Raw genomic sequence first — 72,089 nt, forward strand, 5'->3', positions numbered from 1 at the left:
ATTTTTATCATCATAATCATATAAATATCTCAGTGCATTAAAAGTTGAGATATCTCGTGAGACCATCACCAAGAGAGGTCTATTCCCCAAAAATTATTACATGGTTTAGGACGACAACATGATCTCGACCAATCACAATTCAAACGGTCTGATTTGAGCGTCAAGATTTGAGATATTGTTAAATTAACTATCCATTCTATTCAATAGAAGGCATAATGAATATAAGGCCCTCAAAAAAAGTATCTTTCCTTGCTCTCTCAATCCACAAAAAAAGTGTACACCATCTTTTCTTTTTGAACTGTTCCAAAATAATTGTCCACTTTTCTTTTTCAAACGATACATTACACACCTTTTTATAAAGTTTAAAATTTCAATTTAAATATTCAAAACTTTAAGAATAGAAATTAGTAACTTTCCAATTGGACAATAAATATAATCCCCAATCATGTAAAAATTTCTCATATTCTCTTGAGGTTAAAAGAAGACATTTATAGATCTTTTAGCAACGTCTTTTATTATAATTACATTTAACTTTATGTCACTAAACATAGTTGGGAAGTAAACTTCCAAGTACAAAATAGAAGCATTCAAAATGAGACTAATACAAATTCCAACACCAAGGAAAAGAAGTAAAAAGACTAAAAAGCCATCCAAGAGAAGGGTTGAATAAAAGGAGCTTTGGATACCATTAAAACTTCTCCTCCAAGGGAGAGATAGTAGAACTAATCTCCAAGTGTGATAGAAATGGGTCTTGGCACTGCTGCTTATTCTTCCAGGCTAAGCCCCCATCAATGTTCATTACATGTGACATGAACATCCCATCCAATCCATTTACCATATATTTACAGAACAGAAAAACTAAAACTGACCAAAACACCCCCATCCCTTCAACTACCACCAACATATCAATATTGTTACACCACCATATTACACCCTAACAAACTTTTTTAATTTGGTGTTGAAATCTCTTTGCATGCTTAAGTTGGACTCTTGGGGCTGTTTGGTTGTGGGCATTTGAGAGCCTCTTCAAGACCTTATCCCCCATGTGTTACACTCCAACATCCTTCCATTTTAGTTCCTCAAAAATTTTCAATTTGGCATTACACCTCACCTGTAAAGATAAAGTGACAGAATTCAGGTTAGAAAAACTATAGCACTCCTAAAATATACAATATATGCAAATTGTACTTTCAAGATTCAGCATCACAATAATGAATAGACATGCAACAGAAAGCCCGGATCCTCGGCTATACTCCCGTTGCTGTAATGGTGTCGTACACTTTTCAACACATTACACCTGCTTTTCAGGACATTACATCTGCTTTTCAACACATTACGTTTAGCTGAAAAAAGTAGATGCAAAGGTGTTAAAATTAGATGTGATTGTGTTGAAAGTCACTACAGCACCAAATTTTGGAACCTAGAAGAATTCCCATTTTGCACAATGTCACAATCTGCATATTTCATTTTATATATTTCTAAACTAAATGTTCTGATGAGGGCTAAGATCTAAGAAAGCTGATGCGTATAGAACAAGCTGAAAGGGCCACGTCAAACTCATTTACCTGAGGGATTAATGAGTTGCATTTACTAACATTTTGATAATATAAATTTCTTCTATCTTTGCTCAAATTTTCGGCTTAATAATAATTGCAAAAAAACTAGATGTTCCTCAATCTAAGGGAAAAACAGCCAGAGTCCTGTATTAAAAAAAATAATAATAATAAAAAATAAATAAATAAATAAATAAAATTCTATATTGGAGCTTTGGAGAGAATAGAAAGGAAGTGCTTGAGAGGGAAAAGAAAGGAAGGAAGTATGATAAATCTCTTTTGATTGGTGGTTTTAAGAAAGAAAAGAATGAATGAAAGGTGATGATCCTTCCTTTATTTGGCAGTTCACAGAGAGAATGGGGGACAAGAAAAGATTGTTTATTTTGTTAGTAAAGGAAAGAGAAGAATGTTTTATTTTGTTGTAAGAAGGTAAAACAAAAAATCACATCGACAATATGGATAAACACCAACTCATTTTCCTTTCTTTGGTTCTTCCCACTGCTGGAGAGGACAAAAGAATCAAATGTGCCTGCAGAAGTCCCATTCTCCTATTTGTTTTCTTTTTCTCCCCATTTAAAACTTGACAGCTAATCCCATTCTCCTATTTCTCCTCTCTCTCTCTCTCTCTCTCTCTCTCTCTCTCTCTCTCTCTCTGTTTTTTTTCCATTTAAAACTTGACAGCTAAGTATTATCTTTTCCCACTTCTCTCTTCCTTCCATTTCCTTTCCGTTTCTTTCCTCCCAAACATAATATTTATTTATTTAAACCAAGTTCAATTTTCCAAAAATAGGGAAAAGAAATTTCACCACAAAGTTCAAAACCCACCCCAACAAACTCAAAACCACCCCACAGCTTTGCTTAAACATGCAACTGAATAACAATCTCCAAAAGAAAATCATAAAGTGCTTGAATGTGGGCACTTTGGTAATTTGAAAATTAGGTAACACAAAAATGCCAAGAAGAGTGGTTCTTACACTAACAAATTTGGATCATATATTCTACATTTCAACATGAACATGCTGAGTTTGAAGCTTTTTAGCAAAATAAATTTTCACTTTTAGATTTTTATCAATCTTGCAAAAGAAAAGCATTCCAACAAGGGATAAATTACACGAAACTTCTAACAACTAAATTTCCAAATCTTCAAGGGTAGATGAAACTACTATTAGCACCACATATAATGTACATCCACATTCCATACATTGTCCCAAAAAGATAAACCCGAGTCAACCCATCCCAGCTCATAACGCAAACCGATTCAACTCGTAGCACACCAAACACGCAAACCGATTCAACTCATAGCACACAAAAACACAGACATTTACAGCCTATCAAAGAATGTATAGAATTTGAGAAATTCACATACCAGGAGCAGAACTTAGTCCCGGAAAATGACGGTATCCGCGATTTCCAACAAAGGATTCAAGCAATCCGGAGAGAATTTCCTAGCAAACAAGTAGGAATAAGTGGAATTTGACAGCCTGAGCTTGTAAATCAGCTCAGGCGACACTTCCGGTGGCCTGTAAGTATGCGGGTGGCCATTGACACTATCGGTCCAATTCACCCGAGTCAAGGTATAGTGAGTGCACCCTTTTGGGTCCTCCATTGACAACAGAGTCGGAAAATAATGCTCCTCCGGGTAACAAGACTCAATCTTTATACAAGGCAGCCTAAATTTCCTCCACAACCGGCGATCCCGGATCACCGACACCGCGTGACGGCGAGTGAGCACAAAGAACTGAGACCCAACTCGGAACTTCTCAAAGGGTACCTCAGGCATCATCACATTCTTCCCTCTCGCATTGTATCGATCCCAAAGAGTCGATTCTTCGGAGAGTATCTCAATATAGCTCCTATACTCGAAAGCCCGATCCAAATCGGTGGATTTTGGGTCGAAGAGGGTGTGATAGACGAACTTGAACGAGTGTAGTGGAATGCAGTGCTGCGAAATCAGGGCAAAGAATGTGTTACCTGGGTCATCGAGGAGGGCATTGGCGAGGAGGCGGCGCGCGGCGGAGATGAGCGTGGCGGAGCCCCTCTGGGTCCTCTTGGAGGGGATGAATCGATCGGTGAACACTCCACCGGGTGGGTTGATCTTGACGGTGGGGTCACAGTGTATGTAGATGTTGTATAGGTTTCGCTTAGAACCTTTGAAGAAGCGTTCCCACAAGGGAGCGAATTGGAGGTCTGAGTTGGTGAGGAAGAGAAAGGCGATTTTGGGGCGGAGATTGGAGGAGCCAAGACGGGATTTGGAGGAAGGGTGAGGCGGAGATTGGGATTGGGTGTGTTCAGATTGGGCGATGGCTTGATGGAAGAGAGAGAGATCGTCGAGTTCGTCGGGGACAGGGATGGGGAGTTGGCGAGGAGGGAGGAGGAAGTGGTGGGCGAGGAGGAAGAGGATAGGGAGAGAGAGGAGGAGAGCGAAGGTGGGGACGAATGGGGAAGAGAACATTGTGTAGGGGGGTTTTTTGGTGTTTGGAGAGAGGGAAAGTTTAGGGACTGAGGGAAAGTAGAGATTGGGTTTCCATATACATCAGATTTGATCTCTGGGTTTTGAAAATCTCATGGCTTTGGGGAGAGTGAGAGAGGTTTTGATGGGTTAGGGTTTGTGGCTGTTTCAGTGAAGTAGAGAGAGAGAGAGAGAGTTGGGGGAACGAAGGGTGTGGAGTGATCCTGATAGAATGGGTCGGTGGGCCCAGTATGGTGAGATGATGACGTCATATGTAAGGGAGTTTGGGCGTTGGGGGTGTTAGTGAAATTAATGCTACATTACGTGTCTGAATGATATTGGTTGATTATGATTAACGGCGTTAGTGGATGGGTGGGAAATTGACTGACAGTACTCGACCAAGGATTCTTTTAGGCTCAGTTTGGTAGAGTAGAAATGGAAGGAAAGGGAAGGGAATGTGATGGAGGGTAACTAAAAAACTGTGTTTGGGTAAAATGGGTGGAAGAGAAGGGAAGGGAAGGAAAGGGTAGGGTTTGGAGGGTTATGCATAGCCTTCCACAGTGATTTGTTTAACCTCCCAAAAATGGGACGAAATGGAAGGAAAGGGAAGGTAATGGTTGATGATGCCAATTTTACCCTCAAATCAATATACATACAAGATAGCAGGTGCAGAAAGAATGGAGAGACGGTGGGCAACGGCGAACCCGAACTGGAACAGCGACGATGGAAACTTGAAAGATATGGGTTTTGATTTTCTGAACAATCTGATATACTGATACGGGTTTTGAATTTTTGATTCTTGCAGACAGAAAGATAAACTGAAATATATGGGTTTGGGTTTTGAACTTCTGAATCTTGTAGAGAGAGAGAGTTGAGAACGATAATAGAGATGGAGGCCGAGATTGGGAAGGCTGAAATGATTTGCCCTGGATCGGAACCTTCAAGAACGAAGGTGCTACAGCCGGATCTGGATCGCCGTTGTTCAAGAAAGAAATTTTTCTTTCCTTTTCTTGTTTCTTTCCTTTTATTATATATATATATAATGGGAATGGAGTCGAGAATGGGGAGCTGAAATGATTTGCCTTTTTTTTTTTTTTTTTTTTTTTTTTTTGCAGGTATACTATATATATATATATATATATATATATATATATATATAAATAATAAGGGTATAATAGTAAATTTATTATTATCCTTCCCTTTCCTTTCTTATCCCAAATATAATTATTATCCTTTTCTTTTTTTTCCTTCATTGACTAACCAAACACAATGGAGAGTTAAAATAATCATTCCCTTCCCTTTCCCTCATAACTAATCTTATCATCCCCTTCAAATCTACCGTACCAAACATACCCTTAGACTCAGTCCTTTGACAACAAATAAGAAAGAGAAGTAAATGTGAAAAATAGAGTTCAATAGGCTTTTCACATAGTTAAATAGAGCAACAAATACTTAATAGTTAATAATTATGCAAAGAGTAATAATTGGAACCCAAAAAAAGTACCGAATTAATATCAAATTTAACGTGATTGGTCATTCTTATCACGTGTTAAACAATTATTTTTAAAAACAGTTTAAATAAATAAGATAGACAAAAATACGTCAGATTCAATATTTATTCGGAGTTAATTCATTGATCTCCCTATCATTATTTTTACGCAAAAGATGATCTTTTGAAAAATTATTTCATTTTATTAAAAATAAAAAACGAACTTTTTTTTTTTTTTTTTGTTGCTTGGATAATAATATTTGAGCTAGGACGATATCAAAGTGATCTCATTTTAAAATATTATAAAATAAAATTATATGAGACTGTCAAGTTAATTGTATTGTTTGGTTTAAAAACAAGAGTGTAAAATTTTGATTGATTTGCATGATTTGCTGTAAATGAATTTTATTACCAAATTTTGACTATATAATCTCATTTAAAATGGTTAAATTTAGGGGAGGCGATGTCCGCATTTTACTTTTCAACATTTGCACTATCATCTTAAATAAAATGGTCATTCTAACATTAACTTTACAACTAAAGAATTATTACCTTTTAAAGGACACAACTACTCTTTAATATTTTTTTCTTTATCTCTAATTTTTAATATTTTAAGTATCATTGACAACACAAATAAAATAAAATAAAATATTTTTTAAGGGACCAAAAAAAAATTTGTTATGTTGAATAAATTGCCTCAAAAATAGAAAGAAACCATTTAAAAAATTATCTCTTTTGACATAAATAAAAAAAAAGACCACCAAAAAAATATATTTATTGAAGAAATTACTTCTGTTGTCAAGATCCCAAAAAAAATAATTAAAAAAAGTACAAAAGGAAGATGATTTAAAAAAAAAAAAAAAAAAAAAATTATCTCTATTGAATAAATTATCTCTTTTGATAAGACCCAAAAAAAAAAAAAAAAAAAAGGGAGGTTAATTTTATCGAATAAATTATTTCTTTTGACACGACCCATTAAAAATTACCAAAAAATAAAGTTATCACTTTTGATAGAATTGAAAAAAAAAAGAAGTTAATTTTGTAGAATAAATATCTCTTTCGATTGTTTAAAAAAAAACCACTATGGAATAAATTATCTCTTTTGACTGTCAAAAATAAAATTATTAGTGTAGAATAAAAAAAAAAAATTCTTACATGACCTCCGGAAAGAACAAAAAGAAAGAAAAACAAAAAAACAAAAAAAAAAAAAAAAAAAAAAAAAGAAGTAAAGAAGGCAAAAAAACAAAATTAAAGTTGTATAAACGGTAGTTATGATATTATAAATTAAGGAATTGTGCATTAATGTATTGAAGAACCTTCTTATCATTTTCAAAATGTACTGCCATTGAAGAAAAATGGAGTGCGAATATTGTCTCCTTAAATTTATATCTTAATATTTGTACACAAATATGATAAAAGACAAAAAAATTTCTCATGATAGCATTACTCTTACTCTAATCTTAATACAATTCACAGAATCTAAGAGATCGTAAGCTTAAGGGATAATAATTCATATTCCAAAAGTTTAGTAATCCTTTTTAATACGTTTATTTTGCGGAAAAATAGGAATGATACATCCATCTGAGTACAGAATGAGTAACGATATTTGAGTCGAATTGTCCAAGTAAATTGCTTAACCTATTGATTTTTTATTGGTCATCTTTAACAAATTAACTTTCTTATACTGCATACATTATAAATCAAAACTTGTCGATGAAGCGTATCTTTATATTTAATCAGTCTAAATTTTATTTTTCACTCAAAATTTGAAAGATGCCAATTGAGTGTTGTGCTGGTTGAGACATCATGTGATAGGGGCGCATGTCTCCACCCACATATTCTCCGTTCAGCATTCTTTGAATTCGAATGATGTATTGTTGCTCTAAGCCAAATGCATAATTGAATGTCTCTCTAAAAAGGCTTTCACATTACATCTTTGAGTTAGGAGTTCAAATTCTCTTAGGAACTTCAAAAAAATTTCTTGATGATTGTTCAGTGCATGTATTCAGTGATAAATTATTAGGTACTTTTAAGAGACTTGGCGCGACCAAAATAATAATAATAATATTAATTATTATTATTGTAATAGGAGATAGCTAAGAATTTATAAACAATGGTTTTAACTTTTTATGTAGTCCTCTAAATATTTTTCAAAAATAAGATAACATTTTCCATCTTCCATGTACTCTATATCTCTGTTGGTGTCCTTAATGCCCCTCTCCTCTCAGGAATACCAACTCAATCCTCACCTCATTCTTGATTTATTACAATCTGAATCTCACATTTTGTCAAGCTCGGTATGCGTTTTGTTTTTTTGTGCGTTTTATTTTAACTCAACATAATAAGTAATTTGCTATAGAGTGTTTTGAAATCGGAAGAATATTTGGTAATATTTATTTCTTGTAAGATTTAGAGGCGGCTCAATCTAATTTGAGGCCTTAGGCGAAAAATAAAAAGTAACTTTTTTAACAATATAAATAAAACCAGTCACAACTAATTTATAGTAACAAAATTTAATGAAATTAAAAAATAATTAAAGAAAAAGAGCCATTGAACTTGATTTAGAAAACCCAAATCCAATACTTTTACAAAAATTTCAATAGAATATTATCGATATTTAATATTTTAGTATTGTTGTAACTTATCCAAAAATGTTTTTAGTGTTGGTATAAATAACACGTGGAAGAGAGAAAAGAAACAGGGAAAAAAAAAATTAATCATACAGATTTATTGTAAAACGTGAATGAAAATAGAAAAAGGGAGGGAAAAAAAAATCGTATAAGGATATAAATCTTTAGGTCCCAATATTAAATTTATGTATCAATAATAGTTTAACTAAATGAAGGAGGAGAGAGAAAGGATGAAAAAAAAAAAAAAAAAGTTATCTTCTTAGGATATAAATATTTGAGGACTAATATAAAATAGGAATGAATGAGGAGAATAGAGGAAAAAAAAAAAAAAAAAAGAAGTTATTATAGAGAGAAAAAAAGAAGTTATTATAGAATATAAATATTTGAGGTCTAATATAAAATCCAAACGAGTGGGATAGGAAAAAAAAAAAAATTATTTTAGGAGATAAATATTTGAGGCTTAATATAAAATTTTTATATTTATTAGAGTTTAAAAATATTAGGAAATTAATAATTATAGTATAACTTAAAATAAAGAAATTTTAAAATTTTGAGGCCTTCCATAAGCTGAGGCCTTAGGCGATTGCCTAAGTTGCTTAAAGCTCAAGCCGGCCCTGGACTACTAAGATTTTTAAAAGTTAAAAAAAAAAAAAAAAAAACATATTTAGTAAAAAAGTGTTGTACGTTTGAAAAATATAATGGTTAGTATAAAAATTTTCACTTATGAGTTAATCAGAAAAAAAATATAAAATAAAAATAATAATAATAATAATTGTTTACAGTACCAAACTTTATATTGCGAAAACATATAAAACACCAAATTGGTGTTTTGGTTTTTGGCCCACAATTCACGAAATGTTTCAATACTGTGCAAAATAAAACAATTTTTACCAAACACCTTTTTTTACTATTCATTGTTATAGTATTTGACAAAAATAAAAATACTAAACACAAAACGCATACTGAACAGGCCCGAAATAATTACTAATTAAATTTCTTAAACTTAGGAGCAAACCCTCTTGTTAGGTTTGAAAGCATCAGCGAATATGCTCGTGTTCGAATTCCCTCTATCTTATTTTGGAGAGAGAGAGAGAGAGAGAATCACGATTCAAGATAGACTAAGTGTTATATTTGTCATGTGTCATGTCTACATTAAATAATAGAACCTTAGTTGTCTTCTGCAAATTGTACTTGGACATGTGATGTACGAATTGTTAAAATATATATTTATATTCAAGAGATTTGAAACTTAATATTTCAAGGTAGTAATTTTGAGACTACCATTTATTTTCGTTATTTAATTTAATTTAATTTATTTTTTATTAAATTTTTTTTATATAAAATGTGTACAATGGACCAAGTAGGGGAAGATTTGGGACTACCATTTTTATTTTCTTTTTTTATATATTTTTTAATTTGGGACTACCATTCAGAACATTTTAACTTGTACCTTAATCTTGAGATCAATTTTGGGCGATAGCAACTATATGATAAAAATGGTGGGACATTAATCGTATGATTGTCCTTGGTTGTTCATATGTCACCTAGTGAAGGTGAGCTTCCTCACTATGAGTAAAAAGAACATATGATACAAATAAATAATAATACAAAGGAAAATAAAATAAAATAATAAACTTGTTTTTGCTGCGGTTTGATGTGTCAATCAATCATCACTCTAAACCATCTTTGAATTTATATTTTATTTTATTTATTCTTATTTAACATTAACAGGTGTTCTTGCACAAAAAAAAAAAAAAAAAAAAAAAAAAAAAGGAGGATATTAGTCATGTGTCATGACAATGTGGTGGTGATGTTCTTCTTCTTGATCATATCCCTATGCGAAATTGTTGATTTGGTAATCTCTGATCGAATCTCTGCTTGTTTATAATGTATCTTCCTTGCCGGTTAAAAATTATTAATAATAATAATAAATAAATAATATTTTAAGGCAAAAAAAAATAATAATAATAATAATAATAATAATCTACATTATTAAAAAAATTCCTTTCAAATAAATATATATATATTTCAATCCTTTCGTGTTAGTGCTACCCGAGCAATTGGGTTTATTCTCTCTCGCGTCTAAGAGTCATTGTTTGAGCTTTCCCCTCCTCTCTAACCCCTTAACATTCTTACCTTAAAAAATAATAATAATAATAATAATCTACATTATTAAAAAAATTCCAAAATTCATAGATACAATTTGGCACAACCTTTTTGTACTCTCACAAATAAAAGGTGAGGAGTTTAATGATCAATAACACATCCATTGCTAGAATGGAAGCCAACTTCTTAACAAATTTTTTCTCTCTTTTTTATAGTATTACTTTTTCAAGATATAATCAAACATCAATGCAAACATATCACTTAATTTAATAAACTAAATTGAAATAAACTGGAATTTTGGTAAATTATCAGACTTAGAAAATTAAAATTTGAAAACCCATTGTTTATCAAGATCCAAATAACTCCTAGCAATTCAAGTGTTTGACACCAGAAGCCAAATGAAATGTTGGCAAAACTCATTCGCACTTCAAATACCACCATGACCACAAGTGATTTTACCATCAGAATCTGTAAATTTATATTCAACTCAACAGTAACTTCCATGTAAATTAATTATAATGGGAAATAAAACATTTTCGATAAAAATCTTATAAGCACAGAAAAAAAAAAGTGAACATTATTTCTACATTGTTACAGTAAACGCTGTGTACTACATTTCTCTCCCAGGCTTTGTTCCTTTTACCAGCTTCCTTTCATGGGTGATCGACCACGCGCAATTCACAGCGTTCAACAATAAATACGGACAACAATTCACAATTGTCAACAACAAAATAGAAATATCCACAATAGACTGCAATGATACAAGCTTGGCATTCCAACAAGCAGTGATTACAACATCCTAATCAAATCCTGATAACCTTATTTCCGTAACAGCGAGCCTGTGTCCTCCTCAACTCTGCCATGGTGGCACCACCAGAGAAGACAGGTACAGAAGCAATGTCGTTGCATCTCCTAGCAAGACAAGAAGGGCCTATATATACAAACTGAAAGCATCACTTCCGTGAATAAGATCTTCCATGAGAATCTTGAGGCTACATATCAATGGCCTCTGGAAGAGGTTTCGAAGGGTACAGAGGATTCCCGTTAAGCTTGGATTTATCCCTCGTAGTCTTCTGTGAACTAGGAGGTGTCCTTTTGAGAGCAGTTCTACCAAGCGGCTTGGTTGTTTCGGCCCCAACACCTTGCCCTGGTTAAATTAATTCAAGTTACAAAGGGAAGATGTGTGGGAAGATACTGATATATAAAAAAAATTCAACATTCATAATTAGAACTGGCCCTGCAGATCTGTGTGCATTGTATAAATTAAACTACACATTCACAGAATCACAGAAACCATTCAAAGGCTGGACATAGATATTAATTAATTGATTACAACTTTTTTAACAATCGACATATATATATATATATATATATATATATATTTGATAAATAGTGTGATATATATTGATAAAAATGATGATGAGTAACCCATTCAACTATTTACTAAACTAAAAGGACTCAATTAGGTACTTTTTAAAAACCTCATCACCAGAACATAAAATGTTGAACCAGGGAGGTAATGGGTATTACTAATAGTAATCCATATCTCAATTCATCCAGTTCAAATATAGAAAGGCTCACTTCCACCAACATTTATATGGGGAAATATTAGCAGGGACGACAACCATGTACGAGAGAGAGAGAGAGAGAGAGAGATAGAGAGAGAGAGAGAGAGAGAGAGAGAGAGAACAACTCACTGTTATTAGGCAGAGAGAATCGCTTCTTTGCCTGTTTATCAGGATGTGTGGATCTCTCTTTAGGATTGCTGTGTGATCTTAAACTGATAATGGGTATTGAGGTAGCTTCTTCAATCGAATCTTCAACAAATGGCTTAGTTTTTGGCTTGGTAAACAGTGTGGTAGATGCCTCTTGCATGTTTGACGTCTTGCTAGGTGAAGAACCAGAGCCATCGGAATGAGATGGACCTGTTCTTTGATTTGAAAGATTTGAGTGAACGTTTGAAGATGTGGGTTTCTTTCCGGCAGATTTTAACTGCATCCTGGCACCACTCTTTCCATCAGGGGATCCATTCTCACAAATCTTTACTCCATCTCTGAGATTAATGTCCAGAAAGCGGTTTTCCCATGGACGAACAGCCATCCATCTTTCCAACCAGTTCCAGCCCCAGTTGCTTTTATCTGGTTCAAACATAGAGGGAGCTGCCTGCTGCCTTGATCCTGCCTGCCACTGCAGCACACAAATTGATCTTATTCTTAAGCATGCGTAAATAATGAATAATAAAAGCATGAATAAAAGCAGAAGAGCCCAACTTCTTCAGTACTTAATGCTATTTAAAATTCCACTTGCATAACGCAAATTCCTGAAGGTGTGAAATTAGCTGAGAGAGAGAGTATGAACAGGCAAGAAAATGTTCTTCATTAGAGGTTGTAGAGGCTATATGAATAAGTTAAATAATGACAAGGAAATAAATTACCATGGATGTCTATTCGGAGTGACTGAAATAATTATTAAATTTAGCACGTTCTGGTCAATTAGACATCTTATGACAACATCATAATGACAGTTTATTCCCAACCAATCCTATCCTAGGCCAAGACCCTGCTTTGCTTCAATGACAATTTTAGTATCGGAACAATCTTGGAGTAATTATAGAGGAAATGCCAAATGTTGCCACTTGGCAAAGAATTTGGAGAGAAAGGAACTGTGACATAGGACTAAATGAATGAAAAAGAGAGAAATAAAAAATACCATAAGGACCACATACGATGAGCGTAGCACCTAGTATCAATAAAGCCAACATTTCATTGGAAATTGCATGCCAGGTGATAAAATTAAAATGTAACAACAATCTGCTTAACCTACTGCAACTGATAAAGCAAGTTATCTGATAGACAACACATGCTATTGACACCTATAGCCACTTTAGTAAAATTACAGTAAGTGTTAATAATTTAAGCATATTGGCTATGATATATTCCCAAAATCTTGTTGGTTCAGTACAAATCTAGAGGGTTACTTTTATTAATGAGTTATTGAATTTTTTTTGTTGATCACCATCACTCTAAAAGCTAAAGTTGTGCAACTTAAGTATTTATTCCTCAAACAAGTAGGGCTGCAAATGAATCGAGCCGTTCATGAACAGCTCGGGCTCAGCTCGTTAAAAGCTCAGCTCGGGCTCGTTCGTTTAGTAAATGAGCTGAGCTCGAGCTCAATTTTCAGGCTCGTTTAGTAAACGAGCCGAGCTCGAGCAACCTTGAGCTCGGCTTGTGAACAAGCTCATTAAGTTAAAGGCCAATTTTTAATATTATTCTACATTTAAAATGTTGAGCCCATATTCTGTATTTTAAAATGTTTATAGTCCATTGGTCCAATTTACACCATTTCATTAATAAGGCCCAGAGTCTTGTAATTAGTTAGCCCATAATCCAAATAAGATTGAATATCAGCCATTAATATGGAATCCATCTCAGCCATTGATTTGCTAAAGCTAAAAAGAGATAAGGATGCCCTAGAAGCAGAAGTGTACAGCGGCACGTTCTCTTCACTTCCGAATGATCTTGCCGGCGGTCCCCATTATGCGACACAAAGCTCATCTCTCTCTAATGCATCTTAAGGTCGACTGGTCGAGTAGTGGAACAATAGTGTAGATCAGGGATAAAACTTTAGAAGGTTAGATTTCATTTTGAATTTTTTTCTGTTTTTCTATTTTTTTTCTTTCTTGAAGTGCGAATGGATTTCTTTCTTGTTGGAGATGGAGATAAGATTTCATCGATTCAAGGTTTGATTTCTTTCTGGTCCAAGATGGGGATCGAATTTCATGGAAGAGGTAGTGATTTCTTGAATCAATGATGGTTGGGTATGCAACCGATCCCGAGCCGAGCCCAAGCTCATTGATTTTCTGCCGACCCAAGCCCGAGCCTAGTTAGGCCAAGCTCGGCCGAGCCCGAGCACCTCTAGGTAGATAACAAGCCGAGCCTGAGCAACCCAAAGCTCGGCTCGGTTCAATTGCAGCCCTACAAACAAGTAATTCCCCACCATCACAAAGCAACAACAACAACAACAAAAAAAAAAAAAAAGTAAAAAACCACCACCACCACCACACATGCACAGAAAAATGTGAGGCCAGACTTCTTATCATGAGTGGGTCCAAACGTGTATAAAATATAAATTATGTTTTACTCAGAATTACTAACAAATGAAAATATTATAAATCACATTAATTATGTTTTACTCAGATTCTCTGGTTTTCTCATAATTATATCTTATTTATCAACTTAAAGATTTACAAATTATGTATAAGCAATTCTAGAACTCGATATATCCCACAATATCAACATTGAAAACTACAAAGAATATCTGTATAACATGTCAAAGCAAAATCTAAGTACTTAGGGCTCAATACCAATAGTTTGTTCAAGATAGAACGCTCAACAAGAAGGTGAATACTCAAAGTTCCTATTGATTTACCACTGTTATAAGCCCCTGACAACAATTAGTAGTCCACCATTCCTTTTAGGGATGTCCCAAATTAAATGTCGTATTTTGTTTTCAAAACTAAAAGCATTCTTTCCATTATTACCCTTTAACTTTTAAAAAATCTCTCATCTTAATAAAACACATATTTGAATTTAAAAGGACAACTTTGCAATTTTAAAAGGGGACAATGCAATAATTGCATGTCCCTTAAAAAGTTCTACTCCCTAAAATGGACAACTAATATGGGACGGAGGGATTATTAATGAAAAGCAAATCACCGGTCAAACTTGATAAATTTGCATGGTTGAAAAATTAAAATTTACTCTCATGATGAACCATAACTTTATAATACCAGATTTGGATCGAAAATATTTTTATTGAAGCTTTCTTTTAGGACCACCATGAATAATTTCAGCACCTTTCGAAAGTGTTATGAAGACACATTAATTAAATGATCAAGAAGCATGCACAAATTTTCATTGGTGGGTAACAATGGTTTATTGTCTTGGGATGCAGCGAGGTTCGCATTCATGGCAAATTAGAGACTGACTGTAGGCTTTAAGCATACAAACATTAGGAATGAATTAAAAAGATATGTACAATACTAAAAGTGAAAACTCGAGAAGATATAATTAATTCATTATAATATTTTGAAAACCTAGTAATATATTTCAGATCAAAAACCTAACATCAAAAGTCAAATATACATTTAAGGTTAAGTTAACTGCAGGTGCTCTAACATTTATAATTTTTCTTCATTGCTCTTTTCCCAATCTGAACCTTGCTTTCTGATAAGTACTAGTGTCTTCTTATTTTAAAAACAGAACTTGTCATATTAGGTTCTTGATAAGAAGAGTATAATATTTTTACCTGGTGAGTGAGAGCATATGCCATAGCTCTCTCACGCTTGGCCGCTGCTTCCTGCCTCTTTAACAACTTGGCTTGAATCTCCTCAACAGATCCTACACTGTCACACCATCCTTCCTGTGTCACAATTACAACAAATGAGAAGCATTCAAGAAGCCTAATAAAAAGTAAGATGACATGTATCAAGAAAGGGTAAGGCAGAAGAAACACTGTTTAATAATTGACATTTAAAACAATACAATTTCACAGAAGTACTTAATTTGTATGAGTATCATATAACTATCCATTGTCCTTCACTACATCGAGCACAACTAGGATATCTAGGGAAGCATGGGCCCGCAAAAAGGTCTCTCCAGACAATTTAAACAGCTACAATCTTTTTATTTGTGCTACTGGATCTGAGCCCTTTTGTTTAGCTATCTTTGGTTTGGCACTATTTCAACCATCAATAATCTGACCTGAAAACTCAAATTCATTCGATATAAGTTTTATTTATCACATGAAATAGAACCTTCTGCCAACTCCCAGCACCTTTCATCCTATGTAAGTGCATTATCCCCAAATCAGAATATCACAATACCCTGCACCTTGGAGAGCGTCTTCTACACTTTAGCCTCATCAACTCCTGTTAATCTCCCTTTCTGCTTTTCTTTTAAGAGTTCCAAGACCTTTTCAGGGGCTCCTTTTCCTTGTGCATTTCTGTATGCTAGAATTAACTTCCACATCTTCAACAATCCAACTAAGAAATTTCTCAGAAGGTGTGGATCCTCTTTCACTATCACCTGTTACACGTTTCATAAAAAACATATTGTGCAATTCTCTGTTTCATTGTAACAATTCTTAATCAATTAAAAATATATATTCCCGTTCCTTTAAAATTTTAACAAGAACTGCTTTCATGTTGTCCATCACTATCTATATGAAATTTTAATTTTGTGTCTCTGCATAGCATGCAGCATTAACCCTAATTAGATCCACTGCTGTTTTTCACATGTCTAGGTGATTTACATGGTAACCGGAAATTTCTCATTTTTTGGAACTGATAGGGGCAATTCCTACAGGCTCTGGCACAAAGTAATGGAAAGTCATAACCACTTTTGATAGTTCTTTTCCATAGAAACTTTGGAGAATGAGTTCACTTGATTTTAATTTAGTATTTACAGATATAGAATCATCAAGGGATAAAGCTATCAGAATTTCATAAGCGTGGGACTTTTATATTTTATTGAATTAAACATCTTCTAAGCCTTTAAGGGACCACTAGTTTATGTATTTTTTATCAATGGAATTGATTACTCATCAAGCATTCAAATAAAATTGGATTAATTAAATGATATTATTATTTTTGCCTCTTTCTTCTCATTCTATGTGATCCTTGCTGAATGGGCCATCCATGTGAATGAGTTATATATCAACAAGGGGGCAATCAGATTCGAACATAGGACACACCAGTCTGATACCATGTGAACAACAGATTTCTCTGAAAGCTTAGTTATTATAGAGGGAAATGTAATAATACATTTCAGTAACTAAATCTAAGGAGGGAAATGTAATAATACTTTTCAACAACTAAATCTAACCAGATTTAATATTTTGGTTCGTTGCAGTTTTCGTGCCTTATGCAAGGCGAAGAACTGTAACAAGAAAGTTATGATCATAATAGCACAAAATCAAATCAATGTCGGTGCTTCATTGAGAAGTTTGAGAGAATACTAAAAAGAAAAACAGTGCAGCTAGTTCAATTACTTGGAACAGTTTCAGAAAGTAAAAGATGTCATAAGTTCAACAAATGATCTAACTTATCCACCATCCTCCAAAGAAGATGTTTTTGACCTGTAATATTTTATCCGCATCATGGACTCCAAATCTTCAAAAGTTCTCCTATTCTTTGCCCAAACATTCCTGCATAACACAAACAAAACCCCCCCTCCAAACTCTTATTGTCCTCTTAATTTTAGCAATAGCAAGCATCTGAAAAGAAACACCCACCATAAAAGGCAGAACCATTAAAATTTTGAATAATAGAATAAAAAGACCATAGACCTTGAGCTGCAGGTAGAAAAATGATCCACACGTTCCATGGCCTCCATACCATGACACACCAATTTGGAATTTGAATAGTTCCAACTTTCTACTATTAAATGTTCCTTAGTCATCCGTCCCACCCACCAACCATGAAAAGAGCATTACCTTGGAAGAAAGCAATGAGTACTCCACTCACTCCATTCGAAAACTTAAATCTCTCATATTCAAAAGACTTGAAGAAAACCAATACATATCCCATAAATGTTAACCCTCAAAACAATCATGTCCTCAGCGTCCCTGATTCAATTTTACCTGGAAAATATTTGAAATAAAGCCACCATTTGCTAGCTTATGGATAGTTTCATAAATTTTTCAAACAATATGCAATGTGTCTCTTTCAGAACCCAACTCCTGAAAATCCTCAACCCACATCCTCTTTGTCCGCTGAAATGTCAAAAAGGTCAGCGAACTTCCTCCATCAGTCTATCTCCCATCCATCTTATTCAAAATTAAAGCCCACCTTCATAGAAATTATCTACCCCATTCAATAGAGCTTTCTAAAGCACCCATCCAGGAATATCCAACAGTCTTCTTCCTCCAATTGCTGTCTCAACACAGTATTTACTCCAGTTTCCCTCCCCAAACTCTAGTATTCCACGGAGAATCTCCAAACCCAATTATGCAGGAGCACTTGATTCGTGACTAATAAGAAATTAAGACACTCATACCAAACAAATAAACCTTGTAGGACTTCTCTTCAAAAACCTCTAAACATAATACGACCTATCAATATTATAAAACCCAGACCATCAACCTTATATATATGGGCCGCCTCAGACATATATTGACAACAACGGCAAAGCAGATGTTAATGATGCACTTATATCCCTGTTCTTCTCATTCTATGCACTTGTTGAGCTATGAAATACTTTACTTTAAAAAATATTCTCTTAGATCCACTTAACAAAAATTCTATTGTGAAGAAAAAAATTACACTTTATAAAAATTTTAACATTTATTATCGTAATATTAATTGGGCCCCCAAGAAAAAGTTCCTGAGTCTAACCTCTCCCCCACCAAACAACACACACACAAGCTTGCATTCTGTCTTTCCTTTTTGACGAAAAAAGAAAAAACAGATCATGTGATACTTAAAATAATCCACGGTCTGATAGAAACCTTGCAAATCATACTCTCTACATAATATATCGAATTTGATTCTTTTACATTTTAAAATGCAAGAACAACTAACTGAAAAAAAAAAATGCAAGGAAGTATTGGCAAATATTGTAATCATTATAAAAAGAGACTTTAAATATTTAAGTGAGAGTATCCTAGGGCTGCTTGCCTCTATTTCTCGAACACGAGCCTCGTGTTCCAGCTGTTGCTGAAGTTTCTGTTGTTCTGTCTGACTTTCCAAGGACATACGGACACGCCTAGCGCGTACACGAGCCTGAACTCTGACTAAAGCTTGCATACAACGAAGAGTAATTGCAGCTTGTTTTCTCACAGCATGACCCCTTACAAGGGCTTGAAGTCTTACTAATCCTTTCAATGCCCGCAGAGCACGCCTAGCCTGAAATTTATCGCCAAAACACTTCAATATCATCCAAATGTCAAAACTGAAGTACTAACACAAATTTTATGCAGGAAAAAAAACCCCAAAAAGAAGAAAATAAATAAATACAGGAGCAATACAGTAATACTAATAATGTAGTTCCTCCTTAAATATTTAGAGTTGTTGAATTCGGAGTAGAAAAACTTTACTTATATCACTAGATGGTAACCATGTCTACATAATTATCCATTATATATTGACATAGACCATAGAAACACTATACTATCTTTAGCACATTTCTCTGCATATCATTGTCCTTCCACAAATATATAATCTTATTACCAAATACTAAGTAACAACAAGATCAAGGCCCACTAATATTGATAACTGGAACCAAAATAGAGCAGTATGTGACTTTCCCATAAACATACCCATTAATTGTTTAGAAACAACCCAATTCCAAACTTCACTATGTTTAAAACCATCAAGCCAGTGAGAGAAAATGCGGGTTCTGTGAACTCAAGATACTAAAAGGTGAGTAGAAAATGCAAAAGGATAAAAGAAAGTACAGAGAATTAAAGAGAATAATATCTCATCATGTGTAAACAGCATGTTCTTGATTTAGAGGAGTTGAAAAAAGGAAGATTGGATCATTTTCATTAGCAATGCACCCGTGTTTATGGCAGTAGAGTAAATAACCTGTAAGTCTGTACTTTTACTGTATCAGTTCATAACCTGACTGGGATAAAGAAGAGAAAAGTGAAAACTTACAGCATGTGAACTCTTAAAAATAAGGACTACAATCTAGAAAACCTAAAATTACTTAAAGAGAAAACGAATCAACAAAAAACCAGTTAATGCCAACTAGGGACAGCTAAACGATAAACTGTAGCATTCGGTACCAGAAATCCTCGAAAAGCTGTCTGAATGAATGTAGCTGCCCATTCTTCTTTCATATTCTGTTCAATTTGAGCTGCATCCTGCACTGTAAGTGAACAAGAAGGGGAGCAAACGGCATCTGGGACTGAATCGATGCTAGCATCTTCAACTGGTGGAGCAGCATTTTGATTGAATTCATCTTGAACTATGTCAGTATCAAACTCAACAGAATGCTTTCTCCGGTGCCAGAACTTTCCAGTACCCACCATTCTCTGCATTATAAAACATGAGATTAAATATGATGCTGATTCAACGAACAGGTTTACATTTTACATCTGGAACTAAATTGACATATAACAAGTTCTTTATAGGGTGAAGAGTGATAACAAATTTATTTTATTTTCAAGGCAGATGCTCCAAGATATAAGATGGAAGTTCCTTTTCTTTCGTCTTAAGCAAAATTTGAGAATAACTAACACCACAGCCAAGAAGGAAATGAACATATTTTGAAAACAGCATAGAAGAAAATGAAATTTCATTGAAAAAGATACCCACATTTTCATCCTTTTCAGAAGATTGTGACTTCTCTGATTTCTTTAAACCAACCAATGCTTTAATCCATTTTCCTGACACACCCATTATGATAGTCACTTTAGCTCTGCCAAATTAGGACCTGGCACAGAAAAGTATTTACAATTTAGTAAATATAATGAGCATCTCATATATAATAACTTCATTAGCAGTAAAATAAAATCAAAGATAATGAGAAGAACGTCAAAGTAACTAAGCTTTCGCGGACATAGACTACATCTTTAGTGGAATAGGCTTCTTAGGAAAACAGCAAAGGAAAAGCTTAAGTAGCACTCAGTATCAGGAGGGATCTGGAAGCTGTACTCATCCAACAAGGACACGAGTATAAAACTTAAATAATAGGCCCATGCCTTAAGATGCCTCTTCACACTTGGCATGTAGTATCACATATCCAAAATGAAACATTACGATCATGAACTTGAGGCACACTACTGGAACACTGCACCATATCTACACCCTGTCACGAATGAGAGAAAATTGATGATTGCATCTTATCTTCTCCTAATTGAACTATTGTAAATGAACATTTAAGTGACGGCACTACTACAAAACCGAACAGTGTTTGTCTGAATACTAACGCCCAATCAGTTTTCTGTTGGTGGATGATTGGATGAGAGACCTACCTCTACTGGATACAAAAAATGCATTTTGCTACTACAAAACCGGACAGTGTTTGTCTGAATACTAACGACCAATCAGTTTTCTGTTGGTGGATGATTGGATGAGAGACCTACCTCTACTGGATACAAAAAATGCATTTTGTTATAGAGTACCATCTCATCCCGATCCAAGAAAAAATAATTATAAAGCACCTATTCAATGAAATAACTAAATTATTATGAATAGCTATTAGAATGCAGTTCGGAGTAACACCTAGGCAATTCTAGGTGATTACCCCAAACAGCTAATTCATCATCGCAAACTTAATTCCATATCTTTTCAGGCTTCCAGCTGAAAGACAAATATGGTTGCATATTGTTATATGATTTCTAAAAGTAGGGTGGTTTAAGACATTCATGAGACTTCTTCCCAGACTTTGAACCAATGATATATATTTGAAGAATACTATCTTTTTTTTGGCATACACATCCTTACAAAAAGTTGGTGTCAGTCATTCAAGCCGGTTTAGTGCTCCAAGCGACTGGTCCAAACAACTATGAATCATCCACTCAATCCCCTCTTGACAGTTGTATTGATTTCTAGCAGTATTATGCAAAATAAATAACCATACTAGCCCTTCAATCACCTCAGTTTGAGCTATGAATCCCTTTTATGACAACAAAAAAAAAAATGCCTCTAATTGCCTACCTTTCAAGCCCTTAAGCCTTCATTTTCTCTTACTGTCTAAAAATTCCAGCAAGCTTTCTTTTTGATTTCAAATAAAAATTGGCTTTAAAACCTTTACCAATTTATCCTGACTCCAACCTAAAACCTTCAGCCTGTCTTCTCAACCATTAACTCCAAAAACCAAACATAGCACCCGTCATTATTTGATGGTGGACAGCCTTTTCATTAATAATGGTTTAATCCTGCATCAATTAGCTTATCACAACCAAGATCTTGCTCAGGATATGGACAACATTTCAGTGAGTTAAAGCCAAAAATTAGGGCAATCCTTCTTAGTTTATGACAACCAATGAAATAAATGCCCAAGATCTCACCCAGGATACGGACAACATATCAGTGAGTAAAGCCAAAATTTAGGGCTATGGTTCCTCTTTTCCTTGTTAGGAGGAATTACATCTTCCCCAAGTCAAATTTTAGTTGGTGACAATATCGTTATTTTTTAATTATCTAAGCAATATGAGGTCCAAGTTGATGCATTGTGACGTTTTGTACAGTAAGTGGAAACTATTGCAGCTACTATTGAGATATCTCTCAATATGTTGCTAGATATTGACGAATTCAAAAAGTTTCCTCTTTAACTTTTCTCTACTTCTCAGTAATGATGAATTCAAAAAGCTTCCTCTTTAACTTTTCTCTATTTCTCAGTAATGATGGAACTTTTTACGGCTTTTTATTATTCTAATGATATACAACACAAAAGAATAATAAAACTCTCTCTCGCTTGTAAAATGTAATAGTAGTGATTTGTTTCTCCATTGTGTTCTTTTAAATGAACACATCAATTTGTAGCCTTATTTTCTTTTGCATTCACAATTTTTTGTTTCAACTACCAAAAGTTGAGTCTCTAATGATTTATAATAGAGGGAGACACGTTTATTAATTAATAGAATTACAAAGTAGTGATTTTTATTTTTTTCCAAGTCTCAAGTAGTCAAGAACATTTTTATTTTCTACTTAAACTACAAGTAGAAAATACCGTCCAGAGAAGGTGGAGACACTGGAGATGAGTGGGAGTTGGGGGATTTTGTGGTAGCGCATGGCAGAGATGAGGATGGTGGAATAGGAGAAGAGAGCTTTGGATAGGGAAGGAAATGGATTTCTGGGGGAGTTAAGGTGAAGAGGGAAAATCTTCCCTCTAAAGTTTGGTGGTGGTGGTTCATGACAGGTTCATGGTGGTAGTGGTTCGCCAGAATGTCTCGCCGGAGAGGATGGATTCGCGGGTGGGTGGTGGTGGAGGAGGGGCAGTGGTGGTGGGGGGTTGGGGGGGAAGAGATTTCACTGAAGGCATTTTGGGCCGTGACATTATTTTTAGAGATATAGAGAGAGAGGTAATCAGGAATATAGGTGGGGTAATTTGGACCCAAATGTATAGGTGCTTGTCAAATACGAAATTACTTGTGTATAAGTTGAGAAATACGAAATTACATTGTGGGAAGTGACTTTGGACACCAATACTATTTGAATTTAGTCAATTTTTAAATATAAGCTTCAAAAGTTGTCAAAAGTTAAATTTTCCCTAAAATATTGTCCAAATACAAAAAAATTGTCATTTTGCTACTAATTTCCATAACTTTTTCACAATGATGATATTCAATATTTCCATCAACATCTCAAACTGAAAATCTTGATATGACAATAGATATTGAGGTGAGAATTCCAAAAGGGGTTGGTGTTTGGAAGTACATCCGCAAGAGGTGGGATGAACTTTCTAAACACATCATGTTCAAAGTTTGTGATGGGAGGGGAATTCAATTCTGGGAGCACATTTGGTCCGGTGATCGCTCTCTGGCTTGCTCTTATCCTATAGGATTGCTGTCGCCTTGGTGGCCGACTGTTATCGACTTGATAATGGTAGGACGACTTGGAATGTTCAATTCTTGAGGCATTTTCAGGTTTAAGTTTTCGGAGCTTCTGTATCGCTAGGAGATTGTAGGTAGTGGGTTGGACTCTCGGATTTGGATGCCCTCTCCTCAGGGGCACTTTGATGTTCGTTCTCTCTATAGAAGCCTCACAAACCCTCCAGGTCAGGAATTCCTGTGGAAATCTGTTTGGAGCTCAAAGGCTCCCCTAAAGGTGGCCTTTTTTGTTTGGACAGCAGTTCTTGGGCGGATTTTGACTTTGGATAATCTCAAAAGGAGAAGACAAGTGGTTGTCAATTGTTGCGGCCCGTGTAAGAGAGATGAAGAGACAGTAGATCACCTTCTTCTGCATCGTCCATTGGCCTAGGATTGCTGGAGCTTATTGCTGGGTCTGTTGGATGCAGTGGGTCATGTGTCGTTCCTCTAGAGGCTTGATGGAGGCTTGGAGAGGATGTACAGTGGATGCCCAAGCTCTGGACTTTTGGAGGGTTACTCCCTTATGTGTTTGGTGGTGTTTATGGGTAGAACAGAATAGGAGATCTTTTGCGGGTGAGGAGACTACTGTTGGGGCGCTAGAGTTCTCTATCTTTAGTTCTATCTGTTGTTGGGTCCTTGGGAGGAATTGGAAATCCATAGGGGAGATACTTGATTTTTTTGGACTCGTTGAGAGTTTAGGGGCCCTATTTGGCCTTGTGTAGATTCCTTGGAATGCGATCCTCGTTTGATGGCTTTTTCATATATTTACTTATCATAAAAATATATAATCAGATATTTCAACCATAGATATGTATTCCATTTTGGTGCCTTTTTATTTCACCATAGGAATGGAATGTACTGCTATTGGAGTGTTTTGGCATATAGTTGGAATAACCATCATAAACAATACTTATTTATCATTCAAATGCCACATATAATGATGTATATAGTGAGAAGGAATATAAAATTGCCTTCAACAAGTAATGTCCATGATGAATGTAACAGCTAAAATAATATTATTGGAACGAAAAACTTGGAGAAGATCATGGATACTACTACTAAATAAATTAGATTTGATTTCCGGATGAGTAATAAAAATGAGGCGAATCTTAAATTATTTTGAAAAAATAAAGAAACTCCAAAAGATGAAAACCTATTAATGTTAATAAAGCAATAAAGAAACCTATGAGCTGGCTGATAACAAACACAGAAAGGTGGAGAGCTGGAGTCATGATCAATGAAACCAAGGCTTGTAGCTAGGGTTTCTACCAAGAGAAAATCCTTCAAATTGATATGTTGAAGCACCTAGATGGTGCATTAAGATATAAAGGAAACCATCAATGACTTGTCTGTTCGGTGGTACTGAGTTAGCCCTGAGACGCTTAAATTGATGTGGGATAAGGGTTCAGTTTGACATGGGGGAATATTTCCGCAACAAGGGAATGCACGCATTAACAATCTATAATGCTTTTAGAAAACATGCGGTGGCATATCGACAAATGTCATTATTGTTACACCGACACCAGGCCGTGAGGCTTTCCCAGGGGATGTTTTCTATTTACATTCTCGTCTCTTAGAAAGAGCGGTTAAACGATTGGACCACACGGGCGCAGGTAGCTTGACCGCCTTACCTGTCATTGAAATACAAGTTGGAGACATACTGGCCAATATTCCCACCAATGTAATCCCAATTACTGATTTAGAAATAATGGATAATAAAAAAATCTAAAGGAAACCTGTTAATAATCTTCCCTTTTTTATTTTTATCTTCTGATAAGTAACGTATTTGTAGAAGAGTGCTTTTACAAAATGCCTATAAAGTTAATTATGATTACAAAAGAACCAAACATCAATTTTCCTACAGCGAACCAGCCAAGGAATCAATTTCCTCCTGAAATATCCAAAAACATACCAGAATAGGCACGATACTTGAACCAATCTGGAATTTTCATAAGAATGAAACAGAATTTTGTTACTTTTTTTCTCACAGGATTAGAATCTTTCAGCATGTTTTGGCATTGCAATATAACGCAATTCATAACCAAAATACTATTTGAATATTTTACCACCAAAATTATACATATATATATATATATATATATATATCATATTAAAGAAGTTACTTTACAGGAAATAAAGTCTTAGGTTGTAAGCATATTTATGCCAGCATCCGATGAGTTGAAGATGCGGACTACCTATCTGCACCTGGGCAGAAAGGACCCATGAAACTTCTCCTACACGGGGAGAGGGAACCATTCCTTCATGCTCGCCTGGTTCTGATCTCACTTGCTTTTATCCGCTTTCCTTGTGTTATTGTCTCGCTTTGCTCATATGATTGGATACATACCCTATCTTCCTTTTACTTGAGTGTTTATTCCGACTTGAAAATCTTATAACAAGATTTTGAGCGGACTTAAAGACGATATTCATATTATGTGTTATATGTAGACCAAATTTGACACATCTCTCTTTCTGGAATCGTAAATAATTATATACATGAAAGAAAGTAGAATTGAAAAACTTTTTAACAATATATTATCCACTTCATTTTGGTTCGTTTGGCACTTAAGAAAGTACCCAGAGTCAAATTGTTTACAGATTCTTATTGAGCACCCCAAAAAGTCATGCACCAGTACACCTTTTTTACATGAACAAATACATGGACTCCAAAGTGTCGAGCATCGGCAAGGACAGAGCTAGAGGGAGCCTCCAAAGGAAAATTAATTCTTTTACAATGCTTTTTCTTTACCATGATGAGCGCTGAAAAATGCACATTTAAACCCCTTAAACTTAGGTATTCTAGGACTTTTATCTATCTTACTTTCCCGTTTTAGACTAATTTCGTGTTATTGTCCTTTTGAGGTGCTTATCCCCAAAATAAGCTAATTCAGCCAAATAAGAGCTTAAAAGAAGCTAACTCAAGCTGGATGGAAGAAGGGAGCAAAGTAGAAGCAGAATGAAACAACGTGTGCAAATCAGCATGTTCGATCGATCTAAAAAATACACCGATCGATCAAAAGTTCGTCGATCTAGACTCTCTAAGATGGATCCAAACTCTTTTGTCCTTATCCAAAGATCCCACAAAGTTCGATCGATCCAACAATTCTCCGATCGATCGAAAAGATTTCATCTTATCCTGTTGTACCACCCTACCTACCACTTTTGTCTCTTTCCCAAAAATATCTCAGATCTGTCCTTATCCAAAAAGGCGCCGCCATGGGAGGATCGATCCAGCCAAAGTTCGATAGATCTCAACAAAGTTCGATAGATCTCAACATAGGTTTGATCGATCGAACCCTCTCAAGTGCGAATTAAATTAATTTCCAGCTCATTAAAAGTTGTCTCATTGTGCAATCATTAGAGGAGCCTTTGTGTACGAGCCTAGACCATTGGGTGTGACATTTGAGCTACCTATATAAGGATTATGAGCCACTTTTACATATATGCTTTTAGGAGTTGATAGATACAATTTTTGATTATTCTTAGAGAGGAAGAAAAGAGAAGAGGAGGCTAGAGACACATTCTTGGGAGGTCTTCCATCTACTTCAAGCAAAAGAGCATTTCTACCATGGATATAACCCTTGAGGGTTGGAGGACACCATTCATGAGTGGCTAGACATCCTCTTGGGGCTAGAGTTAGCCTTAAGCATGGTTTCTTTACCTTGATTTATGTATTTTTTAGGGGATTTGTGTTGTAATACATGTTTTGACATCTTTATATACATAGATCTTGTTTATTCAATGATTTGTGTGATTTAATTCTTCCAATTGATCATTTCATTCTATCCATATGTCTATGTATGCTATATAATAGATGTTCATGTGTTTATCTCTATCTCTTGTGTTGTTGATGCATGTCTATGTGTGTTGATACTATAGATCTAGAGATTGTCAAGACATAGTGCTTAATAGAATGTTCTTGTGGTTTATTTGATGGTTCATACTCATTTCTTGATGGATTGTGCCTCTCCCTTAATTTAATTAGTTTAATTTTCATGTCATTAGCTTAGATGTAGCGTAGTTACCTTAGTTAAATGGGAGGATAATCCATGCTTGTTGTTTGATGTTCCATACTTATGAATGCAAGTAATATATTTCTATAATTATGTGATGTGTTTTGGATTGTGAGCTTAAATGAAGGATTAATGGCTTAGTTTGATATATTGTGCTATTCATTGTGTTGTTTAGACAATACACACTTAATTGGTCATCCATGCTTGTTGAAACAACCACACACACTCACTATTGTTGCAACATATGTTTTTCCCCTCATTAATTATGAATTGAGTGTATAGAAAAGTGATGCTTAGTGGTGATTTCTAAGTCCCAAGACCTCTCTCTCTTGTTTTCTCTATCCTTTAATTACTTGTTTTATATTGAGCTTGCTTAATCTTAATTGAAGTTTAATTAACCAAACAAACTACCTTTGATCACTCGACCTATTAACCCTAAGCATTGTTTCCATTACTAGTAGCCCTCCAATCCCTTTGGACGATCCCTACTCACTCTTGCTACGTTAGTAGTAGTGGTGTAGTGGTTTTTATAAATTTAAATTTGACCCAAAAGGCTTTTCTTGAACCGTGCATTCATTACATTATTTTGGCGTATAGGAACGGCCTAGAATGTCGTCAAATTTTGGCGCCGTTACCGGGGACTGAATTGGCAATGCCGTGTTTTGGAAACATTTAGGAATTAGTACTCTTTTGATCGTGTCTTTACTTTATTTTTATTTTTGGTTACTTATTATGTTTGTTCCTATTTGGCTAGGTGAATTGAGTGAAGGATATTGAGCAAAAGAGAATTCAAAGCAAGGAGCTAAGCTAAACACAAAAAGGACTAAAAATCTAAAAAATTGCAAAGCATAGCAAAGCTTGGAAGTTGAAAATGAATTGAAGTTGCTTAAGGACCCTTTGTGAGATCTTTCTAACTCAAGCTGTAGTTAAATCGTCGGCCCGCGTAGAGGCTTGTTTTCCATTTCTTAGTTAAATCGTGAGCCCGCGTGGAGGCTATTTACTTTTCTTTGTATGTTGTTCAAGCATGGGAGTATGGGATCATTGTATGTGAAGATTTGTTGATTGATTTATTGTGGGGGCGAAGTGTTTGTCACTTGCTTATTTCTTGTTATTTGTCTTTGCTAGTGCATGCATGGTCGTAGGTCATTAAATCCTACTCTTGTCCCTCTTAATTTTCATCTTGAATCGGTTATTCATAATCCTAGGGGAAGAGGTAGTTCTCATCACTCCATTTCACCAATGGAAAATTTGAATGACGACCATGTGGAGGACCTTGGTCACATAGACCAACAAGGCATCCTCCACCCTAATGTGCATCATGAAAATGTCCAAGTACCATTAGACATGCCTAGACCATTCATTCCACCACAACAACAAGGCCAAATTCCATTGGGAATCCCTTAACCAATCTTTGCTCCACAACCTCCCAAGGTTCAAGCTAATCAAGGTGTTCGTGTAGCACCACCAATTGTAAATCCTCCCATTGCATTAAGAGACCATTATGTGCCTAATTAATATAATGCACCCACTTGCATTCAATTGCCTCCATTTAGAGCATATCACTATGAAATCAAACCACAAACCATTCAAATGCTTCCTAACTATCATGGACTTCCAAGTGAAGAACCTTATAAGCATTTGGATGAGTTTTTTGAAGTGTGTTCCACCGTGAAATACACAAACATGCCGGAAGAAGTTTTAAGACTTAAACTTTTTCCTTTCACCCTTAAAGACAAGGCAAAATATTGGTTCAACAATCTTAGGCCTTTTTCGATAACCTCTTGGGCGGAAATGCAACAAAGAGTTCTTGAAAAGGTACTATCCGGTTTCTAAGACCAATGCCATGAGAACTTCAATTAGAGAATTTTCTCAAGGGGATGGGGAAATGTTTCATGAGGCATGGGAAAGGTTTAATGATTTGCTTAGAAAGTGCCCACATCATGACATACCTAAGTGGCAACTAGTCCAATATTTCTTTGAAAGTTTACCGGATAATCACAAGGGTATGGTTGATGCATTTATGGGTGGTTCTTATCTTGATAAGCATGAAAATGATGTGTGGCAATTGAAAGTATGAGTGAAAATTCCATGCATAGGTCCTTATCTTCTAAAAATGGTAAAAACCTAGGTGGAAGGAAGAATGTTGGCTTATATCAAGTTGACAACTCCAATGACATAGCCGCCGAAATGAAATCCTTATCTCAAAGGTTTGATCAATTTTTGGTCAACCAAAATTCGGCGAATCAAGTATCTTCCTCCCCTACTCATATTCATCATCGTGCATCTAATGAATCTTGCATGACTTGTTCAAGTATCATACATTCTACTTCCAATTGTCCCCATGGACATTTGCAAAGTGAGCCCCATAAGCAAGTCAATGCTATATTTGTTAATCAAGGGAATAATCCCTATGGCACTCATTACAATTCAAGTTGGAGGAACCATCTGAACTTTTCTTGGAAAAGCCAAGGGGAAGGCTCAAACCCTCCCCAAGGTGGTTTTCAAGGGAAGTATGTTCCGCCACCAATGCAAGGCCAAGGTTCCCAAGGTTTTAGATCATCATCATTTCAATCACATGGAAACCAATTCTCTAATTCTCATTTCCCTAATCAACCATCATATTCTCAAGGAAATTCTAGGAGTCCCGCTTTTGAAGAGAAAGTTTTGACCGCTTTAGGCACTCTAGAGGTGAACACTCAATTACTTAATTCTCACTCTCAATCCATTGCTAAGCTAGAAACCCAAGTAGGGCAAACAGCTAGTACCTTAAATGCTAGAGAGAAGGGGAAAATGCCTTTAAATGCCCCACCAAAGCAACAATGTGTTGTGGAGACTCATTCCTCATCGGAAGGTCCCACAATTGAGCATGTCAATGCGGTGACAACCTTGAGAAGTGAGAAGATTGTGGACAACAAGGTAGGTATGTCCAATGAAGAGAGTGAACCGGTGCAACCAAAAGTTGACACCCGTCCCGTTTCACATCATATTCCTCCTTCATTGCATATGCATAATCATTCAAATGAGAAAGTGTTAGAAAGTGATTTGAATAGTGAGTCCAAAATTGATTTGAAGGATGAATTGAACAAAGCTTCGAAAAAGGATTTTAAAAATTCTTGTGTTGATGATGTTTCAAAGAAAAGTTTTGAAAAAGTTTTTGAGCCAAGAGCTCCATTTCCGGATGCCTTGAAAGGATCCATTTATCTTGATAAACAAAAGACCAAGACCAATGAAATCATTGAAATGTTTAGGCAAGTGAAGATTAATCTTCCACTTTTGGATGCAATTAAGCAAATTCCGGCTTATGCCTAGTTCTTGAAAGATCTTTGCACCCAAAAGAGGAAGAACAAGGGCCAAGCACCTAGGAAAGTGGTCTTGACCGAGCAAGTGAGCTCAATCTTGCAACATAACACCCTCCCAAAGTTTAAGGACCCCAGTTCACCTACTACTACTTGCATCATTGGTGATCATGTCATTAATCGGGCTCTTCTAGACTTAGGAACAAGTGTTAATCTTCTTCCATACTCAGTATATGTCAAATTAGGCGCAGGAGACTTGAAACCGACGTCGGTAGTTTTACAACTTGCCGACCGATCCATCAAAAAGCCTCAGGGTATCATTGAGGATGTCATGATTAAAATTGATAAATTCTTCTTCCCGGTCGATTTCATTGTCATTGACACGGAACCGGTTCCAAATCCTAAGAGCCAAATTCCCGTCATCCTTGGCCGTCTTTTCTTGGCAACCGCAAATGCCAACATTCATTGTAGGACGGGGGTAATGAAAATCTCATTTGGGCATATGAAAGTGAAGTTGAATATCTTCAATCCGACCCCAAATTCATTTGACAAGCATGAAGAAGTAAATGTTGTAGAAAAATGTCTAGACAATGAATGTGAAATAATGGAGTCTTTGCTTGAAACCAAAACTTCAAAAAGTTCATTTTCGACCTTGAAACTAAAGAATGATGTTTCAAAACTTGCCTTGAGAGGGCATGGAAGCCCAAAGATCACATTGACAAAGGACCAACAAATTCCTTTGAACCTAATCCAACAAGTTCTTTAGGGAACCGTTTGTTGGGTGGAATTCAATGTACCTATCACCCCATTAAGGAGGGGATACATTATAAGATGTTTGATCCGGGCTAAAAGAGCCCAACGTCTTGCTAGAGACGTTAAAGACTAGTAAATGCTTCGTAGGGTTTACAACCCTATTCCTCCCTCATTTCTATTTTATCATTCATTTCTTGTGTCGTCTAAATATGTTTTGGAATTCATACACATAGCTAGGATTTGGATTGAGTATGCATGCACTTTCATTCTGAAAATAGGCATTTTGTCCCTGTTCGATCGATCTCAAATGAGGTTCGATCGATCGATCGATCGAACACCCATTCCTACATCCAATCATTTCTCTATTTCATCGATCTGAAATTTCCTGCATAAATTAGCCTTCTGTGTATCGTTCGAAAATTTCTTCAGATCAATCTGAAAGTTCCTAAATTGATCCAACTTTTTCCTCGGATCGCTCTTCACTCCACACTTAGAAATTTTTTTGAGATCCATGAAAAAGGCCTCTCTGCGCATCGTTCGAACTTGTCTGCAGATTTTTACCTGTTCGATCGATCGAACCATTTTCTCGATCGATCGAACCATTTTCTCGATCGATCTGTACCCTTGTTGACCTTGACTTTGACTTTGACTTTGACTGCAATTTTATTTTTATTTTTATTTTTAGTGTTTATTTTATTTTATTTTATCTTCAAAAACTCCAATTTTATTTTCATTTTAAAATTTTCAAAAATCCCAAAAACAATTTTCTTTTGTTTTATTTCCAAAAATTCAAAAAAATATTTTAATTTTAATTTTAATTTTTAATTTTCGAAAATTCAAAATATTTCAAAAATAAAAAATAAATAAATAAAATTTTGTCATTTAGTGAGGGGAGATCGATCTCAACATTTTTCAGATCGATTTATCTTCAATCGATCGAAAATTTTCCCTGATCGATCGAACTTGTTGGGACCAGTTTTTAAAAATAAAACCCTAGGGTCATTAGATCGATTTCAACATCGATCTAAGCCCCCATCTCCCTCGCCACTGCAAACCCTACCTCTCCCATCTCCTGCGAACCCTCTGGCGACCATCCCAAGCTTTCACATCATCTCTTATCTCCGATTTCATCATCTCTCTCGATTTCCACCTCTCTCTCTCTCGGATTTGGTAAGTCCCGAGTTTTTCTTTTGATTTCGAGTTTTAATCTTCATGAATCTGAGCTTTACATGTTAGATCTAAAGTTGCCATGCTTAATCCTTGCCATATTTGAAGATTCCATGTTTGTGTATATATATGTATATAGATTTCTATACATTTTGATTCAAATCATGTATTTGGGGGTCACGGGCCAAACAAGTGACCAATCTTGTTGTGTTGTTGTGTAAGAGGGCCCCACAAGCTTGCTTGGGTGCCCCCGTGCCATCCACGTCACAGATCTGTGACTTTTCGAATTTCTCGTACCAATTCGATCGATCGAAGTTTTTTTCGATCGATCATTCAAAAATCGATCGAACTTATCTCAGATCGATCTCATAGAGACCGATCTCACATTTTTGTGATCGATCGAACTTCACAGATTTGCATCCCACACTTCACACACTCTCTTTTGTGATTCCATTGTATCTCATACATGCCCAATGCCTGTGTTTTCCATATTGGATGCATTTCATACTTATATTGTTTAGCATGCTTCACTTAATGTTACTGTTTATTTAGCTCCATCATCACTTGTGTAGATTCATGTTCTGTGTTGTCTATCTTATTTGACATACATGTTTCTATATACTGTGTTTCACTTCTTTATGCCTGTACTAACTTCTTCTGCAAGTGTTTTTCTTTCTGTTTTACAGGCCATGGCTAGGGTAAAGACTATTGCCCGTAGGCATCATCCATGCCGAGTCAGGCCCAGGATAGAGGAGCCAGGCGAGCCCTCCCATATTCAGGAGCAGCCCGAGCATCAGGCAAGACCATCTCGTGTCCAGGATTCAGAGCAGCCTGTTGAGGTTGAGCAACCGAAGCAGTTAGAGGTTTATATCGAGGCAGATCCAGCTCAGTCCCCCTCAGCTAACTCTAGACTACAGTCTTCAGCCTTCGCATCTTCATCATCCCATGATAAGGCTGAGCATACACCATCGCCTTCTCCATCTCCACCTCATACACAGCCAGGCCAGGCCTTAGACAGACCTCTGCCGAGATACTCACACCTTACAGTGGCGCATGAGTCAGTTTTCGACATCTCTTTCTTCTCCCGGTACATTCTAACCCGGGTAGCCTACGAGGATATAGACCGGAGGGGCATTTCAGCCATTCTAGCCCTTGTTACATACCCAGTTTACCCGAGGCTTGTTTGGATATTCTTCCAGAACCTCCGACCTGCCCCGAGTAATCTGACGGAGCTGCGCACTTCTATCGATGGCTATCCTATCCGCATTACAGTGGAGACTCTGGCCAGATCTTGTCGATGCCCACATGTTTGCCCTCCTGAGCTTGAGCTCGATTATCCCATTCTGGAGAGGAGGCCTTCTTATGCAGACATGGTTGTAGCACTTACAGGCCATTACAGTGAGGGCGAGACATTTGCTACTCGGACCTATTTGCCTGATGATCTGTGGTTCTTCGATTCGGTCTTGTACCGAAACGTGTTTATGGCTAGTCACAAGATTCAGAGGCGAGGCGATTATTTGACTGCTATGTATGCTTTTTACACAGGGTACTGGATTTCTATTCCGGCCTTATATTGGAGCGTCATGATGAAGCTCTACGCGGACTATATCAGCAAGGCCAAGCCCAAGCGGGCTAAGTACCTTCCTTTTGGCCACCTTATTACTCAGATCTTGCGAGATCAGCGCTATCCATTCCGTCCAGATGAGCGCCCAGAGACAGGAGCTTGCCACTTTGGCAAGAAGGACTGGAATATGAGCTGCAATGCTCTTATCAAGAGTCTTGTTGAAGACGCTGTGACAGCAGCTGAAGAGGCTGAGGAGGAGGAGATAGTAGCCGCAACAGCAGTAGACGATCCAGCAGTCGCACCGGCGGCTACCATACATATGGATATAGACTTGGAGCAGGAGCCTCCAGCGGAGGAGATCCCACATCACTCTCCAACGGGGTCACCGTTACATTTCCCAGAGCAAGCTCAGGATGCACATCATTTTCCTGATCCAGTGGTACCTGAGACTCCAGCACAGACACCCGGCTTTGGAGAGCGTATCCAGACCTTGGAGGACGCAGTTGTCTCTCTTCGGTCAGATGTGGCATCTCTCCACTCCGATGTCTTAGCTACACTGCAGGGCATATCCAAAGATATCAGGGGATCACGCCCCACTCGCCCTACTACATCTGCCTGATCTCTATTCCTCTCTTTTATCATGTTATATATCTGTGATACATTCCTGCTATTTTGATACAGTTATATTATTTTTACGGCCAGTCTGTCGGCCCTATTACTGTGATGTACCATATACTGTTTTTATTTTCCTATTTTATACATGATCTTTTGGATATCATATTCTACTATTGATATATCTGTCTGTGACTGATTCCATTATCAGGTGCATCCCAGTGACTTCAGTGAGAGAAAGTGCTGCCCAAATTTTTCAGGACCACCCTTTTTCTCTCTCATTAGTTCATTTGTTATCCCATTTACACTTGCGTGTCCACTGTGCACCATTATTATCCCCTTTGTTATCTGATCAGCTTTTCTCCCAGTGTCATCTTTTCAGGACCACAAGTCATCCCAAGTTTTGGGGGGTTATACCACCCACTTTGGATACTTGTGACCCGGCCATTCTTCGCCATAGCCACACTGGTATACTCTTTCCTTTATTCTCTTTGCACATTGAGGACATTGTGCCATTTAAGTTTGGGGGTAATGGTCTTAATTGCAATATTTGCTTTCAATTCAAATTTTAAGCATGACTTGTGTATTTGAGGGATTGTTTATGATTGGTCCATAACTAGCAATAACTTTGATCTTTTGAGGACTATATTACTTAAAATTTAAAAATTGCTTGACTTGAGAGTCCAATACTCCTTGTATACTTTGTGGATGCAATTTAGGAGTAAATTTTTCGAAAGATTGATATCTTGCTTGCATTTGTGGTCCAAATCATCCTGATTTTGTAATTGTTTTGAGATTCACTCTAGAATTCTACACTAGCACAGGCGCACATTAGCATTCATTTGTGGGGTACACGCTTTGTTGATTATTGAATTAGTTATATCCCAATTGGGCTAATAGTGCATTGAAAACTTTCATTTTGACAAAAGTGGATAACAAACCCTTTTCATTGAGTAGCCGGGATTCTAGCCTCATCAAGCACTGAACTTCTCGCGCCAAAAGGTGGAGGACCCAAACTCTAGGTTAATAATTGTATTAAAAAAAAAAAAAAAAAATTGAAAGTTGCAAAAGTAATAAAAAAAAAGTGAGAACTTCTCCCAAAAGGTGAGAAGTGGGAAATGATTAGATGGAGGTTGTTTTGATTTGTAACTTAGTTGATTTGAGCTTGTAAGTCCTTAGGAGTGTTTGAACGCCTAGTGCCCTAAAGCCGTCCGGTTTGGGAGTCATTGACCTAACGCTCGACCTCATGGATCGCTAGAAAGCTTAATAGATCACTACGTTGCACTATGCTTCCATCTTTGATCCTTAGGGATAAAAAATAATTTAAAAAAAAAAAAAAAAAATCGAGTGAAAAGAATAAGCGCACCTAGATCAATAAAGCTTTAATAAAAGGTCCACTCTTTGTCTTGATGATCGGTACTGGATTTGTGTGCTAGTTTAAGGGTAAGGATGTAATCATTTCTCTAGTTGGCTTAGATAGCAACACATTTGATGCCGGTTCACTCAAAAAGGATTCTAGTATTGTTTTGATTTGCATGATCATTTTCTTGATGTGTGGAGGACCACACTTTTTTGCTTGATGTTGAGATTTTGAGAGATTGCTTAGAAAGAGTTGAAAAATTGCATACTTGAGGTAGTTTTCTCCCAATGCTTGTTTGCAATATTGGTGCATCTTTTGTGATAATGAGCTTAATGTTTGTGGGTATCATTTCTGGAAACCCTCATGAGACTACACTCATCCACTAGGGGTAACCTAAGGGTTTAAAAGGCTTGTTGCATACGCTAAATGCAATCGTGTTCCCTACGAAAGTGGCGTTATCCATTTACTGCTTTCTAGATTCATAGTTGTATAGTTATTCATTTCATTCCTTTACTTTGTAGTTCATTGCTAGGGACTAGCAATATTTAAGTTTGGAGATGTGATGAGCGCTGAAAAGTGCGCATTTAAACCCCTTAAGCTTAGGTTTCTAGGACTTTTATCTATCTTACTTTCCCGTTTTAGACTAATTTCATGTTATTGTCCTTTTTAGGTGCTTATCCCCAAAATAAGCTAATTCAACCAAATAAGAGCTTAAAAGAAGCTAACTCAAGCTGGATGGAAGAAAGGAGCAAAGTGGAAGCAGAATGAAGCAAAGTGTGCAAATCAGTATATTTGATCGATCTCAAGAATACTCCGATCGATCAAAAGTTCATCGATCTAGACTCTCCAAAATGGATCCAAGCTCTTTTGTCCTTATCCAAAGATCCCACAAAGTTCGATCGATCCAACAATTCTCCGATCGATCGAAAAGATTTCATCTTATCCTGTTGTACCACCCTACTTACCACTTTTGTCTCTTTCCCCAAAATATCTCAGATCTGTCCTTATCCAAAAAGGCGCCGCCATGGGAGGATCGATCTAGCCAAAGTTTGATAGATCTCAACCAAGTTCGATCGATCTCAGCATAGGTTCGATCGATCGAACCCTCTCAAGTGGGAATTAAATTAATTTCCAGCTCATTAAAAGTTATCTCATTGTGCAATCATTGGAGGAGCCCTTGTATACGAGCCTAGACCATTGGGTGTAACATTTGAGCTACCTATATAAGGATTATGAGCAGCTTTTACATATATGCTTTTAGGAGTTGATAGATACAATTTTTGATTATTCTTAGAGAGGAAGAAAAGAGAAGAGGAGGCTAGAGACACATTCTTGGGAGGTCTTCCATCTACTTCAAGAAGAAGAGCATTTCTACCATGGATATAGCCCTTGAGGGTTGGAGGACACCATTCATGAGTGGCTAGACATCCTCTTGGGGCTAGAATTAGCCCTAAGCATGCTTTCTTTACCTTGATTTATGTATTTTTTAGGGGATTAGTGTTGTAATATATATTTTGACATCTTTATATACATAGATCTTGTTTATTCAATGATTTGTGTGATTTAATTCTTCCAATTGATCATTTCATTCTATCCATATGTCTATGTATGCTATATAATAGATGTTCATGTGTTTATCTCTATCTCTTGTGTTGTTGATGCATGTCTATGTGTGTTGATACTATAGATCTAGAGATTGTCAAGACATAGTGCTTAATAGAATGTTCTTGTGGTTTATTTGATGGTTCATACTCATTTCTTGATGGATTGTGCCTCCCCCTTAATTTAATTAGTTTAATTTTCATGTCATTAGCTTAGATGTAGCGTAGTTACCTTAGTTAAATGGGAGGATAATCCATGCTTGTTGTTTGATGTTCCATACTTATGAATGCAAGTAATATATTTCTATAATTATGTGATGTGTTTTGGATTGTGAGCTTAAATGAAGGATTAATGACTTAGTTTGTTATATTGTGCTATTCATTATGTTGTTTAGACAATATACACTTAATTGATCATCCATACTTGTTGAAACAACCACACACACTCACTATTGTTGCAACATATGTTTTCCCCTCATTAATTATGAATTGAGTGTATAGAAAAGTGATGCTTAGTGGTAATCTCTAAGTCCCAAGACCTCTCTCTCTTGTTTTCTCTATCCTTTAATTACTTGTTTTATATTGAACTTGCTTAATCTTTATTGTAGTTTAATCAACCAAACAAACTACCTTTGATCACTCGACCTACTAACCCTAAGCATTGTTTCCATTACTAGTAGCCCTCCAATCCCTTGGGACGATCCATACTCACTCTTGCTAAGTTAGCAGTAGTGGTGGTAGTGGTTTTTATAAATTTAAACTTCACCCAAAAGGCTTTTCTTGAACCGTACATTCACTACATTATTTTGGCATATAGGAACGGCCTAGACACCGTCATACCACTCCACTTTTTACATGTAATTTATTGTTTCCTCTTCCCTATGTTTTTATTTCTCATCTCAGTTTTTCATCTCTATTTATATAGGTTTTTTTTATTATTATTTTTTTATTTTTTATCAACTTTTGAATTATATTTTCCTCAATATATATACTAAGACTAATATTATAAACAAATTTTATATTATAATTGTTTTGTAATTTTTTCAAATTTTAATTACATAGTTTTAGTTCTCCTACCCAAATCAAAATTTTTAACTCTACCCTTAAGCACCAATACATAATCCAGGCATGCAACAGTCCAACTTTGTCTAGAGTGGAAAACACGAGTTTCCAAGTCAAATTCATCTCTAAAAATTCTGAAATACGTCTAAAAATCTTAAAATTGATTTCTAATCATTCTAGGATTTTGAGAATAGTTTCTAAACATTATAAGAAGGTCTCTAGAGATTCCATAACAAATGTACAACACACAAAGTTGTGATTTCACATTTTCACATGCTTCGACACTCAAATTGTGAAATCTTGAGAGAATTGTGAGAGATATATTAATTTTATATACATAGTTTGGCAGATTTACTATGAGATCATTAACTAGTGTGTGATATTTGCTCTTGGAATATCGATTAAAAATTTAAAAATCACAAGTAACCACTAGAGACATCATCACTTCTTCACCAATCTTTCGTGGAGAATTGGCTTGCAGTTATGGTGAAGGAAGGCATACCAAGTGATTGATCACATTGACGGATAGTAACGACTGAGCTCGGAAAATTAGGCATAAGACTAAGGAGTGCTGCAACTGGTTTAGTTGGACATGACTAGGAACTAGGCATGATTCTAAGAAATCAGCAGCTACTAAGTCTGGTGGAGCAGTCAGGAGTAAGTCTCTGTCAAAATACTGAGTTTGCACTTCTTCCTTATTCTTAGTGGATTGGCTAACCTTAGATAGAAGTCTCCATAGTTTTTCACTGTCTAAATAAAAGTTCAGTGGCTATTTCTCTTTCGCTTTTACATGTTATGCATAATATCATTCGTTGCATGGTTATAAAGCTTGATAATATTTGAAATCAATCAAAAAGCAAAGTAGACCTATTTAACTTTCAATAGATCAACACATCACCAAACCGTCCAACCATTAATGCTCCTGTAAGCACAACTCTCACTTGATATCATAACAAATTAGAAGGGAAATTGTTTTCTCTCAGCCTTAATATCCTCAAACATCACTAATTAGAAGGACAACATGACTGCATTGTTTAGTACCCTTTAAGTTGGACATTTTTATGCTAAGCTTGTTAAGAAATGATTCAACCACCATTGTCTCAACAAAAAATGGGCCACTGTCCACAAGAAACCAATTAAAGAGTAGTTTGGCAGCTTAAGTGCAGGAAAAAAGATTATTCACAATAAGCACAACTCGAATCACAGCAAGTACCAAAAGATGAGTTCAAATAGAAAAATTTATCAAATGGAAAAAATTAAGTTTACTATGTACAGAAGTACAATTGACACTAAAGTACAATAGGAACTGGAAGCATCAAGCAAGTTCCAATGGCCAAAAACAGTCCAGTAGTATATAATGAGGTGATTTGAAATTAAGAATTTCTTCACATAAACCCTAGCAATGAAGAACTTTATAGACATTATACTTACCAACCTTTAATTATCCATGCCAATATGGAAGTCCTTTGCCGCTTCAAACCGATCACTTCAATGAAATAGCTTCCGTCAATTGCCAAAGTACTAATGCGTTCTTCCGATACTCCCTCAATTTTCACTCTGAAACATGCAGAATACCGTAGCAAGCTTAAAAATCTCACGATCATACAAAAACACATGTAGTCATTAAAAGGAGAAAAACACAACCGCCATATATAAAATCAAAACGGAAAACACATAAAGAATGTGATAGGTACAAAGTATTCCACTGTGTACCTAACACATCACCGCCTCCAATTTCAATCCCATTTATAACTCAAACCAGTGCCACAATAACTTACATCTCTCCACATTAGTGAGGAACGTAGATACAAATCTTGAAACTTCCTCAATTAAAACATAAATGTCTACATCAGTAAAGAATTCAAATTGGTTTCTGCATTAACTCCACATTTCTTGCTAATAGTTGCTAAATTTGAAGCAGCTTAAAATGGTGAGTAAATTTTGAATAAATTTCAAACTTCATTAGACCATGGCCACAGTTTCTTATCATTATATTCACGAAAAATGGTTCTAAGAACCCCAAGGGGGTAAACAGTTGGCCAAAGTCTCATCTTGGGAAAGAACAGGTTTTGGGTTCAATTTCACCCTCTGCAGCCAGCAGCCTCACTTCAGATTTTCCCAGGACTAAAATTGGCAAGATGCGTACACAGATGGGATTACTCCCATTCTAAGGTTGGGGACACCCCACTTATATTTTGGTTAGATGGTTCCAAGAAAAACCCCAAGTTGATAAACCTCAGAAATTTTCATACAATTTCAGACTACATATACCAAACAGTTCAACCACACTAAAATCCACATGCACAATCTATCAGTATATTTCTTGAACTTTAAATTGAGAAACGAAAGTACTCTATATTCAGAAGAGTACATTTCTTGAGTCGTAAATTGAGAAACGAAAGTAAACTAAATTTCAGAAAAGTACATTTCTTTGAATTGTAAACTGAGAAACGAAAGTGAACTAAATTCAGAATACCCAATCTTGAAATGAGAAGACATACGCCTGAACACTCAATAGAACAGCAATTCAGCATATAAACAATGTAGATTGACAGATCACAATTGGTGTATAGTGATTGACAGTAACAAAGAAATGCAATTGGCAGTATATATATATATATATATACAGTTATAGTTTAAAGTGAATGGAAAGCTTAAATTCACCTGGGAGGATTATGAAGGGTTTTGAAGATAGAGACAGAAGCAGAAATGTAGAGAGAGAGAGAGAGAAGCAAATATGAAAAGCAAAAATGAAAGAGAGAGGACCTTTTTTGGTTGTGGATCTATCAATCAGTCAACAAAGTCAATCTCGGTGAATATCCATCTGTTCATCATTTTCGCAAACAATTCGATCTTCGAACATCGGATCCGAATTCGGATATCTAGTTTCTCTCTCTAGTTTCTCTCTCATCAATTTTTTAAGGGATATGTATAAAAGCTTGCTCGCTGCGGTGCAGACAGTGGTTGAAAAGATAAATTGGTGTGGGCTACTACTACCGTGCGCGGGGAGGTGAGGGAATCAGGGCCTTTGGTACGTCGTCGTTTCGATCCGGTGGTGTAGTCGATGTCACGCATGCGACCAAGAGTCAATCACGGGATCGTTTGGTCCCCACTGGCTCGATCCAATGTCGAGCCTAACATACCTAACCAAAGTAAAATTTTCTGAGAATGGTTCGATTGATATTTGAACCCTCTCAACTTAAAAATGTGAGTGTGATCAAAGTATTGGCATAATTAATTATTTTTTTTAAAGTCTTGTATCAATTTTACAATATATGCACAATTCAAATCAGAGGTGCGGTTTGAGAGCGAGACTATTACAGACTTATTTTCAAATCTCTACCAACGTCGCTATGTCCCTGAAAACTATTCGCATGATTAATTATTCTGCAATTAGTATTATGTGTGTGTGTTCAATTAGTATTGTGTGTGTATGTTCACATAGTATATGATATAAATTATAATCAATACGTATTATTCCGTATATAGCTAATAATCCGATTTTGAAGAATGGTGATAATTTAAGTCCCATCAAAATAAATTGGTGGTGAATTTTTTGTAAATAAAACCAAAAAATATATCTAAATTTTGAAAAGAATACGAATAGAATAACCCTGACCAATAAAATTACACCTTTTCCCTATATTTTATAGAAAATGTTATACAAACGTTTTTATGGAAGGATAAAAATGTAAAATCACAATTTTCTTTTCACACTTTCCCATTAAAATGTCCAACAAGGTAGGCCCGTGTAATTTTTGAATCAATAGAAGCAGATGATGTAATTAGGCTATACCACAAGCTATGAAGCACGGACACTCTTCCTAGGAGCCCCATACCAATGTCGGATATTTTTCGGACACCGATACCCGTGTTCGAAGCTCGGACACGTGTCCGACACTTCTGTAAAGTGTCCAAATATTATTTTTTATTAGACACACGTGTCCGAGTCTTGGACACATGGTCCGACACTTTTGTGAGACAAAATTTATTTTCTCTTACTCCTCTCTCAGTCTCTCCTCTTCTTCAATTATCTCTCTTCATGAACAAGATATATATATATATATATATATATATATATATATATATAAGTTACATGAACAAAACTTTGTGAAAGACTAAAAGTATATATGTTTATTCATATACATATTTAGTTCATTATACCTATGTCTCTTCTGCACATCTTCATTTGGAATTTGGATCAACTTTATTTTTCATTTATTTTCTGTTTTGTCTTGTCTATATTTTTCTTATAATAAAGATAAAATTATTGAAATTGATTCTGTTCTTTGTTGTTGTTTTATTTATCTGTACAAGATTCTAGTAATTATATTTTGAATATATAATTATATATATATATAATTTTATAGGCGTATCCCCGCCGTGTCCGTGTCCTATTTTTTTGAAATTTGTCGTGTCGCCGTATCCGTGTCGTGTCGTACCCGTATCCCGTATCCGTGTCCATACTTCATAGACCACAAGAGATGGATGTGATTTATTTATTAAAAAAATGACCAAATCCTTCAAAATTGTGTTTACCACTTCAGAATTATTAAAAAAAAAAAAAAAAAAACATTTGTATTTCACTTTTGAAGAATAATTATGTTATATATATATATATATATATATAAAACTGATTATTTGTTGGTGAGTAAAAAATTTATTCACATCAATCATGGTGACATTAGATATGATTGTCATATTTTTTACTATTTGTTGGTGAGTAAAAAATTTATTCACATCAATCATGGTGACATTAGATATGATTGTCATATTTTTTTTTTTTTTTTGGTAATTTTCTTCTTGTTCTTCTTTTTTTACTTAAATTATATTTAACTGTCACCATGTTTGATGCGCAGAAAATTCTTGCTCACCAAGTGTAAGATAATAAAGTAGAGTGGGAATAAACATTTCAACAAAGGTAATATCTTTTTTATACCTAAATCATATCTAACTATAGTAAGACTAAACATTTCAACAAAGGTAATATCTTTTTTTATACCTAAATCATATCTAACTTTAGCCATGATTGATATGCAAAAAATTCTTGCCCACCTGCTAGTGCAAGATGAGTGAGAATAAACATTCCAATAAAATATACATTATACATATAAATAAATGATTTCTTTTTACCTTGAGGGCAAAATTTTCAATTTCACGACACGCGCATGTAGGAAATTATTTATTTAATAAAAAAATAAACATCTAAATTCCATAAATAATATATTATCTAAGATCTTGTCTCTTTGACTCTAGGGATACAATGTGAAAAGTGATATACCAGACCTTAAGTTTCCACACAAGGACAAGGTTAATTTAAAAGGATAAAATTTGGGACAAAGTTTGAGGTAACTCCTAAAGTTAATATGCTTAAATTATGTTAATTGAATTGGAAAAGTTTAAGCCACTCCTAAAGTTAATTGAATTTTTTTTTTTTGCCTTTTTTTAATTGAATTGGAAAGCCTTCAATTATGATTATTCTCTTGCAAAAATAATGTTGAGTCTTGTGCATGCTTTTTGTCTTTTATCCCTAGATTAGAAGTGACTGTTTCTAGTTCGGAAGTCAATTAATTATTGGATTATGAGTTAATTAGTGAAATTCTAGTGAGATTGAAGGAAAAATATTATTACATTCCTAGAATAAGCTTGGTCACTTATTTTCACTTCTAATGCAAATATAGGAATGGTACTAATAGGAATGGTTTTACCATGGGTGCAGAGGCAAGAAACCCCCACTAATCAGGATTCACCATTTGTCGAGGTCAGGAGCCACGATTTGGGTTGGGTTGGGTCAAATACGGCCCAAAAAAGATCCTTACAATTCAGAAAGCATACATGGGCCAATCAAACGAAGCACAAGTCCAATTAACGTCTTAAGGGTAGTCAGTTTTGGGCCCAATAGGGGCAAGACTTGGGCCTTAAGCCATCCATTCTAGGGCAGAAATAGAAAGTGTATAAATAGGGAAAGAGAGGAAAAAGAAGGGGAGTGATTCGTATGAGAAAAACTTTCTATAATAGAAAGAGAAAAATTTTTGTACTCACACTTGGCGTCGTCTGTGGGAACGAAGAAACTAGATCTGTTAACTTCTACAGTGAATCATGACTCAGCTCCGATCATGAACGAGTTCAATAAGACAAGCTCATTCAGCTTGTCAAAATCCTCCGCCATGAGAATGCAGAGCTCAGATATAGAATGGAACAGAGGGAAATGTTGTAACTTCCACGTTCGCCAGTGGAGGTCTTGGGGGCAAATGAAGATGCGTACCGACGGCCAGGTCAAGCGGGGTCTGTGCATGTAGATCCACGGCATAGAGAGCTTGGACCGAAATAAAGGACTCAGGAGGAAAAGCATGTGGAAACTTACCTCCTACCAGTAAGGGGCTCTACTGTGGACCAGATGTTCGACGAAGTGTCTAAGTTAAGTTTGAAGACTCATACTCGGAGATAAGCGGAAGAGCTAGAAAGGGGACTGAAAGCCCCAACGCTGACCAACAGAGTCGCTATGACATCTGCTCAGACTGTTGAATCTCCTTTTTATCAAAGAGATACTCTGATCCCTAAAGCCAAATAAATTCTTCATGCCGACATTCACCCCATTTGATAGAACCAAAGACCCCACAGAGCATGTGTATCACGTTCAGCTAAAAATGGCCCTAGACACTGAAGATGATACCATAATGTGCAAGTTGTTCCCAACGAGCCTCACCAGACTAGCACTCAGCTAGTTCAAACATTTGCCCAAGGGATCGGGTGACAGCTTTCGTAAACTCTGTAATCTGTTCATGCCCAGTACGCAGCCAGCGAATCAAAAAGATATTTCAAGCTTGTTCACCATAAGCTAGGTAGCAAAAGGGTGAACGACTCTAAGCTTTCCTTACTAGATTTAACCCGGAAATGAGCATGGTGGATGACTATGATCAAACCACAACAGTTGAAACATTTAAGCTATCGATAATCAGTCGAACTAGGTTTCATACATCATTGGTAAAGAAAACTCCACCAGCCATAGGGACATTGAACTCAAGAGGACAAGGATATATATAACTAAAGGAAAAAGAAGTCGTTCGCCTGCAGAAGATAACAATGGTCACCATGGAAAAAATGACCTAAGATAGGATGAATTCCTAGAAGACACCAGCCCCTCAAGCCCAAGCAGCTCTATGGAAAGCTAAAAAAAAGACAGCGGGAAGATGAGGTAATCACCCATTTCATGACAACCTTGGCGAGGTTGTACCAGGAGAACAAGGGAAATTTTTGACGGCCCTAACCGATCAAACAGCTGATTAAGCAAATGGATCATTCCAAGCATTGTGCATTCCATAGTGACTTCGAGCATCAAACGAATGAGTCCAGGAACTTGAGGAAGCAAGTTAAAGTGTTTATCGCAAAAAGGCGAGCTGATAAGCTATTTAGAGGCCAAGAAATAGGCACACCCCAAATGAACATGTCAAGGGGAACCCTAGGGCACACCCTCATGAAAGTCAGCCCATTCAGATCATCAACGCAATTCACGGGAGACCAGAGGACGATGACGAGTTAGAGGAGCTCCATCGCTCCCGCCTTAGGCAAGCCCACAAGTTAAGGAAGCTTAAAAGTGTTAACACGATCCACCATGAGAGCAATACGACGTTGATTAGGTTTGAGAAAACTGGTTTACTCAGGGTGCAAACCCTGCATGGTAATCCACTGGTGATAAGCCTTATAGAGGTGAATTGTCTCGTAAAAAGGGTCTTAATCGATATAGGGAGCAACGCGAACATCATAACTAAGCTGGCGTTTGAGCAATTGATGGTTGACTTGAATAAGATAAGGCCAATCGGGAATCCACCAGTGGGGTTCGATGGCAAATGAGCGGAACCCATCGGGGTAATGAGCTCCCAGTTTGTACAGAGCGGAGGAACTTAAGAGAGATCTTTATCATTGTTGATCATGTTCATCCTTCCTATAACCTGTTAATGAGAAAGGTCTGGATCCACTATATGCAAGGTGTCCCATCCACCCTGCACCAGGTCATGAGGTGCTTGAGCTCGGAGGGGAATGGGGTGATCGACATCTAGGGAGATTAGGTGGTCGTCAAGGAATGCTATGCGATAACACTCAAAACCAAAAACAAAGGCAATGGATCACCTAACTTGGAGACCCCAAATAGTAATTACAGAGCCCTCTGCTCGGGGAGACAAAGAATGAAATGAAGGTAGAAGAGCAGGTCCTCATCGAGGAACTGGTGGAAGAAGTGCAGATCAATCCAAATATACTAGAGAGAACAACAAAGATTGAATCGTTGCAGACAGATGAAGAAAAGCGCAAGCTAATTAAAGCTTTGAATAAGAACCTGAACGTCTTCTCCTAAAGCCATTTGAACATGTTTAGAGTCAGCCCTACAATCACTCGTCATAGGCTAAAAGTGGATGAAAAATTCATACACATCCGACAGAAATAAAGAAGATTTGCACCCGAGAGAAATATAATTATAGAAGACGAAGTCGAACGTCTGCTCGAGGCTAGGTTCATAAGAGAGGTGCATTACCCATAATAGCTTTTGAACGTTGTGGTTATGTAAAATAAAAATGGAAAGTGGAGAGTGTACATTGACTTCACCAACTTGAATAAGGCGTGCCCCAAGGATAGTTACCCATTGCCAAAGATGGACCAGATGGTGGATGGAACAACGGGATATGAACATTTAACTGTCCTAGATACCTAGTCAGGATACAATAAGATCTCAATGGAATATCCCAATGGAACTGGATGACGAGGAGAAAACATCATTATAACCAAAAAAGGGATAGATTGATATAAGGTGATGTCATTTGGGCTGAAGAACACCGGGGCAATGTTCCAACGATTGATCAATAAAATGTTCAAAGAACAAATTAGAAGAACAATGGAGGCATACATTGATGACATGGTGGTCAAAATTCAAAGGGATGATGACCACCTTACCCACCTCCAAGAGGTATTCGACACAATCGTAAATGTAACATGAGGTTGAACCCGACAAAGTGTTCTTTCGGAGTCTCGTCCAGATAGTTCCTGGGACATATTGTTAATTGGAGAGGGATTGAGGTAAGTCCCACGCAAGCCAAGGCATTGTTGCAGAATGAAGTCTATAAAGCCTCAAAGACGTACAAACCCTTACAGGGAGAATAGAAGCCCTCATCAGATTAATTTCAAGACTATCAGATAGATGTAAGCTATTATTTACCAATGAAAAAAAGAAAAGAAAAAAAGATGTAAGCTATTCTTTGATGCGATTAGAAGTGTGGAAGATGTAATACCCCTAATTTTAAAAGGATAGTCTTGGTATTATTTTAAATATTTTAGTTGCATTTTATTTATTTATTTGCTTATGTGATTATTTGATTATGTGGTTATTTGCTTACGTGTTTAATTGAATTGTTTAGTTACATATTTTATTATCTTAAACGTGTTACTTGACTTAACTGATTATGTGCTTGAATGTTATTTGAATTAGTTGGTTTAATTAAATTGTAGGTGTTGTTTATTTGTAATAAATTCTTTTATTTTATTTTATTTTTATTTTATGGTTAGTAGTAATGGGCCAACCAATTGGGTTCCATGGACTACTTGGATAAGGGGTTTAATGGATACAGATAATTACCCATGGATAGTTGTATATGTATATATATATATATATATATATAAAAGAAAAGTCATTTAGTAATAATATGATGTATATTTATATATTATATATAAAAAAGAATATACATATATTATACGTAACATATATTTTAGTTACATTTTTAGTATTTTAATTTTATTATTTTCTTTATTAATATGACTTGGATTGGGAAAAGGAGTAGGGTTATTATTTAGCCTATAAATATATAACTATATGGTTGAAAAAAGGGACTAGAAATATATCACGTAATATATTTTAGAGAGAGAGAGAGAAAGAAGAAAGAGGAATGAAGAGAAAGAGGAAGAAGGAGGCTAGGGATTTTATCAAATCCTTAAAGGCAAGTTCTTGTTCTACACTTCTCCTTTGATCTGTGGAATATATATCTCTAGTATAATCTTAGGGTTATTTAAAGAACAATTAAAATTGAAATTTATAATTAAATTGATTTAGAATATAGGTTTTATAAATTATATTTCCTAATTGTTCTTGTTGTATGAATTGATAAATTCATGGATTTAATTTGATTTCTTTATGAATTTTTACATGTTTTAAATGATATATTTTCATATCTGTGTATTGATGGAACCTAGAAACATGCCTTAGAATCCTTAAACAATAAAGATTGGATTCACAGTAGAAATTCTGGATTGAATCGCGTAAACAGTGTTCGATTCGTTGTTACAGTGCTCGAGCCTTGGAGGCAAAGCTCGAGCCATAGATGAAAAGCTCGAGCCTTGAAAGAAAAACTCGAGCCATAGGTGAAAAGCTCGAGCCTTGGATGTAAAGCTCGAGCTATTGAAGCAAAGCTTGAGCTATGGACGGGAAGCTCGAGCCATAGATAGAAAGCTCGAGCTATTAAGAGGAAAGCTCGAGCCTTACCTGGGAAGTTTTTGTAAACAGTGTTAAATTGATCTTAGTTGATTTTAAAGAATCCTAAACATTAAATAGGGATTAGGTATGAGTTTAAAGAAATTTTAAATAGACTTAATCATAACGATGCATGCTATTTGAATGTTTTAAACAAATGAATGGATTTAATCTTTTAAATTGTTCTAGCAATTGAGATTAAATGTTTAGCATGAATTGTAGTTGAAGAATGCTTACTTGAATGTGTAATAAAACATCAACATATTTAAGAATCAGTTTGTGTAAGATATATAATGTAGGAAACTTAAATAAATTATAAGTCGTTCCTATTCTGTGATAGCATGATATTATGTTATTATGTTTATTCTGGATTATTTGATGCATTATTTTATTTGTTACATCAACTGTCGGATTGTATGGATGTAATGCACCAGTATGGAATGGTAGCATTCTAGGGATGGATTAACTTATCAGTTAAGTCCTACCTAGTTTTGTGTAAGTGAACAGATTAACTAAAATGTTAAGTCCTACTTATATTCATGTCAGGCCAGCTAAATAAGTTGGATGATACATAGTGGATTAGTTTGGTAGTGGATAGGTTATATATTATATACATATATATATATACCATGATATGAGCTTGAGCCTCAGGATCAGTGGTTAGGATGCGTATATTTCAAGGTTGTGTAGCTAGATATAGCATAGTTGTGTGCCCTGGTAGGTCTAGGTACTCATGCCCACTATAAGTGCATTTCGCATGTTGCCTACTATTCAGGTTGAGGCAACCCTATAGTCTAGTGAGGTTCCTTTAGTGTGTATATGTATTTATGAACTATGTAGTTATTACATGGATTAGCTATAGATATGTAGTTTCTTTAGTCTCTGTTTAGGTCGTCGTAGAAAGAACTTGTTCATGGGCTTGACCCGCTATTATTTTTCAGGTGTTCATCAGTTTCAGACATAGAGCTTGTTCGTGCTGAGCAGAGACAGTCCACATCACTCTTACGATTCTACGTAGGATTTCTCTTTATGTTTTAGCTTCGGATTATATTCTTTTCAATTATTTTAGTTGGGATTATTATTAGGGGTCCATTAAATGGATTCCCAAGTTGTAATAATATTAAAGATTTTGGATATTTCATTTGGAGAATTAATTATTTATTAATTTAAGAATTTATTATTTAGTTTTCTTTCCACTTATTTATTTATTCTTGACTCATTTTGTATTCTGTGTTCGATTAAATACTTTAATTGTTTGATATCCCTCGGATCTGTGCTCAGACTTGATCACCCGTGGCTCTAGAATCAAGGGTTATCACAGAAGACAAGCATGGGGGACTGAGCAATAGGAAATGCCGTTAAAGTTGAAAGAGTACATACAACATCCGCTGGTCCTCTCAGTCCCATGATCGGAAGAACAATTATATTTATACCTAACAGTGTCTCGGTCTGCAACAAGTGCGATTCTGATAAGGAATAGAGTGGTTTGTCATCAAGATATTTGACATCCTAGTCACCAATAATAGCCCTTCCATTACACGGGACTTATTCATATATAGGATACTAGTCTTATGACTAATGAGCAAGATGATTAGAAATATTCACGTGAAAAGCCTCAATACGGGAGCTATGCTTGGTAACAAATGGACCATTTTGAAGGCATTTCCTTTCAGTTGTTCGATAATAACTGTCTAAAAGTGGATTAACCCTCTATATTCAACCACTCATAACTGAAAAGAAGAATCAATTTTGTGCGAAAGTCGATCCCTACCCTTTTTGGGTGAATTAATTAAAATGGTGCAACAGTTTTTGTTTGCGGAAGTATGCTCAAATTCCTTTGATTGATAATGGCAGAAGAAGCTCTTTCGGGTGTTAAAGTCTCGGTTTTGAGAGAGAGCCTAGTCTTTGGGGCTGTAAGGAGTCGACAACTAAGTCTTAGTCAAGGTTTGGATATAGGATTTTAACCAAATATTGATGAAAATGAAGATTAAGAGAAAAAAAGATAAAAAAAAAAGGTGCCTTTGATTCACGATAACCAAACCAATCCATGGTTTCAACTTGAGGGAAGAAGAAGTTCTTAATGTAGTCTAATTATTCTTTTATAGCTGCTGCCCTATAGGGGAAAAAACTAGGGCAATACTACCAGCTTTTGAAGGGATACGCCCCATAATCTTAAATCCAGATAAGATGTGACGTGGGGTACTAATCCTCTGCTAAGAAGACTGCATTTTCAACCTAGTAATAATGGAGACAGGTAGTTGATTCACTTCATAGGTTATGTGTATATGTGCCTTACAACTCACTTTATTGACAATGATTGGAAATTAAATAAAATAATTTTAAATTTTGTACAATTTCTATTAATCATAAAAGTAAGACGATTGGTTGAGTAATGGAAACATGTTTAATGGAATGGGGTATAAAGAAACTAGACACTCTTACCATTGATAATGTGAGTTTAAATGACTTTATTGTTGGATATTTAAAGAGAAGGGTTTCTAATAATAGTGACAACTTTGGGCTGATTCCTAATAAAGATCCCAAGTCATTTGGGCCATGATGACAATTAATGCCAAGCTTAAAGGAGTATAGAAGAATTAAGCTCAAGCACAACTAAATCCTAAAGTAATCAAGGGCCATGATCATTCTACAATCGATTGGAGAAGCAACAATAGAAAGCCTACAATCGAGCCACGAGTGTAGGCTTGACCCTCAGAAAACAAAAGTTTACTTGGCGGACGATTAAGCATAACTACCTATGATCGATCGTAGGTGGCCCAGTTATAGTACCAGAATACGCACATGCGCGCATGGCACATTCATGACAGGCAACGATTGATTGTAGAGCTGCAGATTACTTAGTTGGCAAAGTGGGTGAAAAGTAAAACTTTACCTGGCCCCTTATTTTTTGGATCTGGTTACAGGATTTTGGGGCACGAATCGAAAGCCTTGTGACCACATAGTTGGATATATATCACTTTGTATATGTGTGTTTGATCATCTTCCATCATTGGGCAGTTTTTAGAGAGAAATATTGTATTATAGGGCTTGAAGATCATCAATGGTGGCTAGCATGGAGATAGTATTCCTTTCAACTGTGGAGGCTTCTACCTTGTCCATGAACAACTAACTTCCTTCTTAAGGAGTTGATGTAGCCATCTCGAAGTAACTATAGTTTAATTGTGTTTATATTTGGGGGAATTTATGTTTATGTATAACAAATTGTATAACTTAGATGATTACATTTATGATACTCTTGTAATTGATTTTTATGTTTATAATCATTCTTGATGAAACCCTTTTCTTCTCTAATTAGAAAGTTTTTTTTGTCTTGATTGAACTTAAATCATCCTTATGGTGAGATAATGAGAATGAAGGTTATGCAATGGTTTTCATGAAATACAATTCAAGAATTTTGATAAGCCATACTTAGGGAAGACGAGTCATTCTACACCAAGGTTATTAGAATCAGGATTCTACGTAGAATCGTTTTGGGCTCCATAGAATTGGAATCATAGATCGGATCGTGAATCATAAGATTCTACCAACTTGTAACAAAAAAATTCAAACTAACTTCTTAAGAAATAATAGGTGTAAAATATAGCAAGAATAAGGCCAAAACACACACACACACACACACATAAAAGACCATTTCAAAGTTCAAATATAATGTAAAAGAAAATGTAACTCAAAAGGTAGAACTCTCATGACAACTATGCAATTTGTAAGTTGTGAAGTTGTGTGTGAGAAGATGAAGGTTCGAATCCTTACATTCTTTTTCACGACAACTATATAATTTACATATTGTAAAGTTGACATGAGGAGCTCAATGTTTGAATCCTTGCATTCTCTCATATTTATTCTTACCTAAATTTCTAAAAGAAACTTGCATAAGAATAAAAAATAAAAATAAAGCACAAGTAAGATACCAATAAATGAAACTTAGTTGCTTTAACACTTAATATTCATAAAATTCCAAGTATCATGCCAATTACCAAGCCAAAATAACAAACACGTACCAAAGTTAGAAAATAAAAATTACATATCCATAACACAAGTTAACAAATCCCAAGTCCTAATCATCTATCTCCAAAGTTAGAAACTAAAAATCACATATCCATAAAGTCTTCATCCAACTCTTCACCATCGGCATCATCACCATTTCACCATTGGCATCATCATTATCTCCAACCGCATATCTTGAATCATTTAATGGATCCATGCCTTCATCATCATTAATTACATAAATTTCCTTAATTACAAAGTATAAATAAATAAAGAAAATAAATATAATTCATCGCTTTTACAATACAAGTTAAAAGTTTAAATTACAAGTTTGAAAACTTACTTGTCCTAGTCATCATTTCCACTTCGTCTTCTTCATCGGTATCATCTTTTTCAACTTTGTCATCAAGAAACCCCAACCATTTAGTTTTTTTTTTGGAAGAACTGAATTCTCTTTTTCTGTAATCCATTCATCATCGAAAGAGATATCCTCAAGACAAACTGGTTTTATGACTGCTTGTCTTTTCTTGTGCCTCCCCCTTAATTTTATGTTATACATAACAAATATCAAGTCATTCGGTTTCTTTTAGCACAACCGGTTTCTCCTTTTTGAGTGCACCAAAATGTATTGCCAATAAGGTTAAAACTAAAAACTAAACTACAATATTATTAAAATTTTAAAACTATGAATTATTCGGTAATTTACCATCTTAAAGGCACTCCAGTTCCTTTCATATGAAAAAATATTGCCAACTCCAACCCCAATTATAAAAGTTCCAGTTTCTGGTCCAATTGGAACTTTTACTGGTCTAATTGGAACCTCTATTGCTCTAGCACCTTCCATCCTAGAGGCAAGTTTTTATAGATTTAAACTTCATCTTCTTTCTTTCTTTCTATTTGATTACTCACGAATGGTTCCTTCTCAAGATACTCCTTCTCTTTCAACTTCTACTTCTTTCATGGTAACATGAAGGGCATTTCCTACTTTGGAGGATTTGTATAAAGTGATCAAACCTACTAAGTCCTTCAGCACTTCTACTTCTAGTGCAAGTGTTCCCATGCTTTTGGGTCCTTTAAAAGAACCTATCAAAGTGGTGAAAGAACAGTTGTTGTCATATCTTTCCAAGGATGTCGAAGAGGTGGTGTCTTTCTACCATAATTTGGCTACTATTCTAAATACTCTCAAGAAACTTCCTAGCTTTCCTGAAGGCATCAGGACCTCTTTTAAAAAGATGCAACACCAACTCCAATTCATTGCTTTGAATGTCAACTTTTGCACCTCATCCATCTTTAAGTATGATCGAAAGGTAAAGCAAAGCAACAAGGCCTTTGAGGATTTTCAACTGGCTTGGAACCCTTTCCAGAAATCAAAGAACAGGCCAGCAAGCTAGCTACTCAAAAAAAGGTGTTAACCAGAGAATTGAACAAGATTTAAAAGGAGTTAGAATAAATTGATCATGAAGAATTTGAACTGGAACAGATGGCTGTGCTATTTTGGCTCAGTCTGAGCCCTTAAAAAAGGACTGGGAAAGCCTAACTAGTGAGCTTCCCTTGCTAGAAGACACCAAAACCAAAGCAGTTGACTCTCTTGAAGAGTCAAGGCAACTTTAGATTAAGTTTAGAAATAAACTTTCTTCCAGCTAGGTCTCTTTATTGTAGTTCGTGTCTTATGATGACTTTTGTGATTGTTTTGAACTTTTGATCTTTTAGGCAATAGTACGATATGGGTAGGTAGTGGAAGTTAAGCTTGAATGGTAGGAATAAAGTTGTGTGACCATATATGGGATTAGTGGCCATTGTAACTTTTTATTCTATGGCATGTAATTAAATTAATTATGAATGAGAATGCCATGTCCACCTTTTCTCTTCTATTTGCATGCTCACTTTGCTAGTTCAAACAACATTTCTAAGTAACAAAAGAAATGCATTTTAGCCATATAAAGTGGCCCCTCAAGATTAACACTCTTGTACTTAGGAAGAAAATATTCAGCAATGGAAAATCCCTTATTTTTATAAATTCAAAGGTAAAGAATATGACTGGGTTTAGCTATGTAAAGCGGCTCATCTTTCAAAGCAACATTTTATACAAGAATTTTTAGAGGCATTCCATTCTTAACGAACTAAAAACTAAATTCCAAAATAAAATGCATGTATATATAAGCAAGACGAACAATTTCTAAATGTGAACAGAACCTAGACCGAGTACTATAGTCTTCCTTCAATGAGTCATTCCATACTTAGGAAATTAACTAAGCCAGGAAATACGACTAGGTCTAATCATAATTCTGGCCAAGGTACCTCTTGCCAAATACCTGGCCTTTGAACCTTTGAATCTTGTCAACCCAACTTTTATTACCCATAAGTATGAATATGGCCACTAAAATGGATATGTAATAAGTATCTTATTCTACCTTTCTAACTTTTTAGTTTGCTTGGAAATGATATCTCAACCACTTTATGTGGCTGGTTACAACATTTTTCTTTTCCAGTCTTCATAAATGGACGGGTGGTACTCTTTCAAGTATATCCCATTCACGGGGTGTTTGTGGGACCCTCCATTTATATCCATCAATCTATGGGCTCCTTTTCCAAGGACTTGTTCTACTAAATAAAGACCATCCCAATTTAGGGTCCATTTTCCAAATTCCCTATCCTTATATCTGTTGTGTCAGTTTTTATTTCCAATAATAAATAACCACTCGTAATAACACGAATCTTTCTAGGATAGTACTGTATAGAGGGTGTCGAACCCACAGGGAGATAAATGTACTTCGTTTTGCTTTTAACTAATTTTTCTTGGTTTACAGGTAACTGGTTGAATTGATTTATTGGCTGTCACGATTATAAACTAAAATTAAACTAAAGTGATCAGAGAGAGAGGGGTCTTAGGGCTTTGACTTCACCACAACCTTTATACTATGGTTAACTATTTCAACTCTGGGGATTTAACAAATTATATTTCAAATGAATTGAACTCAATAACATTCATTCAATTCGATTTTTAAATAAAGATGTTTTATAACTTGCAGTTAACTATAACCTATCTGCGGTTAGCTTGGACTATCTACCTACCTACTTTAACGAATTTTGTAAACAATCCATCTTTCCGAAGCATAGACTATGAAAACATTCAGTTATGAAAAACATTGGAACAACATTACATGACCTCCATTCTTATATCCAGCAGGGCTCCGCCAGATACCGTCCAATAAGAATGGGTTGAGATTAGATTACGAACAGTTATATCTAAGACAAGGTAATAACAATTCGAAAACTATTTAAAACATTAAAATCCAATTATGTTGTCTCAATTGCTCATAATCATGCAATCAGAAACATAATATATATTAAAAATATCCTAGAGTTAAAACAATCAAACCATAGTACTTAGATCAGGTTATATCAGTGCCCTAAGAGAGGAATTAGCTACTCATGACGATGCCGAATATCATATGTGCTGTGGTTGTCTTCATCGTCACGGACGGCACTTCTCTTCTCAGGATCTTCACTTTCTAAGGTTATGGAAACCCTAAAAGCCGCCACCACAATATCAACCTTCTGAATAATACAAAAAAAAGGGATTTCTTCTATCAAGGCCTGTGCCTTCTTTTATAGAAGAAAATAAAGGTTTAGTGGGCTTTTAGGTCTTCTAGCCCATTTGGAGTGAAATACGATTTAGAAAAGAATAATCCTGTAACTTTAAATCTGATTTGTTCTGGAAAGCTCGAGCTTAAGAAGTAAGGCTCGAGCTATGGGGCTCAGGCTCGAGCTTTGGGAATAATGCTTGAGCTTTATTAAATTATTGCTCGAGCTTCAAAGGATAGTGCTCGATCTTCACTTTTGTACTTAGTCAAATTTCTTCAACTATTTTCCGAAACATCTTTTCCTTCAACACTAGTTTAGGGTTCTCTTCTTTTAACATTACTCGATCCAAGCTTCTTAGGGCTCGAGCTTTAGGTACTTAAGGCTCGAGCTTTGAATGATGGTGCTCGATCCTTGAGGTCTAGCACGAGGCCCTGGGAGCTTGGTTTTCTTTTAAAATCAACTCTTCATATTCCTACACCTCATGCTCGAGCTTGAGGGTCAAGGCTCGAGCACCCTGAGGTAAGGCTCGAGCACCATTGAGTAGGGATCGAGCTCTGGAGGTATAAAGCTCGAGCTTTCATGCCTTGTTAATTTTCTTCTTTTTTCTTGCAGGGCTCGAGCCTCAGGACTTAGGCTTGAGCTTTGGTACTTGAATTCTTCCAAACTTCACCATTTAAGCTCTCGGCTTGCTTTGAATGACCGACAACGACTCTGTAAGCTTCGATATCAGTCTTTTCATCACAAAGTCCCGGTTTTAATCGATTCTCTGGGAAAGTACCTATAAACACATAATAAACATAAATCAGTCTAATAATGGATAGAAGTATCACTTTAGGCCTTAACATACGTATATTTAGGGGCTCGAATATGCAATATTCAGTGCTCATCATACCGCCAAACTTACATATTGCTAGTCCCTTAGCAACACAGAACTAAAGAACCGTTTTCATGGGAATCACGGTTGTATATAGCTTATGCAATAAGCCTTTAAACCCCTAGGTTACCCCTAGCGGACGATTCGTGAAGGTTTCCATTGATGGTACCCACAAACATCTCAAATAGTGCCTTAATTGCACAATAAGCTCATTCAAGTCTGTTTTCAAATCATAATATCTCTGCAATTCACCAATTAATCAAATACATCAAGTACAACCAATTATATTAATTAGAAAAACTTTTAACTTCCAATTTCAATTTAATAGCCATGGTCCCCATATGTCAGTTTAATCATTTATTCAACAATCTCAATCTCCAAAATTCTTTGAAAGTGAACTTACAGTCAAACATGTGGCTTACTATCCATACTTGCATTTATTCCTTACTATTCCTCAACTCACAGGCAAACTTTTCAAATTCCAACTCCCAAGGCATTATTATTATTATTATTCTATTGGTATACATTTTACAAAAAGGATACTGTGCAATGTTCAGGTCTATTAAGCTTTCTAAATCACCCATGTAATGAACTTTCGGCCAATGACTCCCAAACCAGATGATCTTAGGGCATTTAGTGCTAAAACACCCCTCCGAACCTAATTGTTCAAGTAATCTAGGTAACCTAAACCCCTTATGTAACAAGCTTTCAGTCAATGACTCCCAGACCAGATGGTCTTAGGGCATTAGGTGTCAGAACACAACCCTAAGGACTTAATTGCTCAAGTAATCTAGGTACAGATTTGAACTCGACCACAGGCCACCAACTGATTTAATTTTTTTCCAAGAATTCCTTTTTAACATTATTGTGGCATACAGACCATTTCTAATCAACATCAGACTGCAAACAGAATACATGACAATCAACTGAAAATCATGCTTGTAACATCAAATTTCAGGACCTTGTGTTATTCCATCAAAATTTTTGAATTTCCCCTTACCCCCAAACTTAGTGTGCACATTGTCCTCAATGTGTGAAAACAAAACAGAGTTAGAAGGATATTACTATAGAACCTCAGACCAGCAAATATATATCAATATGAAGTACAGAAAGGCAGATGAAAAGGCACCCTAAACTTGGTCTGTAGTACTTGGCAAAATCAGCAAACTCCAACACACATCAAAGTATCAAGTATATGGAGTAATAACAGAGAAATATCACATGTAACTCAAATATCAACACAAGGATAAGATAGGCAAAAAACATGTATATAAATGATCAGAATCAGTATAATGCTTTTAAATAACAGACGTATGGCAAAAATGCAGCATAGAGAATGAAATATAACAATCATACTGCCCTAGTCAACAAAAGTGCCTATCTAATAAATCAAAATACAAAAAAGCCCTAGACAACTAATCCATATGAGGTAGAGAACGATTTGTAGAAGTAGAAGCAGCAGACGGAGTGCAGCGTAAAAGCTCAGCAAAAATGCTTTGCTGCTCCATCAGCATCTGCCTCAGCACTGTCTGTCCATCCTGCAGCTCTGCCACTCTAGCATGTAACTCTCTGATTTCAGCTTGAGAAAAACTCTCAGGCTGTGCTGCAGGAACTGGCCTTTTCCTAGGTGGTGCCTGGCCATCAGAGGTATTTATCTCATCATCTGTGGCCTCATCATCATCCTCATCCTCCTCCTTTGCCACTGCTCCATCTGCAGGATCGGTAGAAAGAATAATAGGTGGAGGTGGATAAGGTGGACCATCTAGCACATATGGCATACCTCTAGCCTTGGCATCTAATCGCCGGTGATCTTCCCTGATCTCATCATCAAGCCCCCACTCCCTGCATTTTGTCTTGGGTATATATCCCAGACATTGTTCCACTGAGTGAAACGATACTGTGTAAAGAATGTCATCGTCGCCTCATTCGGGAGTAGTGGAGCCCCCGAGATCTCCATCATGTGATTAATCAACCTAAGGAACTATAAGTGGTGGGTAGGAGGGCGTCTAACCTCTCTAATCTCATCATAGAGCCGACGCATCTATAAGAACATCAGTTGGGGTATGGATACCCAATAGCCGGCATGGAATGCGTAGTGAGTATCCACCATTTCTGTGCATCGCCCTATCTTATGTCCTATAGGGTGAGCATTGGCCACAAGGATCGTATTCAGAAACCAAAATTGACGCGGCAGCTGTGACTTCCGTACCATCTCGAGAGTGGTAGAATGCCTCCCCTGGCCAAGTGCTCTGACCATCGCCTCTCTAGATAGGCCAGAGGAAATTGGTGGAAACAACCCCTGAAGAGCTGTGGGGCATCTATGGTAGCAGCCCATAGCCCTAGCTATAGCCGTACAGTCCACTGTCAGAACTATTCCCTCAACAGTGGCTATAAAATAATCCTTGCCATCGTTGGCGTCATCACCGACATGTAGAATTAAGGTGCAGTAGAACTCACGCACCAGTCTAGGCAATCTGTGCTGGATGCCACAAAAATCCTAATAACTGATAAGCACACAGGGCCTCTACTGCCCAGAATGTATATCTGTGCCCCTCAAAATCAGCCAGCATAAAATCCATCTCTTGATGGATAGTGCCATACCTCCAAGCATTTGCCAGTGCCATAGCTGGAGTACGAACACGTCTCTGTCGCAGACATCGAGGCATCTCTATAACAACGTCCAAAGCCCCTTCAATACCCCTTAACAACTGCCCAAGAAATCTTAAACTTGTGCTCCAAAGCTCGAGCTTTCCACTGTGTAAGGCTCGAGCTTGATGTTCCCAAAGATGAGAGCTCGAGCTTCCTGGGTATAGACCGAATCAAACTTTCTACCAAATCTTTCAAAAATGTCCAAATCAATCAAAAAACAACCCCACACTTCTCCTCAATTACGCAACAACCCCAAACCTCCAATATTTTTAACTCAGCCCTCCAAAAATACCCAAACCCGTGTTCTTCAAATCTAAGAGTAGATCTGGAATTTCTACAAGTTTGGATATTGATTCATGATTAGAATGGAGATATTGATAATTACAACTAGATTTTAGGAAATTTGGGCATGGTTTTGGGGCAAAACCAAAAGCAATATATAGAATATATATATATATATATATATATGTATATATATCTATATAAACTGAGAGGGATTGAGAGAAAATTTTACCTTTTAATGTAGGATTTGGAGCTTGAGACGATGGAGATGATTAACTTGAAGAGATTGGAGAGATTAGGGGAAAAAGAAGGCTAGAACGAGTAAAAGCACAAGGGTTTCAAGTAATACCCCTAATTTTAAAAGGATAGTCTCGGTATTATTTTAAATGTTTTAATTATATTTTTATTTATTTACTTGATTATTTAGCTATTTGATTACGTGTTTAATTGAATTGGTTAATTAAATATTTTATTTGCTTAAATGTTTTATTTAACTTAACGATTAATTGAAAGTATGTGCTTGAATGTTATTTGAATTTGTTGATTTAAGTGATGTGTTTTGTTTATTTGTAATTAATTATAGATTAAATAATTAAATGTTTATTTTATTTTATTTTATGGATATGGTTAGTAATAATGGACCAACCTATTGGGTCCGGGTCACATGTACTACTTGGATAGGAGGTTTAATAGGTAAGGATAATTACCCATGGATAGTTATATATATATATATATATATATATATATATATATATATATATAAAAGGAAAGTAATTAATTAATGAATATTATTGTGACTTAGTATTAATAATTTGATATATATATTTTTATATTTGTATAATAAGGATATACATAGATTATATACGTAACATATTTTTAGTTACCCATGGATAGTTTTATATATATATATATATAAGGAAAGTAATTAATTAATTAATATTATTGTAACTTAGTATTAATAATCTGATGTATATTTTTATATATTTGTATAATAAGGATATACATAGATTATATACGTAATATATTTTTAGTTATTTTTAAATATTTTTATTTTATTAAGTTGGCTTGGATTGGGAAAATGTTTAGGTTATTTTATTTAGTCTATAAATATAGGTTAGTAAAAGGGGGCTAGAAATTAAATCACGTAGTATAGTTTGGAGGAAAAAGGTAGAGAGTTTAGAGAGAGAAAGAAAGAAGAAAAAGAAGGAAAAGAGGAAAAAGGAGTCTAGAGTTTTTATCAAAATCCTTAAGGCAAGTTCTTTTCTTCTCTTCTCATTTGATTCAGATTATATTCATGCTAGATTAGTTCCAGGATTATTTAATTAAATTAATTGAACCTAATTGCATGATTAAAATTGAAATTACAATGTATGTATATATGTAATGGGTTTGTGTATATGCTTGGTAATTTGGACAAATTGATCCATGATATGTGTTCTACAATGTTTAAATAATGTTTATGAACAGAGTTGGAATTATTGGAACGTTCTGGGAGGTTGAACTGTTATTAAATCTGTTTTGATGATTTTAAATTGTTAAATTAGATTTATGGAGGATTTTAAAAACATGATTTAAGTATACATGTTAAGTATGAAATTTAATTAATTTAAAAGGTTAAATTAATTAAACAGGTTGGATTAAATTATTTTAATCAATTATTTGGTTTTAAATAAATTTGATCAGATCGTGGAGGAGTACAATTATTTGAGATGCATGTTAATTTTATGAAATAAATTCAATGCATGCTACTTAGATTGGTATAGTTTGCTCAATTAAATGCAAAGGAATATCTGTATGATTTATATAATGCTATGTATGGATTTATTTAATGTGATATCATAACTGTAGTATCATTTATGGATTGTATGTATTATATGCACTAGTATGGGATTGTGGCATATTAAGAACGGATTAACTAAAAACGTTATAGGCCTACCTATTCATGTATAACGGAATGGATTAACTAAAATGTTAAATCCTACATATTTTCATGTCAGGTCAACTGAATCAGTTAGATGACATACTGGATATTTATTTTATGTTTGAATAGGACAGATTATATATATATAGTTATATGCCATGATATGAGTTTGAGTTTAAGGATCATGGTTAGGTGCGTATATTGCCAAGGATGTGTAGCTATATATAGTGCAGTTGTGTGCCCTGGTAGGTCTAGGTACTCATGCCCACTATATGTGCGTTTTGCATGTTACCTACTATTCAGGTTGAGGCAACCCTATAGTCTAGTGAGGTTCCTGTAGTGTGTGTGTGTATATATATAGGGACTATTAGTTATTGTTGAATTAACTAGGATGCATGTATATGAGTTCTGAGTCTCTGCTTGGGATGTAGTAGATTAGAACTTGTTTATGGGCCTGACCCACCATTATTTTTCAGGTGTTCGTTAGTTCCAGGCTTAGGGATTGTTCGTGCTGAGCAGAGATGATCTATTCACTCCTCCAACTTAACGTATGATTTCCTTATTATTGTTTTAGTCAAATATTATTTTATTTCAGTTTGATTTTGGATCAGGGGTCCACATAATGGATTTCCAAGTTGTAATTTTAATTAATTACTGGTATCAGACGATTTTTTTTTAAAGGTTTATTATTGGATTAATTATTTTAGTTTCTTTCAGCTTTATTATTTATTCTTAAATCTATTTTGTATTCCATGCTTATTAAATTCTTTAATTGTTTGATATTCCCTCGGGTTTGGGCTTGGGCCTGATCAACCCATGTCTCGGAGTTGAGGGGTATCACATTTCAAGCTCAGCACGAGGGTTTCTATATATATTAAAGTTCCATAGCTTGAGCCCTAGGCTTAAAGCTCGAGCTTAGCCGCTGAAAATCCTAAAGTTAGCGATGGAGAATGGCTCAAGCTTAGCGTGTGCAAGCTCGAGCTTTTGATAGCTGAGGCTCGAGCTTTAGAATGAAAGCTCGAGCTTTGAAGACAAATTTTTGTATTTTTCTGTTTTTTCAATTTTTATTTCTTTTTCTTAAAAAAAAACTAAACCTAAAATAAACCAAAAATAAAATAACAATAAAAAGAAACTAAAAACCTAAAAATTAAAGTAAAAATAAAAATAAAAAGAAACTATAGTATAACATATAAATGCTAAGTTTAACGTCGATAGCTCGACAACATGCTAATGTTTAACGTCGATAACTCGACGAAAACTGACCTCTCTAGTCTAAGTAAATAGGATTATAAAGTTCTACCGCCTCCACTGTGCCTCTCTGCAATATTCAGCGCTCATCAATATCCAGGTGGGAATCTCACTTACCAAACCAAGTCACCTTCCACAAAATACTTAGCCTTAACCTTCTTATTATATGCCCGCATTACTTTCTTCTTTTGGGCAATAACATGGTCTAAGGCATTGAGATGTACCTCATCAAGGTCTTCCAATTCCACCAACATGGCATAGTTGTAACCTTCCGGAGTAAGTTTGTTTTGAAAAGCTACCCTTGCAAATTTGACTGTCATTTCCATTAGAAGAACGACATCATGTCCATATGTGAGCATATATGGTGTAACTCCCGTACTTGATCTTTTTGAATTCTTATTAGCCCAAAGTGCTTCGGAAAGTAAATGGTGCCATTATCTAGGATATTTCTCAATAATCTTTTCAAGAATATTGAGGATCACTTCGTTGGAAGCTTCTGCCTGTCCATTTTCCTAGGTAAAGTATAGAGTGGAACTAGTCAATTAAGCGCCGTATTCATCACAGTAGTTAATGACCTTATTTGCAATAAGGGAAAGTCCTCTATAAGTTGTAATGGTTTTTGCAATTCCAAACATATGTATGATGTGGTTCTTGATGAAGTCAACTACAACGGTTCACAAGTTACTAGTGGAATAACTTATACCCATTTTATAAAGTAGTCCATTGCAACTAAAATATAGGTTTGGCCATCTGCGGACTTTGGTCTTATCTTTCCAATAAAGTCCAAAGGTCATCCTCTTAATGGCCATATCTTTACTACCGACTGCATGTTTACGGTTGGAACTCTTTGGATAGGTCCATGCTCTTGAAATGCAATGCTAGTCTATGCAAATTCTATATAATCTTTTAATATGCCTTTCCAGTGGTAACCATACCTTCTAAGTAGCCACCTCATCTTAATTCCATCTTGATGAGCTCCATAAATTCCAAGGTGAGCTTCTACCATTACTTCCATGGATTCATTTTTCTCAAGACACCTAAGTAAGAGTCCATCTTTTTGGTTCTTCTTGTAGAGGTCTCCATTATTCAAGATATAAAGTGGTGCCATTAACTAGACTCTCTTATCCAAATTGGCACTTAGGTTTTATAGAAAGCGAATGATTGGTGTTCTTTAATAATCCAAATCCATCCCATCTACATCAATATTGAATATTTCCCGTGTTATTTTGGAAGGAATGGTCTTTACTGGCTCGTTATAATGGAAGATTTCTTTCATCGCAAAGTAATTCTAAGGCCAATGAATGGAAAGGCTTCAGGTGCCAATTAAGACACCTATATTCCTAAGTAAGTTGGCCAAGTATTAGTTAGGTTAGAATCTCCAATGATTCGAACCTTTTCAGTCTTTAATTCTAATAAAATCTCCAAACTAATGATTAATGCTTCATACTTGGCTTGGTTGTTTGTACATTTGAAATCTAGGAAGAACAAAAATGTGGTCTTCCTTCCATTTGGGGAAATAATGACTATTCCAGCCCCTTCTCCACCATAGTTGTTCGATCCATAAAAAATAAGAGTCTAAGGTGTATAGCCAAGGTAGAGATTATCCACCTCATCACATACCTCTAAGTCTATCTCAGTGGAAGGATGGTCAGCTAGAAAATCAACCATTGCACTTCCTTTCACTACCCTTTGTGGTATATACTTGAAACAAAACTCCATCAAGGCCAATTGGTGTGTCTCGTAGCTAGTTGCTCAAAAATGTGTAGTGTGGCCAAGTTTAAATTTATAGAGTGCCACTACCATTACTAACTATTAATGTAGCTAGAGTAAGTAGGGATCGTCCCAAGGGAAATGAGGCGTATTTTGATTTGAAATCAATGTTGGACTAGTAAGTTAAATGATCAAAAGATGGTTGGTTGTGAACTTAAACTATGATTCAAACTAAACAGATGCAATGTAAAATAACTAAAACAAGTATGAGGTGTAGAGAATATCAGAGAAGGGTCTTAGGTCATAGAGTTCACCACTAAGCATTACCTTCCTAGACATTCAATATTTGATGGATTAGGGTGATTGTGTGTTGTAAATGGAAATGTGTGCCATTAATTGAATATCAAACATGGATGGCCAAGTAAGCATACATTGTCTAATCAATCTAGTGAATAACACAACATATCAAATTAAGCCATTAATCCTTCCATAAGTCCATAATTAATGCACACCCATTAAATTGGAGAAATATACTACTTGCATTTATAAGTATGGAACATCAAACAACAAGCATTGATTGTCTTCCTATCTAAGAAAGTAAGGTAATTACACTACAACTAAGCTAGTGACATGAAAATTAAACTAATTAAACTAAGCAGGAGGCATAATCCATCAAGAAATAAGTATGTACCATCAAACAAACCACAAGAGTAATCTATTTAAGCACCATGCATTGACCATCACTAGATTCATAATATCAACACACATAGATATGTATCAATGTCACAAAATCTAGAAATAAACACATAAACATTCACTCTAGCATACTTAGACATATGGATAGAATTAAATGATCAATTGGAAGTATTAAGCAGCACAAATCATTGTAGAAACAAGATTCATATATGTATAAGATGTCAAGACAAGAATTAGAATACAAATCCCCTTTAATTACAAAATATCAAAGTCTAGGAGGCATGCTTAGGGCTATCTCTAGCCCCAAGAGAATGGTTTAGCCACTCATTGATGTTGTCATCTAACCCTCAAGGGCTATCTCCATGGTAGAAATGATCTTCCTCTTCTTGTAGATACCCTAGATGAGTAGAAGAACTTTCTCAAATGGTGTATATCTCCCCTCTAATCTCTAGCCTCTCTATTGTATATTATATAAAAAATAGCCAAAATTCTTACATAGGTAGCTCAAATGTCACACCCATTGGTCAGACCTCATGCACTAGGGGCTCCAAATGATTACACCACGAGCACACCTTTAAGTTGGCTGGAACTCAGTTTTTCACGCACTTGAGGTAGTTCGATCAATCACAAGGGTGCTTGGATCGATCGAACTATGGCGGCGCTTTTTTGAATAACGCTAAAGCTGAGAAATTTTTGGGATATTTGTGGGAAAAGGACAAAAGTGGTAGGAGATGATAAGATCAAACATGTTCGATCAATCAAAGGAGAGGTTAGATAGATCAAAAAGGGAATTTTCCTGCAGATAAGGACAAAAGGCTCGATCCATCATGGCATGGTTGGAACTATCACAGTGTGATCGATCGGAGCTTGATTTGATCGATCGAAAAAGGGCTTTTTTTCACCACTTTGCTTCCACTTTGCTCCTTTCTTCCATTAAGCTTGAGATTGCTTCTTTTAAGCTCTAATTCAGCTGAATTGACTTATTTTGGGGATAAGTACCTGAAAAGGGATATAACATGAAATTAGACTAAAACAGAAAAATAAGATAGAATAAGGTCCTATAATACTCAAGCTTAAGGGGTTTAAATGCGTACTTTTCAGCACTTATCAGACCCCCAAACTTAAATATTGATAGTCCCTAGCAATGAACTACAAAGGAAATAAATAAATGAACAACTATATAACTATGAGCTAGAAAATAATAAATGGATAACGCCACTTTCGTAAGTAACACGATTGCATTTAGCACATGCAACAAGCCTTTTAAACCCCTAGGTTACCCTTAGTGGACGAGTGAAGTCTCGTGAGGGTTTCCAAAAATGATACCCACAAACATTAATCTCTTTCACACCAAAGAGGCACCAATATTCCAAACAAGTATTAAGAGAAAACTACCCCAAATATGCAAAATTTCAACCATTTCTAAGTAATTTCTCAAAATCTCAACATCAAGCAAGCAAATATGGTCCTCCACACATTAAGACAATGATCATGCAAATCGAAACAACTCTAGAATCTTTTTTAAGTGAACCGGCATCAAATATGTTGCTATCTAAGCTAACTAAAGAAATAATCACATTCGGCCTCAAACTAGCACACAAATCTAGTACCGATCATCAAAATAAAGAATAGACCTTTTATTAAACTTTATTCATCTAGGTGCACTTATTCTTCTGACTCGATTTTTTTTTTTTTTTAACTAACCTAGAGGATCAAAGATGGAAGCATGGTGCAATGCAGTGATCTTTTAAGCTTTTTAGCGATCCATGAGGTCGAGCGTTAGGTTAATGACTCCCAAACCGGACGGCTTTAGGGCATTAGGTGTTTAAACACCCCCAAGGACTTACAAGCTCAAATCAATTAGGTTACAAATCAAAACTACCTCCATCTAATCATTTTCCACTTCTCACCTTTGGGAGTAGTCCTCACTTTTTTATTTGTTGCTTCTTTTTTTTTTCTTTTTTTTTTTTCAATTATTAATCTAGAGTTTGGATCCTCCACCTTTTAGCACGAGAAATGCAGTGCTTGATGAGGTTAGAATCCCAGCTATTTAGTGAAAAGGGGTTGTTATCCGCCTTTATCAAGAATGAAAACTTTCAATGCACTACTAGCTCAATTGGGATATAACCAAATCAATAGTCAGCAAATCATGTACCCTACAAATGAATGCTAGTATGTGCCTGTGCTAGTATAGAATCCCAGAGTGAATCTCAAAACAATCACAAAATCAGGATGAAGTGGAACACTAATGCAAACAAGATATCAATCCACAATAGGCAAACGGCATCTACAAGGCATACAAGGAGTATTAGACCCTTAAGTCAAGTAATTTTTAAATTTTAAGCACTACAGTCCTCAAAAGATCAAAATCATCGCTAAATTATATCTCAAACTCAATCATGCACTTAAATCTCAAACTTAAGTAGAATGTAACAAAGCCACCTTACCCCCCAAACTTAAATTGCACATTGTCCTCAATGTGCAATGAGAATAATGAAAAAGATGGAAAGAGTATACCGTTGTGGCGAAAGCATGAAGCCCTGCAATGATCCAATATGAAAAGGGTCTCCTCCAAACTTGGAATCAACAACCTATTTGAATAACCACACTAGCAAACTCACATCAAATATCAAATGGGATAAGAATAATCAAATCATGCATTCTAAAGCAATATAATACAAGATGAATGAGAGATATGAGATTAAGCCCTAGCTAAAGCATAAAAGTATGCATAACTACACATAAGGGCACAATGGTAAAAAGTTTTTATATTTTTGTTTCTTTAAAAGTATGTACAATGAAACAAAATATAAGAAAAATAAAGAAATAAAAATAAACATGTATGATACAAGAGATAAAAGACACAATGTGTCATGTGGGTGCTAAGTTTAACATTTAGCAAGACGGAATGTTACTTGAAACTTTTTTTTTTTTGGTTTGGATAACTCTGATTGATCGAAGAATGATCGATCGGACTTCGATCGATCCAAGACCTGAAATCCTGCAGAAAGCTTCGAACGATACATAGAGAGATGATTTTTTTTTTTTCAGAGATTCAAAAATTTTCTAAGTATAGAATTGAGATCGATCAAAGGGAAAACTAGATCGATCGAGGGATACTTGGATTGATCGGATGGAAAGTTCGAACGATGCACAGAGAGATGAAATACGCAGAGAATCTTCGTATGATGAAACAGAGAGATGAGAGGATGCAGAGATGATGTTCCATCGATCGAAGGATCCTTGCGATCGATCGAACAGGTAAGAACCCTTGCATTTTCCATTGCACAACTAATCTAAGCAAGTTTATGATAATGGAAATAAAAAGAATGAATGATACTCTAGGAGAAACAAATTGAACATCCCTTAATAACATCGAGTGCATCACTATATATCTTTATAGATAGGATCCACCAAGAGGGCGGCTTCCATATGTCTTTGAAAAACTTACCCCTTAATGTAGAGCTTCAACCTTTGCCCATTCACTTTGATTATGTTCCCATCTTTTAAGCTTTTTATTTCAACCGCCCCATAAGGCGCAACAGAAATGATTTTATATGGGCCTTCCCATTTGGTATACAACTCCCGGGAAATAGCTTAAGCCTATAGTTGAAAAGTTATGCTTTTTGATATAGTTTAAAAAATTTCTTTACAATATGTTTGTCATAAAAAGCTTTAGTTCTTTCTTTATAGAGTTTGGCATTATCATAAGCATTGTGTCTCAATTTTTCCAACTTATTCAATTGAAGTAAACGATTCTCTCTGGCTTTGTCAAGGTCAAGATTGAGCTTTTTAACTGCCCATATGGCTTTGTGTTCTAGCTCAACCGAAAGATGGCAAGGCTTTCCATATACAAGTCTATAAGAAGATATGCCAATGGGAGTCTTATATGCGGTTCACTAAGCCCACAAAGCATCATTCAACTTTCGTGACCAATCTTTCCGGGTTGTGTTTTTCGTTTTCTTAAGAATATGTTTATTTTTCCGGTTTGAAACTTCTACTTACCCACTTGTTGAGGATGGTAAGGGGTGGCGACTTTATAAGTAACAGAGTACTTGGGAAATAATTGCTTAAGGAATTGATTGCAAAAATGCTTTCCTCCATCACTAATCATGGCCCTTGATACCAAAATGAGTGAAAATATTGGATTTAATAAATTGAACAACCACGGAATAGTCATTTGTTTTGGTAGCACAAGCCTTTACCCACTTAGAAACATAATCAACGGCAAGTAAAATGTATTGAAATCCATAAGACATAGGAAAGGGACCCATGTAATCAATGCCCCAAATATCAAAGATCTCAACAACAAAAATATTTGTCAAGGGCATTATGTCTCTTCTTAACATCGACCCCATCTTTTGACATCTCTCACACTCCTTGCAAAAATTATAGGCATCTCTATGGATGGTGGGCCAAAACAGCCTACTTTGAAGAACCTTCAAGGTGGTCTTCTTTGCACTAAAATGCCCACCACATGTAAGGGTATGGCAAAACACAAGGACACTTGGAATTTCACTTTCTGAAATGCATCTTCTCACTATTTGATCCGGACAATATCAAAACAAAATAGGATATTCCCAATAGTAATTTCGGATGTTAGCAAAGAAACGTTTTTTTACTGGCTTTGACCAATTAGCTGGAAGCTTGCCAATTGCAAGAAAGTTCACAATATCTGCAAACCAAGGCATTTGTCTATTAGAATTTTGGAAGAGTTGTTCGTCTGGAAATGAATCATGAATTGGTGGGCTTGGGGAAGATTCTACCATTAATCTCGAAAGATGATCGGCAATTACATTTTCAGTGCCTTTCTTATCCTTGATCTCGAAATTAAATTCTTGAAGAAGCAAAATCCATCTTGTTAGACGAGGTTTTGTTTCTTTCTTGGTCAAGAGATACCTCAAAGCAGCATGATCAGAATAGATAATGACTTTTGACCCTAAGAGATAAGACCAGAATTTATCAAGAGCATACACTATGGCAAGTAATTCTTTTTCGGTAAAAAGAAAAAGAATTATAATTTTTTTGATTCTTCGTACAATTGATTGCCTAAACCAACCATATTTTGACAGATTATAGGAACTTTAAATTTCTTAAGAATCTATAGATTGGTCTGGTCAGAGCCACCTTAAACTTCTTCTTTAGGACACCTACTGACAGACTGCATGATTTTTCTTTAGTCATGATAAGAAATTGTGTACAAGATACAGACCCATATTTGATGGTCAGGGCCACCTCAGTAATTTGTTGTTCTTCTTTACTGAAACATTCAGAGTGTGTGTTTCCTAAAATAAACTCTCACCAAGTCAGGTACTGGTGTTTGTGCTCCAATTGCTTAATTTCCTTCTGTTATACAGGGAGCATTTCTATAGCGTGCCTTTCAGGAACAGGTTGTCTATGGTGAATATGGGCCAT

General features: G+C 35.7%; 2 protein-coding genes and 1 pseudogene across 5 annotated transcripts; all 3 read right to left on the reverse strand.

Moving 5' to 3' along the window:
• Window positions 1-497: 497 nt before the first annotated feature.
• Window positions 498-4,221, reverse strand: LOC132306339 (glycosyltransferase BC10). The gene is made up of 2 exons (XM_059803693.1): window positions 2,920-4,221; window positions 498-1,111 (listed from the first exon to the last, which is right to left on the reverse strand). Exon 1 carries the CDS (start codon window positions 4,003-4,005, stop codon window positions 2,932-2,934), a length of 1,074 nt encoding a protein of 357 aa, XP_059659676.1. The 5' UTR covers window positions 4,006-4,221; the 3' UTR covers window positions 498-1,111; window positions 2,920-2,931.
• A 6,532-nt stretch (window positions 4,222-10,753) lies between these two features.
• LOC132306340 (protein IQ-DOMAIN 5) lies at window positions 10,754-42,160 on the reverse strand. 4 transcript variants are annotated; one of them, XM_059803697.1, is made up of 9 exons: window positions 41,961-42,160; window positions 40,630-40,751; window positions 20,778-21,041; window positions 20,549-20,666; window positions 20,017-20,265; window positions 18,905-19,132; window positions 15,535-15,648; window positions 11,925-12,414; window positions 10,754-11,374 (listed from the first exon to the last, which is right to left on the reverse strand). In XM_059803697.1, exons 4-9 carry the CDS (start codon window positions 20,630-20,632, stop codon window positions 11,220-11,222), a joined length of 1,320 nt encoding a protein of 439 aa, XP_059659680.1. In that variant the 5' UTR covers window positions 20,633-20,666; window positions 20,778-21,041; window positions 40,630-40,751; window positions 41,961-42,160; the 3' UTR covers window positions 10,754-11,219. The 4 variants fall into 4 exon arrangements, with proteins under 4 accessions (XP_059659680.1, XP_059659677.1, XP_059659679.1 ...); XM_059803694.1 differs by lacking the exon at window positions 20,778-21,041; XM_059803696.1 differs by lacking the exon at window positions 20,778-21,041 and having other exon boundaries at window positions 40,626-40,751.
• On the reverse strand, window positions 29,628-29,726 carry LOC132310611 (small nucleolar RNA R71; annotated as a pseudogene).
• Window positions 42,161-72,089: the final 29,929 nt, after the last annotated feature.

Source organism: Cornus florida, unplaced genomic scaffold (genome assembly GCF_030987335.1).
Source record: "Cornus florida cultivar Cherokee Brave unplaced genomic scaffold, ASM3098733v1 CherokeeBrave_3.0.0_Hap2_Chr05, whole genome shotgun sequence".
Classification (NCBI taxonomy): domain Eukaryota; kingdom Viridiplantae; phylum Streptophyta; class Magnoliopsida; order Cornales; family Cornaceae; genus Cornus; species Cornus florida.

Coding starts and splice junctions, on each gene's coding strand:
- LOC132306340 (XM_059803694.1), bottom strand. CDS start 20,632: ATGGGTGTGTCAGGAAAATGGATTAAAGCATTGGTTGGTTTAAAGAAA. Junction 19,133..20,016: donor CAGCTTTTCGAGGATTTCTG/GTACCGAATGCT, acceptor GATAAATTTCAG/GCTAGGCGTGCTCTGCGGGC. Junction 15,649..18,904: donor CTCGTGTTCGAGAAATAGAG/GCAAGCAGCCCT, acceptor ATTGTGACACAG/GAAGGATGGTGTGACAGTGT.
- LOC132306339 (XM_059803693.1), bottom strand. CDS start 4,005: ATGTTCTCTTCCCCATTCGTCCCCACCTTCGCTCTCCTCCTCTCTCTC.